This window comes from Rattus norvegicus, chromosome 5 (genome assembly GCF_021556685.1).
Source record: "Rattus norvegicus strain SHRSP/BbbUtx chromosome 5, alternate assembly SHRSP_T2T, whole genome shotgun sequence".
Lineage (NCBI taxonomy): Eukaryota > Metazoa > Chordata > Mammalia > Rodentia > Muridae > Rattus > Rattus norvegicus.
In genome coordinates this window covers 45,440,150-45,512,238 of record NC_141538.1, presented here as the reverse complement: position 1 = coordinate 45,512,238, position 72,089 = coordinate 45,440,150, and the positions used below count along the sequence as shown (strand labels likewise).

The 72,089-nt window shown below is 38.3% G+C and overlaps 2 pseudogenes; both read right to left on the bottom strand.

Moving 5' to 3' along the window:
- Positions 1 to 20,385: 20,385 nt before the first annotated feature.
- Rps6-ps1 (ribosomal protein S6, pseudogene 1) lies at positions 20,386 to 21,108 on the bottom strand (annotated as a pseudogene).
- Positions 21,109 to 38,906: 17,798 nt separating this feature from the next.
- Slc25a36-ps1 (solute carrier family 25 member 36, pseudogene 1) lies at positions 38,907 to 65,295 on the bottom strand (annotated as a pseudogene).
- Positions 65,296 to 72,089: the final 6,794 nt, after the last annotated feature.

Sequence of the window (72,089 nt, the reverse complement as noted above, 5' to 3'; positions counted from 1 at the left end):
GCATTACTTTGACAGATTTCTGTATATTAAAGCCTTCCTGCTTCCCTGGGATGAAACAAACTTGATCATGTTGAATGATTATTTTGATGTGTTCTTGGATTCAGTTTGTGAGAATTTTGTTAAGTATTTTTGCATCAATGTTCCTATGAGAAATTGGGTTTGAAGTTCTCCTTCTTTGTTGGGTATTTTTGTGGTTCAAGTATCAGCATAACTATGTCTTTGTAGAATGAATTAGGTAGGGTTCCTTCTGCTTTAATTTTGTGGAATAGTTTGAAGAGTATTTGTATTAGTTCTTTGAAGTTCTAATAGAATTCTGCACTAAAACAATCTGGCACTGTGCTTTTTTTGTGGGAGACTTTTAATAAATGTTTCTTTTTCTTTAGATGTTGTGGTAAAGATTAGATTGTTTATCGGATCCTGATTTGACTTTATTACATGATATCTACATAGAAAATTATTCATTTAATCAAGATTTTCCAGTTTTGTTTAGCATAAGCTGCTGTAGAAGAATCTGATGATTGTTTAAATTTCTTTGGTTTTTGTTGTTATGTCTACCTTTTCATTTCTGATTTTCTAAATTTGGACAGTCTCTTTGCACCTCCTGGTTAGTTTGGCTAAGGATTTATTTATCTTTTTGACTTTCTGATTAAACCAGTTCATGGTTTTGCACATTCTTTCTATACTTTCCTTTGTTTCTACTTGGTTGATTTCAGTCTGGAGTTTGATTATTTCCTGTACCCTATTCTACTTGTGTGCCTTTGCTTCTTTTTGTTCTAGAGTTTTTAGATGTGCTGTTAAGGTGCTAGTGTATGCTCTCTCCAATTTCTTTTTGGAATCACTCAGTGCTGTGTGGTTTCCTCTTAGTACTGCTTTCATTGTGTTCCATAATTTTGGGTATCTTGTGCCTTCATTTTCATTAAATTCTAAAAAGTCATTAATTTTTCATTTCTTCTCTGAATAAGTTATGATTGAGTAGACAGTTGTTCAGCACCCATGTTTATGTGGGGTTTCTGTTGTTTTTGTTCTTATTGAAGACAAGCCTTTGTCCAAGGTGATCTGATAGGACACATTGGATTATTTCAATCTTTTTGCATCTGTTCAGTCTTGTTTTGTGACTGAATATATGATCAATTTTGGAGAAGGTACCATAGGGTGCAGAAAAGGAAATAAATTATTTTGTTTTTTATTGAAATGTTCTATAAATATATTTTATAGCCATTTGCTTCATTGCTGCTGTTAGTTTGACTGTGTCTCTGTTTTGTTTCTGTTTCCATGATCTGTCTGTTGGTGAGAGTGGGGTGTTGAAGTCTCCCACTATTATTGTGTGAGGTTCAATATGTACTTTGAACTTCAGTAACATTTCTTTTACAAATGTTCGTGCCCTTGCATTTGGAGCATAGATGTTCAGAATTGAAAGTTGATATTGGTACATTTTTTTCTTCAATGTGTATAAAGTGTCCTTCCTCATTTTTGTTGATAACTTTTGGTTGAAAGTCTATTTTATTATATTAGAATGGCTACTTGAAATTGTTGCTTGGGGCTGTATGCTTGGAAAATTTTTTTTCCAGCCTTTTACTCTGAGTTAAGTTCTGCCTTTTTTTCCTGAGGTAAGTTTCCTTTGTTCAGCAAAATGCTGGGTCCTGTTTAAATATTCAGTGTGTTGGTCTAAGTCTTTTTATTGGTGAATTGAGTCCATTGATGCTAAGAGATTTTTAGGACCATTGGTTGTTGCTTCCTGTTAGTCATGTTGTAAGAGGTGGAGTTATGTTTGCTTGGTTCTCTTCTTTTGGGTTTGTTGTAAGGTTAATTTCTTGCTTTTTTGGTGGGGGGTGTTTCTCTCCTTTTGTTGGAGTTTTAAGTCTATTATACTTTATATGGCTGGATTACAGGAAAGATGTTTAAATTTGGTTTGGTTATAGGACATCTTGGTTTCTCAATCTACAGTAATGGAGAGTTTTGCTGGGTATAGTAGCCTGAAGTGACATTTTTGTTCTTTTGGGGTCTGTATGATATCTGTCAAAGTTCTTTGGGTTTTAGAGATTTTGTTGAGAAGTCTGGTGTAATTCTGATAGGGCTGCCTTTAGATGTTAAATTGACATTTCTTTCTTACCACTTTTATTCTTCCTTTTTTCTGTATATTTTGTGTTTTGATTATTATGTGATAGGAGGAATTTTTTTTTCTGGTCCAATCTATTTGTGGTTTTGTAGACTTCTTGTATTTTATGGGTATATCTTTTTTTAGATTGGGGAATTTTCTTTGATAAATTTGTTGAAAATGTTTACTGGTCATATGAGTTGGGAATCTTTACTCTCTTCTATACCTATTATTCTTAGGTATCGTCTTTTCATTATGTTCTGGATTTCCTGGATGTTTTGGGTTAGTTTTTGCATTTTGTATTTTGCATTTGATTGTTGTGTCAATGTTTTCTATGGCATCATCTACATCTGAAATTCTCTATTTTATATCTTGTATTCTGTTGGTGATGCTTGCATCTATCACTCCTGATCCTTTTCCTAGGTTTGTCTATCTCCAATGTTGTCTTCCTTTGTGATTTCTTTATTGTTTCTATTTCCATTTTTAGATCCTGGATGGTTTGTTTAATTCCTCCACCTGTTTAGCTGTGTTTTCCTATATTTCTTTAAGAGATTTATGCGTAAGAGAAGTCCCCTTTAAGGACTTCTATCTGTTTACCTGTGTTCTCCTGTATTTCTTTATTGAGTTATTCATGTCCTCCTTCATGTCCTCTATCATCATGAGATGGGATTTTAAGTTAGCATCTTGCTTTTCAGCTGTGATAGTTTATCTAGGGCCTGTTGAGGTTGGAGTATTGTGCTCTGATGGTGCCTAGTAGCCTTGGTTTCTATTGCTCATATTTGTATGCTTGCCTCTCAACATCTGGCTACCTCTGCTGTTAGCTGGTCTTGCTGTCTCTGACTAGAGTCTGTCCCTTCAGTGAGACTCTGATCCTGGGTGTCTCAGCACTCCTGTCACCTTAAGTGTTTCAGTACTCCTGGGAGAAAAGCTATCTCCAGGTAGGATTGCAGATTGAAACTGGAAGAATCATATCCCAGTGCTCAGTGGTTCCTAGGTCCTGATGGCCCTGGTTGAATCCCACTTGGGCCAGTTATTGAGGCAGTTGTGTTGGTCTTACCTGTGAGCTTAAGTGTGTCATCACTCTGGTGGGAAAGTAATGTCTGGGCAGGATTGGGGTATGGATATCTTTGTCACAGGATCAGTTCCAGGTGCAGATTGAGCTGGAAGGCTCTTTATACTTTCTATTATGAAAATAAGTATGAGATTAAAAATTTTGATGGAGAAATCCTTTCATAAATAATAGGAGAAATCTGAGTAAAAATATGTTATTTAATTTTATAATACATTATAATATAACTGTATTACATGCTATATTATATTTATGGTTATGGTAATATATAATTTATATATGGTTAAAATATACTGTATAACATTATGTGTAATTATACATAATATAATTATGAAGTACAATATTTTAGAGAAAAATTTTGTACTGTGTAGATTAGGACATGCACTATGGTACTAAATGACCAGCAAATCAAGAACACAAATATATTGTTTCTACTTCAAATTGTTGTCTTTCCTGACACTCTGTCCTCACTATGGTCACTCACATCTTAGTACTCTTGGATATTTGCTCCTTCACATCGGTTCCTTCTTCTGTGCTAACCCACAGAGGCTAAACTTTGGAAACCATACTTACACATTCTTATTCATTTGCCCTATTGAACTTTTTATTTAAAATATTTTAAAAATATGTTTATTTTAAAATACAATACATTTTCAGTGTATTTTCCCCATCATGACCACTCTTCCCACATCTTTACCACCGTCTTACTAACCTGACATTTTTTCTTGCTTGCTTTCTCACAAAAATAAAAATCAACAATAAAACAAAATTAAAGTCAAAACAATTAAAACAAAAAAGGCAAAAATAATATCAGAAACAAAATTAACAAAACATGAGGAATAAAATACTACTACTACTACTGATGATGATGATGATGATGATGATGATGATGATAAAGCTCATATGTGATGCTTAATTCCTCCTGAATATGAGGCCTCCCCTGGAATGCTGGCCATATTCTCATTGTCACTCCATCAGAGAAAACTGGTATTCTTTTCTCCAGAATGTATGCATTGTAAATAGCCTTGGTTGGGGGTGGGACTTAGTTCCTGCTTGCATCTTCGAAGCTGTGTAGGCCCTGTGAATGCTATCATGGGCTTTGTAAGTTCATATGTGCATCTGTCTTCTTGTGGTCCTCTACTATCTATCTCTTAAAATCATTCTTCCTGATCCTCCATGGTGATCCATGAGCCTTGAGGGGAGGGTTTGATAATCACTTGAAAGGAAGTCAAGTGAGCTCCAGCCAAGATAGAAGTTACTGAGATAGAGGCAACTCTGAATTTGTCCTACATGGATAGAAACTCTAGGTTTCATGGCTCCCGCTGCATATGTGGCAGAGGATGGCTTTGTTGGGCAACAATGGGAAGAGAAGCCCTTGGTCTTGCCAAGGTTCGATCACCATGAGGAAACTCTGGAGGTCTTGGCTGATACACTCAAACTGACAAAAGGAGACATTAGAATTTAGTTCCTTTATTGAAGTCATGAGATGGAACTCAAGAGTTAGTTTAATATATCTCTGGCACAGGGATTGAGAAATGTACTCCATATCCATAGTTTCTACCAAAAAGAACCCTGGAGTCCTTGCAAAATGACCCTGGACTCCCCACTAAGCTTTGAAAACCTTGTAGAGTCTCATACTCCCTTCTGGGTACCAAAGCACAGATGGCATGGCACAGGATTTCTGACTCCTTAGCATAGATAGGCTCTTATTGCTCATGTTTTTTCAACTTTCCTCTTGTGGCAGGGGGCTGTTTGGTTTTATGTCCATAGATGGTACATTAATAATAAACTTAGCTATTTGCAAGGGGGGAAAAGGCTGACTGCTGAAAATTCTCTCACTTTTGCACATGGTCCATTCTCTTTTTGTGTTTAAGCCGTGGAGAACCCAGTAGAAATTTAAAGAGAAGAAAAACATCAATGTCAGGAAAGATTGTACTTTCTTCATCTCTTTTAAAGTGATACAGTGCCTCTTAATAGCTGAACTAAAAACTACCCCAAAAAAGTCCTTAACAGAGCATGGCAATTATTTTCATGATTCAGGTGCTACCCACTCATGAAAATTGCTGTAAGTCCTTTGTTTCTCTATCCCAAAATGTTTGCCTACATTAAATACATCAAGAATTAATGTGTTGGCAATAACACACATTTTCTGCCCTGACAAAACCAATATACATAGCATGCATATACACAACATACACAGATACGTAAGGGGGCATGATTGTGGAGGTCAGGGGATGACTTTTAAAACATTGACTTTTCTTTCTGGCTATGGTTTGTGGACATCAAATATGGGTCTGAATTCTTGGCAGCAAGCAATGTTACCGGCTAAGCCACTTGACTGCTCCATATCTCAACTGTATTTTTAATGAGTATCATTTTAAAAATAACATGCTTAAACGATTTACTTTATACTACTTTATTTTATTTTCAGAAAATAAATCCAGAGAGAAATTGCATACTCCTTATTGGTAATATTTTAACACAATCAGGCTATGCATGGACTCTGGTGCACTGCATGCAAGTGTCAGCCTTCTCTTCATTACATATACCTTCCTAATGCTCTCATGCCACTGTTATTTTTGTTTACATTTCTCTTAATTTGAAACGTTTGTTTCTTTTTCAGACTATTTAACCTGTATTTTTTCTCTTTAATCAAATAATACAAATCGTGTTCTATGATCCATCTTAAATTGGGATATAGTATAGAAACTTAAATGATCTTGTGAAGACAGATAATTTTAGCCAGGTGCAGCAATGCTTTTGATTTTGCACATATATAAAAGTAGAAGCTGACTTTAGGATAATTAATATGAGGCATGTGTAAAAGAGTTATAAATCCTGAGTAGACGCAAGGTTGAATAGTTTGAGAAGAGAAACTCTGAACTGAGAAAGTGACTCCATAAATTATGCCTTAGGGCAAGTCTATAGTACTTTTCCTTAAGTAGTGATTGATGTGAGAAGGCCTAGTCCATGGGAGATGTACCACCTCATGGTCGGTGGAGCTGAGGTACATAAGAAAATCAGCTTAGCAAGCCACCAGGAGCCAGCCAATAAGCAACATACCTTAATAGCCTGGGTATCAGCTCATGTCTCAAGCTTCCTAAGCTCAGTTTCTTCCCTATCTTCTTTCAGGGATGGAGTGTGACCTAGGAATTGTAAGATGAAAAAAATCCCTTTCATCTCTAATTTGGTTTTGGTGTTGGCATTTTACTATAGCAGTAAAATACATAACTAAGACATTATGAAAAATAAAAGCCACGATTTGTTTAAAAAAAATAAAAATTCATGAAGCTGCTTAAAGTATTATGAATACAACAAAATCCAAAAATTATAATTTTAATTAATAGACGTAACCATATAAGTTGTAGAGTTTACAACCTTTATAATGTATATATCTTTTGAAAAAAATTATGAGTTTTTAGTATTATGTCTTATTATAAAAATAGAAAAATAAACTCTGAAAAAATTGTTCTATGTAATTATCACTGCAAAGGGACAAGTGAATGACTTATAAATATATATTCTGTAATTAGCAAGGTACCTGGATAAGAATTATCTCCCATTTTAGGAAGTTATACATGACAACTGCATCCTGCCCTAACAATCATACTCAGATTGATATGATAGAAATCCCTCCTAAAGATATTGGCATAGTGGTTAAGTATTATTCAGTAAACCTCAATAGAAAAAACTGCAAAATTTTTTTATATTGTGTTAAAGGACATCTTTCAAATTTTTAAAGGACATTTTAAAAGTATTCTTTAGTGGCTTAATAATCTTAGATGTAGCAGACAAGTTGCTGGATTAACATCTGTCAGTCTCCAGACAACACCAGCAATCTCACAGTTCCCTGGTAATTAAGTCCAGGATCCATGTCTGTGGGATGATACAACTCAGGTGTCCTCAGGTGACCATATCTGAAAATATCATAGTAAAAGTACCCAGAAGCATGCTTCTGTCTTTTCTTAGAGTCCAGCCAAGGTAACAATAAAGATGAAACATCACAGTTGTTGAGAGTTTTTGATCTACCAAGTGACACTGGGAGGAAACATTATGCCAGAAACAGACACTGAGAAGAAACTTCAGTCCAATCACAGGAACCATTGCAAACAGCAGCAGTGGCTGAAGCTATGGGCACTGCTTTGGGAAAGATTGTTCAGTCAGCAAAAAAATCCTTACAGTTCAAAGAACACTTCAATTTTGTCACGTCAGTGGTGACTGAAAAAGACAAGTCTGGTCCTCCTGAGGAAAATGAATGTCCAAGCAAAAAGGTTTCAGTGATCAACACCAAGCAGTGCATGTGTGCAACTAGCTGACTACATCAGTAGCCCTCATTTTAGTCTTCTGAAATCACCAGTGCTGTTGTTGAGACCTCAGTAAATGATTATCTCAATACTTCATTGTCTGCTATGGCTTGAAGAAAAATAAAATAGTAGTATCCACCCCCCAGCTTGTCAGCACCAGCATACACAGCATCATCAGCTGTAAAGCAATTCACTCGAGAGTCAGAAAGAAGCTAGGAACAGAGAACTGATAGTAGAATAACTGTAGACGTGCTCACCAGACAAGACATAGTCAAGAGGTGGGAATATGGGAGACAAAGAAAAGCTCCTAAAAAGGAGCTGAGACTGAAAAAAAAGAGGAATGAGAAAGAAGAGGAGGAGGAAGAGGAAGATTGCAGAAGGCAGATTGAAGAATTCCAGGCTCAAGCTGGAGAAGGATTTCAGAGAATATCCACAAGTTACTTATTCTCTGCAGGGAAGCTCTGAGAGTTTTACAAGCGAGGGTTGGACCATGCTTAGTTCAGAGCTTAGGAATATTGAAAGTTTTGTCCTCCTTAAATTGCTGTAACAATTAGATCTGCCCAACACACAAAATGCAGAACTACAACAATAGCATCAGGTTAGCATCTAAAACTCAGAAATGGTCCAAGAAAACTAAGCTCTAAGTTACTAAAACAAAAGGGAAATGTATTTTGCCTTTTTGACTTCTATTCAAATACAGGGGATAAAAACCTGATATTAGCAGAATATTCTGCACATCTAGTTTCATTTCTTTTTCTTTTTTCTTTTTGCATTTCAAGTCTGTTTTTCTGCAGCTATCACTTATACTCTTCTAGTGCTATACATTACACAATATGTTTTGTATAATGATTCAATCTAACCTTGCTGGCCAGAATGCCAAATGGTTAACTAAGAAACAATTGTACTAATGCTGAGACAGTAACTGTGGTTACACCCAAAGACTAACCCTGGGCTCCAACCTCATAGGTAGCAATGAATAGCCTAGTAAGAGCACCAGTGGAAGGGGAAGCCCTTGGTCCTGCCAAGACTGAACCCCCAGTGAACATGATTGTTGGGGGGAGGGAGGTAATGCGTGGATAATGGGGAGCGTTAGCCCATATAGAAGGGGATGGGGAGAGGTTAGGGGGATGTTGGCCTGGAAACCGGGAAGGGGAATAACAATCGAAATGTTAATAAGAAATACTCAAGTTAATAAAGAAAAAAAAGTATTTAACATAGAAATCAATTCCAACTCAAAATCCCTCATCAAGACCCCACAAAAATATCCAAAAGCCCTTGACCATCATCTGAAATGAGGAGAATGAAACAAATATAAATCAAATTGTAAGACCGCTGAAGCCCTATCCAGGTGCCATGAATATAAATTATTATTCAAATTTTATCACAAAATGAAAGAAATTATATAAAAAATGTTAAAAGACTGTTAGAGCCCTTATGTAAAAACTGACCAATCCACAACATAACTTGACCTTATATGGCTCAGAGGGGAAGACAGAATCAAAGGACCAGTGATATTCATTGGAAAACAGGATCTTCTGTATATAATAGAAAAGATACAACCATGAAATCAGAACAACATGGCTTCTTAATGAGACCACAGCAATGACAATACCAACAAATATGCTAAAATGATGGGCAAATTTCATATTGCAGGGTAGAGACCCAAAGACCACACAGCAGGACTAACGTGTGATTCGTGAGACTGTATGAAGCCTGCCAGTAACTGCCTGGAGAGAAACACTTTTACAGAGCATCCTTAAATGCATTTTACTGGGATCTTTTAAAAAGTGATGAACATAGAAAAACTACATCCTTACTGGCAATTTTAGGAAGTAAGGCAAATATTTTGACACCAAGTTTCTGTGACAGGGTGGATATTTTCCCATGGAAATTTTACTGTGGGGACAGAAAAAGGGAGGTCAGTTAAAAGTAAAACCAAAGATGGCAACAACTGACACAAGATGGAGAAACTTTTGTCCTGTCACAATAAGGCCCATAATGAAGCTCATGTAGGTAGTGACTGCAGAGAGAGGAAGAGTTAATAGTAAGCTGAGTAACAGTGGGTATGTCTGCTGATAAGTTAGCCAATCCCAAGTGGTCAGCCCTAAACAAATGTAATGTGTATGACATTAAATGGACTTAGCAGAATACATTCATTTGTGGTGTGTGTGTGTGTGTGTGTGTGTGTGTGTGTGTGTGTGTGTGTGTGTGTGTAAGAGAGAGAGAGAGTAAAAGTCTTGGAAAGGTCAGGAATTCAAGGCCCATACCTAAACATAGTAAAAGCAATATACAGCAAACCAGTAGTCAACATCAAACTAAATGAAGAGAAAGTTGAAGCAATTCCACTAAAATCAGGGACTAGACAAGGCTTCCCACTCTTGCCCTACTTATTCACTACACTACTAGAAGTCCTAGACAGAGCAATAAAACAACAAAAGGTAGTGAACAGGATACAAATTGGAAAGAAAGAAATCAAAACATCACTATTTGCAGATGGTATGATACTATATTTAACTGACCCCAAAAGTTCCACAAGAGAACTACTAAGCCTGATAAACAACTTCAGCAAAATGGCTGGATATAAAATTTAACTCAAACAAATCAGTAGCCTTCCTCTACTCAAAGGTAAACAGGCTGAGAAATAAATTTAAGAAACAACACCCTTCAAAATAGTCACAAATAACATAAAACACCTCGGTATGAATCTGATTAAAGAAGTGAAAGCTATATAAAACAGGGACTTCAAGTCTCTGTAGAAAGATATTGAAGAAGATCTCAGAAGATGGAAAGACCTCCCACACTCATGGATTGGCAGGATTAATATAGTAAAAATGGCCATTTTGTCAAAAGCAATTTTGACAGTTTCAGTTCAATCCCCATCAAAATTCCAAGTCAATTCTTCATATATTTAGTAAGAGCAACTTGCAAATTAATCTGGAGTAACAAAATACCCAGGATAGTGAAAACTATCCTCAACAATAAAAGAGCTGCTGGGGGGGATCACCATCCCTGACATCAAGCAGTATTGCAGAGCAATAGTGATAAAAACTTATGGTATTGGTAAAGAGACAGGCTGGTAGATCAGTAGAATAGAATTGAAGACCCAGAAATGAACCTACACACCTGTGATCACTTGATCCTTGATAAAGAGCTAAAACCATTCAGTGGCAATAAAAAGATAACATTTTCAAGAAATGGTGCTGGTTCATCTGGAGATTAACATGTCAAAGAATGCAAATCAATCTCTTCTTATCACCCTGTGCAAAGCTTAAGTCCAAGTGGATGAAGGACCTCCACATAAATTCATATACACTCAAACTAATTAAAGAAATAATGCGGAAGAGCCTCCAAAACATGGGCACTGGGGAAAATTTCTTGAACAGAACACCAATGACTTATGCTCTAAAATCAAGAATTGACAAATGGTACCTCATAAAACTGCAAATGTCATCCTGAATGAAGTAACACAATCACAAAAAAAAGCACACTTGTTATGCATTCATTGATAAGTGAATATTAGCCCCAAAGCTCGAATTACCCAAGATACAATCTATAGATCACATGATGCTCAAGAAGAACAACCAAAGTGCAATGCTTCAGTCCTTCTTAGAAGGGGTAACAAAAATATTTATAGGAGACTATATGGAGACAAAGTTTGGAGCAGATACTGAAGGAATGGCCATTCAGAGCCTGCTCCACCTGGGGATCCAGCCCATATACATGCATGTCCACCAAACCTAGACAATATGGATGAAGTCAAGAAATGCATGCTGACAGGAGCCTGATATAGCTGTCTCCTGAGAGGCTCAGCCAGAGCATGACAAACAGAGAGGCAAATACTAGCATCCAAACATTGAACTTAGAATGAGTTAGAAAAAGGTTTGAAGGACCTGAAGGGTCTTACAACCTCATAAGAACAACTATACCAACCAACCAGAGCTCCCAGGAACTAAACAACTACCAAAGAGTACACATGGACAGACCCATGGCTCTAGTTGCAAATGTAGCAGAGGATTGCCTTGTTAGACACCAATGGGAGGAGAAGCCCTTGGTTCTTCCAAGGCTGGACTATGCAGTGTACTGAATGTCAAGGCAGGAAGGGGGATGGTTAGGGAGGCAGAACACACTCATAAAAGAACGTGGAAGGGGGGATTGGATAGGGGTCTTATGAATGGGAAACCAGGAAAAGGAATAACATTTGAAATGTAAGTAAAAAAATATCCAAAAAAAGAACACTGAATAGATTGGACCAAAAAAACAAAATCCAACCACCAAACAATAATCAAAACACTAAATACACAAAACAAAGAAAGAATATTAAAAGCAGTGAGAGAAACAGATAAAGGCAGACCTATCAGAATAACACCAAACTTCTCTACAGAGACACTAAAAGCCAGAAGATCTTGGAGAGATGTATGCAGACCATAAACGAGTAAGGATGTCTGTTCAGGCTACTATACCCAGCAAAACTCTTAATCACCAATGATAGAGAAACCATGATATTCCATGACAAAACCAATTTTAAACAATACCTTTCCAGTAATCCAGCCATACAGAGCATACTTAAAGAAAAATTCCAACACAAGGATAAAACTCCATGTACAAAAAAAAAAAAAAAAACCCAAGAAATTAATCATCTCACAACATACCCAAAAAAAGAGAACCACACAAATAAAATACCACCTCTAACAACAAAAATCAGAAACAAACAATTACTGGTCTTTACTTGTACTGAGAACAAAATTAGGGAAAGGACACCCTTCACAATAGTCACGAATAATATAAAATAATATAAAATTCTAAGCAAGTAAGTGAAAGATCTGTATGACAAAAACCTTAAGTCTCTGAAGAAAGTAATCAAAGAAAACCCCAGAAGATGGAAACATCTCATATACTCATGGATCAGTAGGATTAACAGTAAAAATGACCATCTTATCTTAAGTAATCCACAGATTCAAAGCAACCACCATCAAAATTCCAACTCAGTTCTTCACAGATTTAGAAAGAGCAATTCTCAACTTCATATGGAATAACAAAAGATAGAAGACAGCAAAAATAAGTCTCAAAATTAAAGGAACCATCCCTTGTGGAACTGGGGTTAGCAAAAATAAAGTCCTAGAAGCCAGGGAAGCAAGAGCTTTCCAGGACTCAAAGGGGCTGACATTAGCTAAAACACCCAACAAATGGGAGATAGAGCCTGTAGAGACCATCTCCATTAGATAGCCATGGTCCACAATTGAGAGATGAGGACATCCACTCATCTCAAAATTTTTAATTCATAATTGTTCCTACCTAAAGGAAATGCAAGGACAAAAATTGAGTAGAGGCTGAAGGAAAGGCTATCCAGAGGCTGCCTCACCTAGGAATTCATCCCTCCTGCAATTACCAAACCCTGACAATATTGCTGATGCCAAGAAGTTCTTGCTGACAGGAGCCTGGTATAGGTGTCCCCTGAGAGGATCTACTAGACCCTAACCAATACAGATGCAGATGTACACAGACAAACATCAGACTGAGTGGAGGAACCAATGAAGAGTGAGGGGAAGGATTGAAGGTGTTGAAGGGGATTGAAACTGCATAGGAAGAACAACGATATCAACTACCTGGACTACCCAGAGCTCTCAGGGACTGAACTACCAACCAAAGAATAGACTTGGAGGGACCCATAGCTCCAGTTACATATGTAGCAGAAAATTTCCTTACCTGGTATGAATGACAGGGTAGGCCTTTGGTCCTGTGGAGGCTTGATACCCCAGCTTTAAGGGGATGCTAGAGCAGTGAGGCATTAATGGGTGGGCTGGTGGGAGAGCACCCCAATAGAGGCAAAATGGAGGGGGATAGGATGGGGTTGTAGAGGAAAAACTGAGAAGAGAGACAATTGAAATGTAAATATGTAAAATAATTAACAGCAATAAGAAGAAATCATCCCTGACCTCAAGCTCTTCTTAAGACAAATGGTGATAAAACCCGCATAGTATTGGTATATAGACAGGTCAATAAACTCACATACCTATGATCACTTGATCTTTAACAAGAAGACAAAACCATACAGTGGGGAAAAAAATCTATGTCCAAGTGGATCAAGGACCTCCACATCACACCAGATACACTCAAACTAATAGAAGAAAAAGGGGGGGGGATCTCAAACACATGGGCACTGGAGAAAATTTTCTGAACAAAACACCAATGGCTTATGCTCTAAGATCAAGAATCGACAAATGGGATGTCACAAAACTGCAAAGCTTCTGTAAGGCAAAGGACACTGTGGTTAGGACAAAACGGCAACCAAAAGATTGGGAAAAGAACTTTACCAATCCTACAATTGATAGAGGGCTTATATCCAAAATATACAAAGAACTCAAGAAGTTAGACTGCAGGGAGACAAATAACCCTATTAAAAAATGGGGTTCAGAGCTAAACAAAGAATTCACAGCTGAGGAATGCTGAATGGCTGAGAAACACCTAAAGAAATGTTCAACATCTTTAGTCATAAGGGAAATGCAAATCAAAGCAACCCTGAGATTTCACCTCACACCAGTGAGAATGGCTAAGATCAAAAACTCAGGTGACAGCAGATTCTGGCGAGGATGTGGAGAAAGACGAACTCTCCTCCATTGATGGTGGGATTGCAGACTGGTACAAGCATTCTGGAAATCAGTCTGGAACTTCCTCAGAAAACTGGACATTGAACTACTTGAGGGCACAGCTATACCTCTCGGGCATATACCCAAAAGATGCTCTAACATATAAAAAAGACACGTGCTCCACTATGTTCATAGCAGCCTTATTTATAGTAGCCAAAAGCTGGAAAGAACCCAGATGTCCTTCAACATAGGAATCGATACAGAAATGTGGTACTTCTACAAAATGGAATACTACTCAGCTATCAAAAAAATGACTTTATGAAATTCATAGTCAAATGGATGGAACTGAAAAATATCATCCTAAGTGAGATAACCCAATCATAGTAAAACACACATGGTATGCACTCATTGATAAGTGGCTATTAGCCCAAATGCTCGAATTACCTTAAATGTACAGAACACCTGAAACTCAAGAAGGATGACGAAAATGTGGATGATTCACTCCTTCTTTAAAAGGGGAACGAGAATACCCTCGGGAGGGGATAGGGAGGCAAAATTTACAACAGAGACTGAAGGAACGCCCATTCACAGCCTGCCCCACATGTGGCCAAACTAGATAAGATGGATGAAGCAAAGAAGTGCAGGCTGACAGGAACTGGATGTTTATCTCTCCTGAGAGACACAGCCAGAATATGGCAAATACATAGGTGAATGCCAGCTGCAAACCACTGTACTGAGAACGGGATAGCCGTTGAAGAAATCAGAGAAATGACTGAAAGAGCTTGAAGGGGCTTGAGATACCCAAATGAACAACAATGCCAACCAACCAGGGCTTCCAGGGACTAAGCCACTACCCAAAGACTATACATGGATTGACCCTGGCCTCCAACTGCATAGGTAGCAATGAATAGCCTAGTAAGAGCACCAGTGGAAGGGGAAGCCGTTGTTCCTGCCAAGACAGAACCCCCAATGAACGGGAGTGTTGGGGGGAGGGCGGTAATGGAGGGAAGAAGGGGAGGGGGAGGGGTTGGGGATGTTGGCCTGGAAACCGGGAAAGGGAATAACAATTGTAATATAAATATGAAATACCCAATTTAATAAAGTTGGAGGAAAAAAAGTTAAAAAAAAAACAAAAACAAAAACAAAATCAAAAACAAAAACAAATGGTGTTGGTCTCACTGGCAGTTTGTATATAGAAGAAGCATATTGATCCGAATTTATCTGCTATACAAGTCTCAAGTTCAAGTTGATCAAGGACTTCTACATAAAACCAAATATGCTGAATCTAATAGAAGAGAAAGTCGGATATAGCCATAAACACATTGGCATGGAGGAAAATTTCCTGAGCAGAACATCAATGGTCCAGGCTCAGAAATTAACAATTGCCTAATGATAGCTCATGAAACTGAAAAGCTTCTGAAAGGCAAAGGATATTGTCAACAGAAATAAGAGAACCTACAGATTGAGAAAAGATCTTTATCAACCATATATCAGATAGAGAGCTCATACCTAAAATATGTAAAGCACTCAAGTATTTAGATTCCTAAAAACTAAATTACCCATTAAAAATGGGGTACAGAGCTAAGCAGAATTCTCAAAAGATATATCTCAACTGGCTGAGAAGCACTTAAAGAAATGCTCAACATCCTTAATCATCAGAGAAATGCAAGTCATAATGGGTCTGAGATTCCACCTTACACAAATCATAATAGCTAAGATCAAAAGCTCAGTTGATTGCAGATGTTGGAGAGGATGTGAGGAAAAAGAACACTTCTCCATTGCTGGTGGGATTGCAAGCTGGTACAACTTCTTTGGTAATCAATCTAGTGGTTCCTCAGAAAATTGTTCAGTTCTACCTGAATACTCAGCTATACCACCCCTGGGCATATACCCAAAAGATGCTCTACCATATTACAAGGACATGTACTTCATTATGTTCATAGCAGCCTTATTGAAAATATCCAGAAATGGCAAACAAGCCAGATGTCCCTCAATGGAAAAATGGATACAGAAAATGTGGTATATCTATAGAATGAAATACTATTCAGCTATTAAAAATGAGAACTTCGGTCTTCCTGGTTGCTGCCGCCGCAGAGAGCCCGTGGGCAACACCCCGCAAGCAAACTTGAGCCTCGGGACCACAGGTAAGACCAACTTGTCTGCTGCAAGAGAGCTGCCTGGTGAGATCGGGACACACAGAGGCAGAGTTCATCTAGGACCGGGCACGTCCTGTGTTTGCCGGAGGTCCCACGCCCGCGGATCCCAGCCAGCAGCAGCTCTCTGCTCCCAGACCCCTTGGGAAAGAGGCCTCACCGCCTGGTCAGGTGGGCACTCCTGAGGCTGCAGAGCGGAAGACACCACCAACACTGCCCACCCCTGCCCACATCCCTGGCCCAAGAGGAAACTGTATAAGGCCTCTGGGCTCCCGTGGGGGAGGGCCCAGGAGCGGCAGGACCCCTGCCTGAGACACCGCCGGAACCTGAAGGAAACAGACCAGATAAACAGTTCTCTGCACCCAAATCCCGTGGGAGGGAGAGCAAACCTTCAGAGAGGCAGACAAGCCTGGGAAACCAGAAGAGACTGTTCTCTGCGCACACATCTCGGACGCCAGAGGAAAACACCAAAGGCCATCTGGAACCCTGGTGTACTGAAGCCCCCAGAAGGGGCGGCACAGGTCTTCCTGGTTGCTGCCCCTGCAGAGAGCCCGTGGGCAGCACCCCACGAGCGACCTTGAGCCTCGGGACCACAGGTAAGACCAAATTTTCTGCTGCAAGAAAGCTGCCTGGTGAACTCAAGACACAGGCCCACAGGAACAGCTGAAGACCTGTAGAGAGGAAAAACTACACGCCCTAAAACAGAACACTCTGTCCCCATAACTGACTGAAAGAGAGGAAAACAGGTCTACAGCACTCCTGACACACAGGCTTATAGGACAGTCTAGCCACTGTCAGAAATAGCAGAAAAAAGTAACACTAGAGATAATCTGATGGCGAGAGGCAAGCGCAGGAACACAAGCAACAGAAACCAAGACTACATGGCATCATCGGAGCCCAATTCTCCCACCAAAACAAACATGGAATATCCAAACACACCAGAAAAGCAAGATCTAGTTTCAAAATCATATTTGATCATGATGCTGGAGGACTTCAAGAAAGACGTGAAGAACTCCCTTAGGGAAACACAGGAAAACATTAATAAACAAGTAGAAGCCTACAGAGAGGAATCGCAAAAATCCCTGAAAGAATTCCAGGAAAACACAATCAAACAGTTGAAGGAATTAAAAATGGAAATAGAAGCAATCAAGAAAGAACACATGGAAACAACCCTGGATATAGAAAACCAAAAGAAGAGACAAGGAGCTGTAGATACAAGCTTCACCAACAGAATACAAGAGATGGAAGAGAGAATCTCAGGAGCAGAAGATTCCATAGAAATCATTGACTCAACTGTCAAAGATAATGTAAAGCGGAAAAAGCTACTGGTCCAAAACATACAGGAAATCCAGGACTCAATGAGAAGATCAAACCTAAGGATAATAGGTATAGAAGAGAGTGAAGACTCCCAGCTCAAAGGACCAGTAAATATCTTCAACAAAATCATAGAAGAAAACTTCCCTAACCTAAAAAAAGAGATACCCATAGGCATACAAGAAGCCTACAGAACTCCAAATAGATTGGACCAGAAAAAAAACACATCCCGTCACATAATAGTCAAAACACCAAATGCACAAAATAAAGAAAGAATATTAAAAGCAGTACGGGAAAAAGGTCAAGTAACATATAAAGGCAGACCTATCAGAATCACACCAGACTTCTCGCCAGAAACTATGAAGGCCAGAAGATCCTGGACTGATGTCATACAGACCCTAAGAGAACACAAATGCCAGCCCAGGTTACTGTATCCAGCAAAACTCTCAATTAACATTGATGGAGAAACCAAGATATTCCATGAGAAAACCAAATTTACACAATATCATTCCACAAATTCAGCACTACAAAGGATAATAAATGGTAAAGCCCAACATAAGGAGGCAAGCTATACCCTAGAAGAAGCAAGAAACTAATCGTCTTGGCAACAAAACAAAGAGAATGAAAGCACACAAACATAACCTCACATCCAAATATGAATATAAAGGGAAACAATAATCACTATTCCTTAATATCTCTCAACATCAATGGCCTCAACTCCCCAATAAAAAGAAATAGATCAACAAACTGGATATGCAACGAGGACCCTGCATTCTGCTGCCTACAGGAAACACACCTCAGAGACAAAGACAGACACTACCTCAGAGTGAAAGGCTGGAAAACAACTTTCCAAGCAAATGATCAGAAGAAGCAAGCTGGAGTAGCCATTCTAATATCAAATAAAATCAATTTCCAACTAAAAGTCATCAAAAAAGATAAGGAAGGACACTTCATATTCATCAAAGGAAAAATCCACCAAGATGAACTCTCAATCCTAAATATCTATGCCCCAAATACAAGGGCACCTACATACGTAAAAGAAACCTTAATAAAGCTCAAAACACACATTGCACCTCACACAATAATAGTGGGAGATTTCAACACCCCACTCTCATCAATGGACAGATCATGGAAACAGAAATTAAACAGTGATGTCGACAGACTAAGAGAAGTCATGAGCCAAATGGACTTAACGGATATTTATAGAACATTCTATCCTAAAGCAAAAGGATATACCTTCTTCTCAGCTCCTCATGGTACTTTCTCCAAAATTGACCATATAATTGGTCAAAAAACGGGCCTCAACAGGTACAGAAAGATAGAAATTATCCCATGCGTGATATCGGACCACCACGGCCTAAAACTGGTCTTCAATAACAATAAGGGAAGAATGCCCACATATACGTGGAAATTGAACAATGCTCTACTCAAGATAACCTGGTCAAGGAAGAAATAAAGAAAGAAATTAAAAACTTTTTAGAATTTAATGAAAATGAAGGTACAACATACCCAAACTTATGGGACACAATGAAAGCTGTGCTAAGAGGAAAACTCATAGCGCTGAGTGCCTGCAGAAAGAAATAGGAAAGAGCATATGTCAGCAGCTTGATAGCACACCTAAAAGCTCTAGAGCAAAAAGAAGTAAATACACCCAGGAGGAGTAGAAGGCAGGAAATAATCAAACTCAGAGCTGAAATCAACCAAGTAGAAACAAAAAGGACCATAGAAAGAATCAACAGAACCAAAAGTTGGTTCTTTGAAATATTCTAAGTGAGGTAACACAAACCCTAAAAGACATACAAGGTACATACTACTGATAAGTGGATATTAGCCCAAAGGCTCAGAATACCCACGATACAACTCATAGACCATAAGAAGCTTAACAAAAAGGAAGGTCAAAGTGTGGATGCTTCAACCCCACTTAGAACAGGAAGAAAACAAACACTGGAGGCAGATGGAGGAAGGGACCTGGGTGGGTGAGGGAAGGGGGAGGGGGAAAATGTACAGGATCAGGTATGAGAGAAGGCAAAAGAGAAGAGTCACTGGAGAGGCAGAGCTGCTGTTGCTGCTGCTGCTGATGATGATGATTGGGGTTTGTTTTGTGGTGGTTTGTTGTGGTGTGTAAAGTGATCTTTTGTAAAGTAATGAGATGTTCGATACCCTGACTACAAAGAACAAACTTGCCCTATGGAACTTGATGTCCCTAATCAGAAAGAAGTAGTCTGGTGCTATCAATGTCTCCTTTCCCTTCAAGCCTTCTTTCTCTCTAGTGTTGGGGGTTGGAAGTGTGAAATAGGGGTAGAAAGGAGTGGTAGAAAAAGAAACCCAACAAAGTAGCCAAAAGTCCAGTTACATTGGTAAGATCACTGCTGGGTAAAATTGATCATTACTTTTCCTCCAGAAGAGTGCCTAAAAAGCCAGGAGACAGCCCTGAACAGCAATGAACAGTTCCAGAAAGAATGAGGCAAGAGGAATGTTTGAGGCTGAAAAAGGACAGGAATGGATGCTTTGCAACTCTGATTGACTAGCAATCAAAATATATCTTTATAAAGATTTCAAAAACGTTCATGAGTTCAAGAGATCCAGATCATATTATTTTGTCATGGGCGTACTAGGAAAGTATGCCCAGGGTTAGTGGTTAAGTACAGATAGCTTAGATTTTATTATCAGCAACCCATTATCCCTATTCCTAAAATCCTACAAATCATTTCAGCTTAAGTAAGCTTAATGTAATAGCATGCTGTCAGACCTGCAGCATTTTGCAGTTTCAAGGTGTCTAGAGAGAAAATAGATAAATTCCGAGTCAGTCCAGGTGTATGACCCTGATTTTTTTTTTCAGGATTATATATTTGTTACTGTAAATGACTTATTTTTGAATGGACTCGGAGTCAGAGGTAGATGCTCTCAGACTCGGCAAAGACAGTTCAGGTCTCGTGGCAACTGGTCCTAGCACTTTTCTGTGGCTTCCTTCGTTCTCTTGGCCAAAAGTTTATTCTGCTGCCTCCTCGTGGTTTTTCTTACTATATTGTTTCTTCAGTTGGCGTTTGTGTTGTGGAGTAACAAGATGCTGAATCTTGGGTGCTTTGGTTTCGGGCTTCTTATCTTCTTTGTTTAAGGGCTTTCTGACAACATATTGGCTGACATCATTTTCTTTAGAGAGATTAAAAAGCTTTCAGATTCTACTAACTCTAACTCTTTTAGGTCTCAACAGGTAAGGCACACTAATATTTGTCAGTCCAGGAATATCCTTCTCTCCTGTTTTTCACAATTACCACATTTAGAACACTCAGATTGTCATCCCCAATGCATAAGACAGACTTGCACTTTCTCTGGTGCTCCTTGGTCTATAGCAAGAATGCCCCTTACTCACCTGCAGGCACACTCTGCCATGGGTCAAATCACCTTGCTTCTTGGGAAAACCTTGTTTGTCTTTCCCACCACTGATCTGGACCATATAACCCTATCACTCATCACCAGCAGCTACTTCTATGGTAATGCATTTCTCACAGAATGTATGGTGCTTGCATTCATTGTCCACTTCAGTGAGTTTCTGACAGCCCGTGGCAGGAAAGGAAATACTCAGTTTCATATTGACACTGAATCACCCCGATTTAAGCAGTATAGTATTAACTTTTTAATGGTCAATTATATTACTTGCAAAATAGCCTAGGCCTGAGAACTTTCTCAGGCTAAGGAACCATTGTACATGTTATATTTGTATTTATAACCTTATAAGAATTTGTTTAATAGACTTCTTTTGTTGCTAAATTAAATAATAGTGCAGTAATCTAGTATAAACCAATCTTTTCAAGATTGACAAATCCTAATACATTATTCTTTTTACATTCTTTTATATTGTTCTTACACCACTTATACATGCAATTATATTATCATAATCATTCTACCTTTTGTTGCTGAGTTCTTAATATGTATGTCATTTTATCTTGCAGGTTGTAATTTAAGAAATTCTAAATAGACTATGAAAGAAATTCTGGGCTCTGATCTGCTGTCATTTCTCCTATCCTGTTGAACTTTATCAGCCATCTCAGAGTTCATAGGATTCTAATTATTTTGTTATCTTTCTGGTTAAAAGAGGTGGCCATTTCAGTCTTCTATCCCCTCCTGGTAAGAATCTCAATTATAGTTATCCCCATAGACTCCCTGAAATCTTGCCTGTCCCAGGTCTCCAGCTACTCCCAGACATTTCCCCCCATCAACTGCTGTTTTCACCCTGAGTCCTCCCCCATACCCACTGTGCACATGACTGGTACTCATCCCATTTCCCACTCCTCATTCTCACTCCCACATGGTTCTCACTTTCCATCTCCAATGACAATTTTGTTTGCCCTTCTGAATGTTATTCATGCATCTTACCCTGGGCCTTCCTTATTACATAGCTTCATTGGGTCTGTGGACTGTAGTATGGTTATCCTACACTTTATTGCTAATGTCTATTTATAAGTAAGTACATAACATGTGTGCATTTAAGTATGATATTTTATAGTTCAATCCATTTTCCTGCAAATATCATGATGCCTTTGCTTTTAATAGCTGAGTAGTATTCCACTGTACTCATGTACCAGATTTTCTTTATCCATTCTTCAGCTGAGGGACACCAAGGCTATTTCCAGTTTCTGGCTTCTGTTAAAATAGTTGAACATAGTTGAGCATAGTTGAGCAAGTCTCCTTATGGTATGTGGAGTATCTTTTGGCTATATGCCTAGAAGAAGTATAGCTGTGTCTTGTGGAATATAAATAATGGAATATAAATTTTTAAAGTATGGATTATGAATCACTAAATTTACTCTGTATGCATTGCAATGTTTTCCTTGTCATGTTTAATTTTATTAATTTTCGTCTTAACTCTCTTGCTTTGTCAATTTTGGCTAATCTTTCAAAATACCAACTCTTATTTCATTTGTTCTTTGTGCTTTCTCATTTTTGTTTGATTATTTTCAGCTGTGACTCTTAATGGCCCTTCTCATGTACTTTTCTGGATGTTGTTTCCTGATGTTTTCCCAAAACTTCAGGTGCAACATCAAGTTATTAATACATGTCTCCTCTAGCATATAATGCAAGCACTTTTACCTCTAGACTTTTCTTTTGGGAGTGCAGGACTACATTTATGTGTCCCAGAAATGGTGGTATATTGATTTTGCAATTTTATTCTATTTTAAGAATTATTGATTTTTATTTTTGATGTTTACCTGCACTCAATTCTTATTCAGTAAGTTGTTATTTAAATTCTGGGTTCTCATGTGTTTTCTGATATTTTTATTGTTTATATATATATATATACATATATATATATATGTTTCTGAATGATCAAGTAGCATTCAGAATTTTAATTCAATTTTGCTAAAATATTTTTTTAATTATCTTTTTACAGCCCGGTCATTTTCCCCCTCCAGGTCTACCCTCCTACAGTTTCTCATCACATTTCTCCCCTTCCATCTCCCAGAGAATGTCCCCAGTCCTACCCCACTAGACCTCCCCATTCCCTGGGGCCTCAATTCTCTCAAGGTTAGATGCATCTTCTCTAACTGAGCCAGACCAGGAAGTCCTCTGCTGTATATGTATCAGGGCCTCATATCAAATAATACATGCTGTCTGATTGGTGGCTCAATGTCTGAGAAATCTCAGGAGTCCAGGTTAGTTGAGCCCTCTGGTCTTGCTATGGGGTCTCCCTCCTCCTCAATTTCTTCGAGCTTTTCCCTAATTCAATCACAGTGGTCCCCAGCTTCAGTCCATTGGTTGGGTGTAAGGATCTATGTTTGTCTCAATCAGCTGCTTGTTGAGACTAGATTTACTTTGTGTCCTAATATGTACTTGATCTTGGAGAAAGTTTCATATGTTATAGAGAAGAAAGTGCAATCTTTATTGTTTGAGTGGAATTATCAGTAAATTCCTGTTAGATCCACTTGATTTATGTGTTATTTAGCTTCAGAATCTTTCTATTTAGTTTATTTCAGAATGACCTGTCTATTAATGAGAGTGGAATATTTAAGTAACCTGTCCTTTGGGTAATCTATGGTTTTAGAACTGAATGCTTGTTTTGACTTTTATGAAATTGTGCCCTCAGGTGTTTCTTACATAAATGTTTGTAATTGAAACATTCTAAAGCCAGGAGATATTGAGAGGTATTAGTTCAATAAGTGGCAATGTAAATGCCTTAAGGCACTGGAAAATATCAGTTTCTCATTAATTACAAAATTCCATTATACTTTACACATCATGGTTTATGAACAATTCTGTGTTATATTGCAAACTTTAGATAACTAAAATTAATGTGATAGAGCAAAGTACAAATTTAGAAATAAAATTATAATAATATCAACATATAATCATATATGTTCTTAGAGATATAGATAAAATTTTTCAGTTTATTGATGTACTTGCATATTGTATGAGTTACTTATGTTTCCCTGAGAGAATATTTAAAGAGCATTTTTTTTAGGCTAATAGGTTCCAAAATTTTAGCTTGTCATAGTGAGGAGGTCTGGGTAAAGTAGAGCTGCACATCTTACAGTAGTCAAGAGCAGGAAAAGGAATATGGGAAGGGCTAGAGCTGTTGTGCGCCCAACGTCTCGCCAGTAAGAACGACTCGCGGCAACAGTATTCTTCTGTGAACAAGCCTTTACTGTACAGCTCTCTTGAACAGGGACAGGGGACCATGAGCGGCAAAGTTGCTCGCCTTATATACACAACAGTATGCTAATAATCTCTCAGGGATTGGTGGGGCACGGGTCACCCCACTATCACCCCACTACTTGTCCTCCAGGGATTGGCGGAGAATGAATCACCTCACTAGCATGGTACCGCCCCTCATTAGCATATTAACAGCCAACTGACACCAGGTGCAAAACCTGCGCATGCGCAGTACTGTTGTTCACCACTGGAGGGCGCCCTACATAGAGCAAATTATATAGCCCCAAGGACATGGCCTACTACTTCCAACTAAGCTACCTCCAATCTTTTCCAAGCTCCTAATAATGCTGTGGTCATAAATCCAACAAAGGATTGATCCATTGACTAGGTCAGAGCCTTTAAGATCCATTTCTTTCTCTAAAATCTATCGGATAATAAACAAGCCCAATGTGCATGAATCTGTGAGAGGTATTTCAGGTTTAAGTGGTAATAAAAATTTAAAACATTCATGAGTGAAGTGCTATCATCAAGCTGACATATCAGACTACTTCCCAAAGCCCTTAGATTCTCATAAGACTTTTCTTAAGAAATATGATCTAGTATACATTAGGAATATTTTGCCTTCTTTTGTTCTGTGGAGCACAACATCTGCCTTAGTGTTGCTGTGATTTGGACAAGAGATAATGTTTACAGGTGGATTATTTTTGCCATAAAATATTTAAGGAAAGCAGACGCTGTGGTTTCCATGTGTTGATATAACCTACACATCTGTTCAGCGTGATCATAAATAAACAAACAGGTGTGGATGCCAAACAAAGCCTCCTCATTTACACATAGCTATATCATTGGGCAGCTGCTAAGCTAAAGTGACAGTGAAATCAAAATGCTCTGCCTGCTACATTAATTCTCTTATTTCTTCCTTCCATCCTCCAAAAGCATTATCCAGTTCTCTATTTGTCCATGGGAATGTGCTCCAGAGAATTCCTCTTCCACTAATATTCCACAGATGCATGTTGGTGTAGTATTTGCATATAACTGGCACATTTTCTTACAATCCTTAGATCTATAGATTAATTATACACCTAATGCTCAATTATATGTTGATAACCAAGATGCTTTATTGTTATGAGATATTGATAAAAGGCAAAAAAGTCTGTTAATGTTCAGTGCAGAGGCAGTAGTTTAATCCCAATTATTATTCACCACAGTGTATCGTAGAAACCAGAGTTCTGGAGGTTTAAGAATTTTATGCCAAAGCCTGTCTGAATTTGATTTCTAGTGCAATCATACTCTTAATCAAAGCAATGACTAGATAAAGGTTTCAATAGTAGGCTTGGCTTTTAAACCCTGGAGTCAAGTTCTGTGTTAGAGGAAATTGAGCAGGATAAGGTTGGGGAAAGATTCTGATGAGAAATGGATGCCTGGGTGACCGTGGTACACGGATGAAGCCCCTGGGAAATTGACAAAATGCAGAATTTGAATTAGCTCTGAAGGCAGCAACTAAAAATATATTTTTTAAAGAGTGAAATAGGTAGAGTGTTGCTGGGTGAGTGTTAAGGCAAATCCTGGGAAGGAATTTACTGTATTTTCTCAAAAGTTTTACTGGCTCCTTCTCACCAGTTGGGAAGCAGACAATTACTCTGTCTCTTCTGGCTTTGCCCTTAATAAATCTCATGAGATGCACTTTTTTTTTACTAACTTGAGTATTTCTTATATACATTTGGAGTGTTATTCCCTTTCCCGGTTTCCGGGCAAACATCCCCCTCCCCCCTCCCCTTCCTTATGGGTGTTCCCCTCCCAAACCTCCCCCCATTGCCGCCCGCCCCCCAACAGTCTAGTTCACTGGGGGTTCAGTCTTAGCAGGACCCAGGGCTTCCCCTTCCACTGGTGCTCTTACTAGGATATTCATTGCTACCTATGGGGTCAGAGTCCAGGGTCAGTCCATGTATAGTCTTTAGGTAGTGGCTTAGTCCCTGGAAGCTCTGGTTGCTTGGCATTGTTGTACATATGGGGTCTCGAGCCCCTTCAAGCTCTTCCAGTTCTTTCTCTGATTCCTTCAACGGGGGTCCTATTCTCAGTTCAGTGGTTTGCTGCTGGCATTCGCCTCTGTATTTGCTGTATTCTGGCTGTGTCTCTCAGGAGCGATCTACATCCGGCTCCTGTCGGTCTGCACTTCTTTGCTTCATCCATCTTGTCTAATTGGGTGGCTGTATATGTATGGGCCACATGTGGGGCAGGCTCTGAATGGGTTGATCATCCGTCTTGAGTTTCATTTGTTCTAGGTATCTAGGGTAATTCAAGCATTTGGGCTAATAGCCACTAATCAGTGAGTGCATACCATGTATGTCTTTCTATGATTGGGTTAGCTCACTCAGGATGATATTTTCCAGTTCCAACCTTTTGCCTACGAATTTCATAAAGTCGTTGTTTTTGATAGCTGAGTAATATTCCATTGTGTAGATGTACCACATTTTCTGTATCTATTCCTCTGTTGAAGGGCATCTGGGTTCTTTCCAGCTTCTATTATAAATAAGGCTGTGATGAACATAGTGGAGCACGTGTCTTTTTTATATGTTGGGGCATCTTTTGGGTATATGCCCAAGAGAGGTATAGCTGGATCCTCAGGCAGTTCAATGTCCAATTTTCTGAGGAACCTCCAGACTGATTTCCAGAATGGTTGTACCAGTCTGCAATCCCACCAACAATTGAGGAGTGTTCCTCTTTTTCCGGAGATGCACTTCTTTTTACTCAACCGGAATGGGTTTAAAACATGATATTGCTAAGGAATTTTTTCAACTGCTGCTTCAGTATTCCAGATTTATTCATTACATAGGTTGAAGATACAAGTGACTATCGAATTGAAAACTAAGATATTTTGCCTTTTCTTCAAAGAAAGCTCTATAGCCATGTTGTTCATTTAAAGACTATACTAGTGTTATTGAAAGGATGTTTTTATGATGAGTAGATAGTGAAGTATAATGTGTGGACAAAGTCAACAACATTAATAGGCTGGAATTAGAGATAAGGTGGAAAGAGATGACAGGGATCAAAATTTGAATCAAGCTCCAAGTAGTAATATAATGAGAAAAGAGTACAGTGTTCCTCCAGTTTGTTAAACACATGAGTAGAAAGGATAGAAAACAAGTATTTAAGAGCCTGTCTTTACTGAACTGTACCTGAGTGTTAGAGACATCTACCTTTTGGCAAGAAGAGTGTGCTAAACATGAGTCTCTGCATATGCTCTTTTCCGAGGGGCAGTGGAAAATGTTTTGACTAAGGCAGTCACAGAAGGTGTGCTCATTTTCGCCAGTTCTCTATGCTTTTATTCCTCTTTGGCCTATTGTATGACATTTCCTCTGATACCTCTATTGTATCAGACATGGCAAAAGAACCACTAACTTATTCTGCTCTTTTAAGTATGCCTGGACTCTCAGAAGCTAAATTGTTTGTGTCCACACCCAAGCACATAAGAAAGAGACTCCTCGCATCTTTAAAAAAAAATTTGTCACTGCCTTAAATGACAATCTGATATTTTTTACAATGTTTTATTGGTGTGCTTCAAGAAATGTGTCTCAGAAGTTTAAGAAATCAAGTCAGAAAGATACATCCATTAATGTATCAAAAGCCATTTAAATTATAACAGATTCTCAGGCATGTAGCAGATAGCTTTATTCCTTGTGATATATAAACAGTAATTTAAGGGGAGTGACCATGACTTGCGATGCAGTTAGTGGCTACTGGGCAGTAAAAGACATGTGCCCTGCCCAAACGTAAAGACTTTTGGTTTGCATTAATGTATACAAACCAGTGTCAATTAAAACTAATTGTATTATAGCTATGGTACAAGTAACCCCAGAGATGGGCAAGAATCCACAATTTACTGGGAGCTTTAGTACTCTTGTCATTAAAAAATGTATAGCATATGGATAAAGAATGATCTAGTTAAGAAGAATTAAGAAATTGTATTAGAATAAAATCAATATTTTTGCACAGAACCTCCCTTTACCTTAATATATTATGTACTCATAATACTAACAAGGAGTTCATCTTACAAGCATTCCCTTAATATCTCATGTACTAAAAGATGCAACAATGCTAATAGTGAGGATGCTCAAAGTGAAAAGGTTCTTTTTAATACCAAATTGATTTTAACTTCAAGGAGATGGGAAGGCTTATATAAATCAAACAGATCGACATAGCTCTAGTAACTTTTAAAACACATAAGTGATAATTCCTCTTGGCAAAAAAAAAATGCGCTGCTGATAAGAAAACACAAAAGCATTGTGAAGCCTTGTGTGTAAAATTAAATTGCTGGAGGAACAAACTACCCATGTTTCATTGACTAGGGCATTTCTGTGCAATAAAAATAATAGAGTTACCTTCCCTGTTTGTATAATTTATATGCACCTGGGGTTGGGGGAAATTATTGAATATTTTAGACGTATTCCTTTGAAAATACTTACTTTAGATCATGGGGTTGAAATTACAAGAAATATTTTGACATTAACTTTATCTGACATGGGCTTCTTAGAAAAATACCCAGTTATCAAAAATACTCTTCCTTTGGCAGAAAAAAGCTAAATAAAATGAGGTGTTTCTGTAATGTTTAGTCAGCACTGAGTTAGGAAAGCTATATATCGGCAATGAGATCTTATCCCAAGGACATAAGAAGTGTTACATTTACAAAAATGTGTAACCTGTACTGTGTCAAGGTGATGCACACACCTGAAAATCTCACTGATGCAGAGCAAATGTGCATGAGGAAAGCCACATAAAAAGCCTGTGGACTTTACAGTTGTTGAGCAACCAGAGCTGAAGATGTTCATGTATGTACTACCTGTGCATATCTTAGTGCTAAATAGACATTGTAACTTATTAAAACGTACTCTTGTCTCATGAGTCACCTTACCAGCATCCACGTGGAATCATACTCAAACCAAAAAGTATTTTCGACACATTAAGAAGCACTTCCTTTAGTCATTTATTTTTTACCTTAAAAGTTTTCTTTTCTTCCCCCCTTTTTATTGGTTATTTTATTTATTTACATTTTAAATGGTATCCCCATTCCCAGTTTCTCCTCCACAAACCCATCCCCTTCCCTGTCCCTCTACCTGTATGAGAATGCTCCCCAACCCACCCACTCCTGCCTCAGCACCCTAGCATTTCTCTGTGGTGGGTCATCCATCCTCCATGTGACTAAGGGACTCCCCTCACATTGATACCAGATTTGGCAATCCTCTGCCACATGTGAAGCCTGAGAGATGGGTCCCTCCTTATGTACTCTTTGGTTGGTGGTTTAGCCCCTGGGAGTTCTACGGGGTGGGGGTGGGGGCGGGAGTGGGGGAGGGTCTGGTTGGTTGATATTGTTATTCTTCCTATGGGGTTGCAAATCCTTTCACCTGATTCAATCCTTTCTCTAATCCCTCCACTGAGGTTCCAGTGCCCAGTCCAGGTGGCTGTGAGCATCCTCCTCTGTATTGGTCAGGCTCTGGCAAAGCCTCTCAGGAGACAGATATTCCAGGCTCCTGTTGATTTCTTGGCATCAACAATAGTGACTAGGTTTGGTGGCTGCATATAGGATGGATCCCTGGGTGGAGCAGTCTCTTGATGACCTTTCCTTCAGTCTCCGCTCCACTCTTTGTCCCTGCATTTCTTTTTGACAGGAAGAATTCTGGATTAATATATTTGAGGTGGGTGGGTGGCCCCATCCCTTGACCGGAGATCATGTTATACACTGGATATGGTCTCTACAGTTCTATCTCCCCTTTGTTGGGTATTTTGACTAGTGTCCTCCATGTTGGGTCCTGGGAACCTCTTGGGTCCCTCTGCCCCCCTGCTACAACCTCCTTTCAAATTACTGACCCTCTGTACTTATCCCTCATCTCCTCCTATATCTGAACAGACCTCCATTTTTCCTTCCCCTTCCTCCTTCCCAGGTTTCTCTCTCCCTGTACTTCCTAAGATTATTTTATTTTCAATAGGTCTCTTAACATCCACACTTTGCTGTGATATTCCTTCTTGTGTTTCATATGGTCTGTGAGTTGTATTGTGGGTATTCTGGCTTTTTTTGACTAATATCCACTTGTAAGTGTGTTCTTTAGTGACTAGGTTACCTCACTCAGTGTGATATTTTCTAGTTCCATGCATTCTTAATGCTATGGTAAAAATAGTTTTCTAAAAGTAAATATTTTAGAGCTGAAGAGATGGTCTTGTTGATATACATCATTAATCGCTGAATTCTGATGTCAGAGGCAGGCAGAACATTATGAATTTCAGGCCAGTCTACTTAGTGAAACACTATCTCAAACATAAAATAAAATACCCAGAAGGCTATCCCTAGAGTACTAGTCAGCATTGAATTGTCAGGATTTGTGTATTACATGACTTCACTACTACGAAACTGTGTTAAGGACCAAATAAGTAGGTCCTTACTTCTCTAACATCATCTATGTCTACCTAATTTAAAATATATTTGCTTCTTTTTAAATCCCCCATACAAGTTTTAAACTTTGTTGGTTAAATATGCTTTGGATTTTATAAAAGTTTTAGTTTAATTGTATCCTTTCCTTCTCTACACAAAAATACCTGACAAACTGGAGAATTTTATCCATTGTTTTATAAAGTCTGATTCCTCTACTTTAATGGTATTTCCCAGTTTCTTTCATCATAGTATCCACCTGATTATCAAATTTTCTCCAAATACCACCTTCTTGAGTAATGTACTCACTACCCTGTGTTTCTTCTAAGTTATAGTCAGGTGTGCATTTTAATGCTTACAGTTGCCCAGAGTTTCTCCAAAGTATGTTATACCACTTGATGTTATCACTTTTCCAAAAGCTGGGGGAGTCTCTGGCAAGGGAAAAAAATCAGGTCTGAAAAAATATGCTACATACATAAATAAACTTAACTGAGCAGTCCCAACAAAAAAAAACCAGCCAGAAGGAATTAAAGGGAATGGCTAAGAAATTTGATTCCAGGTCCCAATTTCCAATGAAAAATTAAAATTTTTCATATCTTTATCTATAGCTTATAGATTTTTATATTTATAGTATAATAGAGAGATTCCAACATGAGTTTCTAATCAATTTTTTAGATAACAGATTCCTGTTTTCTATGTCTTAAAATTTAAAATTTTTAATGAAAATTTTGTAAACCTTAGACTTTGTTCAATAGTTCATGAACACTTACAGAATTTTCAAAACTTACTAATTTCAAAATTTAAAATAACTTATTAATTTCAAAATTTAAAAGTAAAGTGTATATGTGACACAAATTACTATGTGTTCTGTGTGTGTGTTTGTGTGTGTGTGTGTGTGAGAGAGAGAGAGAGAGAGAGAGAGAGAGAGAGAGAGATCTTGAGGGAGATGTTGAGAGAGAGATCTTGAGAAAGGGAGTCTTGCACTTGTGTGCTTTAGGGATAGAACCTAGGGGCTTCGGGCATGCTAGGTAGTCATTCCAACAGCATTGTGTCCCAAGAATAAGTTTTCTTTTCTTTTCTTCCCATTTCTTTTCTTTCCTTGGATATTTTCTTTATCTACATTTTAAATGTTATCCCCTTTCCTAGTTTCCCCCACAGAAACACCCTATACCATACCCCCTCACTCTGCTTCTATGAGGGTGCTCCCCCACCCACACATCTGAACCTTCCCGCCTCCTCATGCTGGCATCCCCTACACTGGAACATTGAGCCTTCAAGCACCAAGGGACTCTCTTCTCATTGACGCCCAACAAGGCCCTCCTGTCCTACATTTGTGGCTGGAGCCATGGGTCCTTCCATGTGTACTCTTTGGTTGGTGGTTTAGTCCACTGGAGCTCGCGAAGCAGGGGACAGGGGGTGGGGGTTCTGGATAGTTAATGTTGTCGTTCTTATGGGGTTGCAAACCCCTTCAGCTCCTTTAGTTCTTTCTCTAACTCTTCCACTGGGGACCCCATTCTGAGTCTAATGGCTGTCTGCAAGCATCCACCTCTGTATTTGTCATACTCTAGCAGATCCTCTCAGGAGACAGCTATATTAGGCTACTGCCAGCTTCTTGGCATCTATAATAGTATCTGGGTTTAGTGACTGTGTATGGGCTGGATCCCCAGGTGGGAAAGTCTCTGGATGGCCTTTCCTTCAGTCTCTGCTCCACACTTTGTCTCCGTACTTCCTCCTGTAATTTCTAAATGTGGATAAAGATCCTGATTTCAAATCCTATATTAGGCCATCTTCTGTTTTCCATATGTCTTGTGTATATCCCAACGAAGTATTTTCTAGCATTTAATATTAAGAATACATTAAAGTTTTCCTGTTATAGGCCTCCTGATGAGATATAACAGTGTCCTCCACTTTCATAAAAGCATTGACTTTTCTCGATGTCTCTTTTTCTGTTGTTTTTAATATAGGATGTAATTCAATTGCCTTTATAGAGTTTCCCTGGCCAAATCTCTCAAGAGAATCTTTGGTCTCCTCATCTACTGACTCTCACCATATCGCAGAATGAGATTTACCAACAACTCCTCAGATAGTCAATAATAGCATACTTTCATTGCCTGTGCTTTAAATAGATTTTTTTCAGTTATGCTAAAATCACTCTTGGGAAGGTAGATGTTTTTCATTATAATATCTATTTGAGAAATGTGTAGCTCTCTGTCTGAGACAGTCAATTCAGATCACTGGTATGAAAAGGAATGAAATTTCCCAACTGAAAACTAAAAATTGTTGCTCTAAACTTTCTGTCTTATGGAACAAATTTTTTACAGTTGGTAATAGTAAGCTTTTTCTATCAGCAAAGTTATTTATTTTCTAATCTATCCCTTAATACTGAGCTTTGTGATATAAGGAGGGAGCGGGTATTTAACATCAATCTCTATGTGCTGGCCTCTCTGTTAGTTTTACAGCAACAGCAATATCTTGTTCTGTCTAACAAATCCTAGACAGAAGGTGTTATTTTCTTCACTTACAAGAAAAGTCATTTACTGAAGGCCACGGATCTGTTAACTGTCACAACTAGGTCTCCACCAGACAGTTCTGAAGCTCATTCTTCCTCTATAGAAAATTCTTCTTTCTGTATATTACTATGCATAAATACCTACTTCTATACTTTTATACTATTTATAAAAAAGAGAACATATAGAAATACTTGATGTATTATGTTTTTATTACCATGTCAAACTCTAGCTCTACATAGTTAACCAAATTGATTTGATTGGGTGACATTGAAGTTGATGAAAACCCAGAATTGTTGAGGTGACCTTTCTCACACTGTATTAAGGCATGTGTCTATATTGTAAATTGTTAACTCTGCAGAGACCTAAGTGCAGGATTTGTACATTTTTATTTCTATTGCCCATTACAGGATTGTCTATTTTGTAAATATTTGTCTTTCTTCAACTTCCTAAAGGCAATTTAAGAGATGTATCAGATGCTGTGTCACTGCTGGTTGTTTGGAATAAAGATCTGACAGCCAGCAACTAGGGCAGGTAGTTCAAGGACAGAACTTCCAGGAAAAAAAGGAGAGTGAGGCAAAGTAGGCAAGCTGAATAAGAGACTCAAAAGCTGACACTGAAGGGAACGACATGGGTCATAGCATAATAGAGAGATAAAGAGCTAGACACAAGGCAGGTCACAGTCTAAGAAAGTCCAGCTAAATTTAATTGTTAGCTGGGAGACTGCCACAGCAAAAGCCACACGACTTAGACTATACTAGAAGTCTCCATGTCATAATTGAAACTGCTGGCAGTTCTGTGAAAATCCCACAGTACAAAACAGCCTGTTTCAAAGAATCATTTCATATGCTATTTTTTGCACAATGGAGAGACTTCAGGACATGTGGATACCAGGGCAGCTCTCTATCAGTATTCCTAGACCTTAAGCATTCCTTTAAATTATATATATATATATATATATATATATATATATTCAATATATATTAAATTAAAGAAAGATTAAATTACTTTCTTCATTGTGCCTCTCTCAAAGTGATATTCATTTTTTATTACTGCCACATACTAAACATATACATGATTTTGTTTACACAGACATAAATACCAATTTTCTGATTTACTTTTTTATATTTGTGTGTTTATAGCTCTATGGCTGACAACCTTGCATGGATTAAACAATGAGAAGTCTCATCCCTGGGCAAGGCCGACTTTTCTTAACCCAGTAGATTTTAGTTCCTTGTAGTTCTTTCTCCAGGTGTGGGATGACATGACCTTTTCTCCTTTTCGCATAACCATATCTGTTAACATCACTATTAACCCAGACTTTTGTACAGACATTTCTAGAAGAGTTTGTTTAATATCAAATTTCCAAGTATTCTGCCTCTTTGTCCCGCGCTTCGTCTCGCCAGCAGGAATGACGCGGCACACACAGGATCCTACTGCAGAAAAGCTTTAATGCGTCTTGGGAGGGAGAGCATAAGCTTACAATGCGGAGACGGAGAGTGAGGAATAACCGTCCCTTATATAGGAAACTATCCTCGCCTAGGATGTGTCACTCTCTGACTGGTCGCTGCCAATTATGCCAGATGACGTACCAAAACGTACGTGTCCCTTTGAGTAGGGAAGTTACCAGGCGCCTGCGTATTGCCCTTTTTACTAGGTGCGTTCTGCCGGATGCCGGTGCCATCTTGTAATGGAGTTTGTGAGGACAGCTCCTCGGACAGCTCCTCACACCTCTTAACAATCTTTGTATCCCTGAAACACTCTTGATGTTATCCTTGACTAACTTTAAGTAGGTTTTTAATTAACTACACCCCCTTTTTACATACAGCATTGCCTGTAATAAACTTGCAATAGTTAATATTTTCTTTTCCTCTTAAAATCTATATAAATGTTGTTATCACATCCTAAGAATAAGCTTAAGGATCTGGGAGCCATCCTTTTAAAATGTGATCATTAAGACTACCCTTTGCCTCAATCCCTGTGGACATTATGACCCATATTCCACAGGCAACAATTAGCAGGCAGTCAGTCAAGTGTCATTTTCACCATATTAGAATCTAAATGAATCCTGAATTTCTGTGTGTGTGTGTGTGTGTGTGTGTGTGTGTGTGTGTGTGTGTGTGTGTGTACAGGAAACTAGAAATGGTATCTTGAGAGGTAAAGAACAGTTTTTTTTTCAAGTTTCCACTCCTTTATGTTAAATTATTTTATTTACTTACACTTCAAAAGTTGCCCCCTTTCCTGGTTCCCCTCCCTGAGCTTTTTACCCTCTCCCCAACAAGCTTCTGAGAAGGTGTTCCCCCACCTGCTCACCTACTCCTACCTCATACCCACCAACAGCCCTCGTCCCTAGCGTATCAAGTTTCCACAGGGTTAAACACATTTTCTGCCACTGAGATCATGCAAGGCAGACCTCTGCTACACAAGTGCCCAGGGCCATAAACAAGCCCACGTATGCTCCTTGGTTTTGGGCTTAGTCTCTAGGAGCTCTGAAAGGTCCAGGTTAGTTGACACTGTTGTTCTTCCTATGGGGTTGCAATCCCCTTCAGCTCCTTCAATCCTTCCCCCAACCTTTCCATATGAGTCTCTGACCTCAGTTACATGGTTGGCTGTAAGAATCTTCATTTCTTGAAGTTGCTTGTAGAGCCTCTCAGAGGACATTCATGCCATGCTCCTGTCTTGTCTGTATGCACAGTATGGCCTCAGTAATGTGTCAGAATTTGGTGTACGTGCATGGGATGAATCCGACGTTGGACCAGTCACTGGGTGGCCTTTCTTTCAGTCTCTGCTCCAATTTGGTCCCTGAATTTCTTTAGACAGGAAAAATTCTCTGTTAAGTGATTTGAAGTTGGGTGGATGGTCCTCTGCATCATATAGGGGCTATGTCTATCTACTGGAGGTGGTCTCTTTAGGTTCCATTTCCCCACTATTGAACATTTTGGCTAAGCTCATCCCCATTGATTCCTTGTAGCCTCACATCCCAAGACTCTGAGAATTTTGAGAACTTTCCCCTGCCCCCTAATCCACCACTGCTACACATTGTGGATCATTCTTCAGGTCTTCTGGGCATTTCTCCTGTTTCACCCCGTACCTGATACTGCCCCTCCTTTTCCTCTCCCACCCAGTTTCCTCCCTCCCTCTATCTTCTATAATCATTTTATGCTGCTTCTAAATGGGTTTCAGGTGTCCACACTTGGACCTTCCTTCTTAAGCTTCCTACAGTCTGTGAGTTCTTTCATGATTATTCTGAAATTTTTGACTAATACACACTTATCAGTTGATTACATACCATGCATGTATTTTTGGGTCTAAGTCACTATCACTCAAAAAGATATTTTCTAGTTCCATCCATGTATCTATAAAATTCATGGGGTCCTTGTTCTTAGTAACTGAAAATGAACATTTTCTGTATTCATTCTTAGATTGAGAGGCATCTGGATTGTTTCCAGCATCTCGCTGTCACAGATAGGGATTCTAAGAACATAGTAAAGTACATGATTTGAGGAATTTAATAAAAATGAAAACACATCATATCCGAACTTATGAAACACAGTGAAATCAGTGCTAAGAGGAAAATTCATAGCACTAACTGTCCTCATAAAGAAACTGGAGAGATCTTACACAAGAAACTTAACAGCATACTAAAAGATCTAGAACACAAAGAAGCAAATACACCTGAACAAACAGTGTGACATAAAGATTCAACAAAACCAAGAGCTGGTTCGCTGAGAGAATTAAAAATATAGATGAACCCTTAGCAAAATGAACTAAAAAGGACACAGAGATGGTATTCAAATTAACAAAATCAGAAATGAAAAGGGAGACAGAACAAAAGAAACTGAGTAAACTTAAAAAGACCATGAAATCTATTACAAAAGCCTATACCAAAGTGAAAAATCTAGATGAAATAGATCTTGAACCAAAGTTAAAGATCAGGTAAATTATGTAAACAGTAGCATAACTGCCAAGGAAATAGAAATGATTATAAATCTCCCCACCAAGGAAAGCTCAGAACCAGATAGTTTTAGTGCAAAATTTTACCATACCTTCAAGGAAGAGCTAGGAACAATACTCCTCAAACTACTCCACGAAATAGAAACAGAAGGAACACTCCCTAACTCATTCTATGAAGTCACAGTTACTCTGATATCTAAACCCCACAAGACCCAAAAAAAGAAAGAGAACTCCAGACTAATTTTACTCATGAATATCAATGAAAGAATACTCATTAAAATTCTAACAAAACATATCCAAGAACAAATCGAAACCATCATTCACTACAATCATGTAGGCTTCATACAAGGATGCAGTGATGCTTCAATATATGGAAATCCATCAATATAATCCATTATACAAACAAACTCAAAGGAAAAACTCATAATACTCTCATTAGATTAGGAAAAGGCCTGTGACAATCCAACATTCCTTCACGTTAAAAGTCTTGGAGAGATCAGGAATTCAAGGTTCATACTTAAACATAATAAAAGCAATATATAGCAAACCAACAGCTACTATCAAATGGCGAGAAAATTCAAGCAATCCCACTAAAATCAGGGACAAGACAAATCTGCCCACTCTTTCCCTCTCTATTCAATATAGTACTTGAAGTTCTAGCTAGAACAAAGACAACCAAAGGAGATCAAATGGATACAAACTGGAAAGGAAGAAGTCAAAGATATGCAGGTGATATGATGGTATACATAAAGGACCTCAAAAGTCTATCAGAGAACCTCTAGTGCTGTTAACTTCAGCAAAGTAGCTGGATATAGAGTTAATTCAAACAAATGAGGAACAGATCTTATGGAAGGGATAAAAGTGAGACTAATATATTACCTATGACATAAAAATCGTAAGGAGGAAAATAACAGCCAGAGGGAGACAGAGAATAGCAGAGTGCAGACCAGGAGAGGGAGACATCAAAGTACACTGACATATGAATGAGAATAGCACAGTGAAGCCCATGAACTTCTATCCTGACATCATGTTCCTTCTTATAACTGTATAGAAAACACATAAAAAGAAATGCAACTCAAGAGTAACTCAGTTTGCTGAACACATTCCATTGATTAGTACATCCATCCCTACATCACATAATTGGAGAAGGTATGAGGATGTGCTCTACATCACTGAGTCAGTCCGTGTCCAATAGCTTATTTTATAGTCCAAAACCATTAACTCCATGCATCTGATGTGTTAAAGTCCACATTATGATGAATATATTTTAACTGTGACCAAAACATTTTATTGTTGAAAATGTGAAGTATTAAGACACTATTTCACTGGTTGTCAAAACACAGGGATTACTGGTGTCAAATAACTTAAAACACTGTAACAGGCAGGCCCTTCTCAGGAACTGGGGTGTCGAGATCTACTTGTTCTTTTACAGTACTGCAGGAGAAGTCCGGTTAGTTATCTGTAATTGTCACTGTCATTTTTGGAAGATTACAGTACAGTATATACTTAGTAATGACTTTGTCTACTTTGTCTAAATGACCAAAAATGCTCATGGAATTCACACTATATTCTGACTGTCATAAACCAGTAAAACAAAACTTGAGCTGAATAGTAGAGAAAATGGCAATTTTGAGAAAAGAATGCTTTTCAAAGAATTCTCTAAGAGGCAGTCAAGGGTTTCCTCACTGAAAGATTAATGTGGTGTGGTATCTTACTTCCTAAAACCAAACTTCCAGTCAGCCACAGTAGTTACATGTTTCCCCACTACCATAGTCTTCTGACCACCATGCTGGCTTCAAGATTCCATGGTCCACTGTGATCTTTTGGTCTTCCTGCTCTGCAGCAGGGCAGCCCCTGCTGCTATCCGTTGAGTAGGTAGACCACCAGTTCCTAGGTGGCCATCATAATAGCTGTGTTTGGAATCTGTCTCACCAGATGAGTTGTAAGGCCACGGTAAAAAGACCCATAGCTTTCTTCTTGAACAATCAAAGACAGTGTCTGAAAAGAAGATCTGTATGGGTTTTTGATGTGGCAGCAGCTAGTATCATTCTCACAAAAATCTGATTCTTCTTTCACAGACTCCTCATCAGTTTCCATCATAGAAGCAATCTTACATTCCAGTAGCTTTTGCTTTATACTTTCATAAATAATAGAATGGATAACTGTCTCTGATATGCCAGCATATGAGGCAGACATGTCCCTATAAAATCTTCCCAGTCTGTCTGTCCGATATACTTTACGAACACATTCAAAAGCACCCATTCTCTTTTCGCCACAATTCCTTGCATCAAGCTGTAACCGAGTCTTTATAAGCCAAATGGGGTTTGTTGCAGTGATCACAGTAAAACGAGGTTTAAGTTAGTCCATATTTCTACAGGAAGTGACCTGCAGTTAGGGAGCATGAGATAACACGATCTCATTCTTTTCTCGGGAGAAATGTACAGTAAATGCCTGCCATTGCAGCTGAAATCTTGTGTACTTGGGAAGAATCAGGACCAAAAACACCATTCAACTTTTCCTTGCAGTTTGAATAAGCAGCAAAGTATATTGCTCTGGAGGGAGCCACTCCCACCAAATTGGGACCTAATCCTCTAAATAATGAGTGAGGGTCCTCTTTTTCCAGGATAACCATTATACAATGAAGAGGTCCAGGGAACACTACTCTGTTGACACTGCCTCCAGCCATGGTGTTCAACTGAACTTCAGAAATATATAGTGTCACAGAAGATGACTGCAGCCTTTTTTTGACAACTTCCAGTGGACATGTCAGAATAGCTTCCACTGTACCACCACATCTCCCGGCAAACATGCACCAGCGTGTCCCTCTGGTCCCTCTTCTGTAGGTCCTCCTGAGCAGAGGCAGGAAGTGGACCCAGCAAGCTGCCACAGCCAGCGGAGAGGGCCAAGAAGAGGGACCTGGGGGGTAGGGGGAGTGGGCGGAACCGCCGCTATGGAAGGCCACCTGCAAACCCACCCCTCTAGGTTCCTGCTCCAGCAAGCTCCACCGGACTGCCAAAAAAATTAATTTTTTAAATATGAGTACTAAAAGCCTAAACTATGACTTCCCATAAAAATTTAATTGCAATATCTTCAAACTGTTTTAAGAAATTAAACAAATAGTATTCATTACTGTGAACTATGAAATGACAAGTTTGATAATTTCAAAATTTAGATAATTTTTGTAAATGTAGAAATCCTTTCTTATTTAAGAATGCTTTCTTTCCTTTATTCCTCTTTCAAACCTTCTACAAATTGCCAGTCTCTTGTGATCTATTAATGCATTGATTCAAGTAAATTCAGAAACTGATCTTCAAGATAGAGGAAATGCTCCCATTAGACATGGTCCAAAGGCTGTTATGGGAGTATACACTCCCCTCCCATTAAATGTCCTCTGCACCTACTACAATGCCGTAGAAAGGTTTTCCATCATTTCATTTTCCAATTCATTACTTTTTGATAATTTCTCATCTATCTTAAAATAAAGTTAAACTCTTCCCCAAAGAGTTTGGCAAGACTAACTCACACCCAATGGCAGGGCTGCTACAGTATTCTCCATTCACCAGGAATAACGAGTGGCTCTGGAGAAACAGAATTATAAGAATGATGTTTTTCTACTAAGCTTGGTGATATCTGGAGCTAATTCTCCAACTGGATAGAGCCTACCTACTCTCTTCCCCTAAAGACTCTGTCGGTAGCATGGGAGTACAAAAAGTCCACGCAGTGAATATTTAAAGAACTTATCAAGGATTTCACTTGGAATCATTTGCTGCCTCTAGGTCACCTTTTGTGAGGTATACAGAATTTGATGAGTCTTTATAAAACCTTTGAACATTTGTAGAAAAATAAAAATGTTGATTGGTTATTTTTACTATCTTTGAACAAAGTCAAATTCCTGGAGAAATTACAGAAAGCAGTGCCACCATAAGGACTTCAATAATTCAAGATGATGATCCTTACTATCAGTGTCCTTAACTCTCCTATTTGGCCTACATAGAAGACACAAGGATCTTGGCAAAATAGCATTTGACTATTGGAAACTTAATGAAGTAGTGACTCTGATTTTAGTTGATGGATGTACCAGATGTGGTTTCCTTAATTTTTCTGATTAACATATCATTTGCAACATGGATAATATACAACTATTTATCTAATAAATGCTCCTTTCTTCATACTTTTCCATAAGGAAGAACAAAAAAATTTTCTTTTAATTGGAAAGATCAACAGAAACTCACTTTACAGTTTCACCTCAGGGATATATTACTATACAGCCCTGTGTCATAACAGAAATCAAAAGGGATCTTTATTACTTTCTTCTTCCACAAAGTTTACACTGCATATACTCCACCATATTGATAATAATATGTTGTTTGGCCAAGTGAGTAGGAGATAGCAACCAGTATTTTGTTTGTTGTTAAAACATATTCTCACTGGAGGATGGGAAACAAATCTAACCAAAATCAAGGACCTTATTCAGGGAAATTTATATGAGTCTCAAAGTATGGGCCATGCAGAGATATTTGCTCTATAGTGAAAGATAACTTGTTGCACCTGACTAATTCTACTACCATGAAGTAAGCACAATGCTCAGTGACCCTGTTTAGGTTTTGGGAGTATCACATTGGTTACTTGGGTATGTTATCTAGACCTATAAACCTATGAGTCAAAAGCTGTTAGTTTTGAGTGGGTCTTGAGCAGGACAGGACTCTTGAATAGGTCCATTCTGCTTGCTGTACAGGCTACTCTATCACTTAATCTGCGCAGTCCAATATGCCCTATGGTACTTGAGGTGTTAGTGGTAGACAAGTGTGTTGTTTGATGCATTTTTTTTAATGTATGTAAGTACACCGTCACTCTTTTCAGACACACCAGAAGAGGGCATCGGATCCCATTACAGATGGTTGTGAGCCACCATGTGGTTGCTGGGAATTGAACTCAGGACTTCTTTTTTTTTTCTTTTTTCTTTTTTTCAGAGCTGGGGACCGAACCCAGGGCCTTGCACTTGCTAGGCAAGTGCTCTACCACTGAGCCAAATCCCCAACCCAGTTTGATGCATTTTATATGCGCCATAAATGAACTTCAGTGAAAACTCTTGGTGTTACGGGGCAAGGTCTTACTATCTTCTTCAGAGAACTAATCTCCTTTTGAGAGATAGATCTTAGCCATTTATAGGTCTTTGTTGCAAACTGAATATTTGAGAATGTACCACCAATCTTCCATTTGACCAGAGTGGCTCATTATAATCAAAGTCTTTATTTTCTCTTCCACCCAGCCATAAAATTAGATGTACAGAACAACAAACAGTCCATTATCAAGTGAAAGTGGTATATATGCAATATGCCTGAGCAGGTCCTGAGGACGCAATCAAGTTACAGTAAGAAGTTGCCCAGATTCCTTTCATCCCCACAAACATTCAAATCTCATCTGATCTCAAGTATCTGCATCTATTGCCTTATGGCATGCATCCTCTGATAGACTGAGGGAGGCAGTGAAAACAAAGGTTAGGTTTATAGCAGCTTTTTCATGCTGCTGTGCAGACACCACTGAGAAGTGGACAGCTGCAGTATTTTAATTCATTTCTGACACAACTGTGAAGGATACTGGGGAAAGAAAGTCACAACAGGGAGGATTTTAAGCAGTGCTTATAGATGTGCATTTTGCTTAGGTGGAAAAATGGCCACATTTACCATTGTTTACCAGCTCATAATCTATAGCCGGTCGTTTGGATGCATGATCAGGGATTCAGAAGTAGTATAATTAAAAAATTGGTAAGAAATACATCTGGGGAAGGAGTATGTGTGTAGTTCTCTCTTAATGGGTACTCGTCTCTTCTTTTTTTTTTGGTGGGGGCACTCTTCTTTTTTTTTTTTTATTAACTTGAGTATTTCTTTTTTTTTTTCTTTTCTTTTTTTTTTTTTATTAACTTGAGTATTTCTTATATACATTTCGAGTGTTATTCCCTTTCCCGGTTTCCAGGCAAACATCCCCCTTCCCCTCCCCTTCCTAATGGGTGTTCCCCTCCCAACCCTCCCCCCATTGCCGCCCTCCCCCACACAGTCTAGTTCACTGGGGGTTCAGTCTTAGCAGGACCCAGGGCTTCCCCTTCCACTCGAGCTCTTACTAGGATATTCATTGCTACCTATGAGGTCAGAGTCCAGGGTCAGTCCATTTATAGTCTTTAGGTAGTGGCTTAGTCCCTGGAAGCTCTGGTTGCTTGGCATTGTTGTACATATGGAGTCTCGAGCCCCTTCAAGCTCTTCCAGTTCTTTCTCTGATTCCTTCAACGGGGGTCCTATTCTCAGTTCAGTGGTTTGCTACTGGCATACGCCTCTGTATTTGCTGTATTATGGCTGTGTCTCTCAGGAGCGATCTACATCCGGCTCCTGTCAGTCTGCACTTCTTTGCTTCATCCATCTTGTCTAATTGGGTGGCTGTATATGTATGGGCCACACGTAAGGCAGGCTCTGAATGGGTGTTCCTCCAGTCGCTGTTTTCATCTTTGCCTCTCCCTTCCCTGCCAAGGGTATTCTTTTTCCTCATTTAAGGAAGGAGTGAAGCATTCACATTTTGATCATCCGTCTTGAGTTTCGTTTGTTCTAGGGATCTAGGGTAATTCAAGCATTTGGGCTAATAGCCACATATCAATGAGTGCATACCATGTATGTCTTTCTGTGATTGGGTTAGCTCACTCAGGGTGATATTTTCCAGTTCCAACCATTTGCCTACGAATTTCATAAACTCGTTGTTTTTGATAGCTGAGTAATATTCCATTGTGTAGATGTACCACATTTTCTGTATCCATTCCTCTGTTGAAGGGCATCTGGGTTCTTTCCAGTTTCTGGCTATTATAAATAAGGCTGCGATGAACATAGTGGAGCACGTGTTTCTTTTATATGTTGAGGCATCTTTTGGGTATATGCCCAAGAGAGGTATAGCTGGATCCTCAGGCAGTTCAATGTCCAATTTTCTGAGGAACCTCCAGACTGATTTCCAGAATGGTTTTACGAGTCTGCAATCCCACCAACAATGGAGGAGTGTTCCTCTTTCTCCACATCCTCGCCAGCATCTGCTGTCACCTGAGTTTTTGATCTTAGCCATTCTCACTGGTGTGAGGTGAAATCTCAGGGTTGTTTTAATTTGCATTTCCCTTATGACTAAAGATGTTGAACATTTCTTTAGGTGTTTCTCAGCCATTCGGCATTCCACAGCTGTGAATTCTTTGTTTAGCTCTGAACCCCATTTTTTAATTGGGTTATTTGTTTCCCTGCAGTCTAACTTCTTGAGTTCTTTGTATATTTTGGATATAAGGCCTCTATCTGTTGTAGGATTGGTAAAGATCTTTTCCCAATCCTTTGGTTGCCGTTTTGTCCTAACCACAGTGTCCTTTGCCTTACAGAAGCTTTGCAGTTTTATGAGATCCCATTTGTTGATTCTTGATCTTAGAGCGTAAGCCATTGGTGTTTTGTTCAGGAAATTTTTTCCAGCGCCCATGTTTTCCAGATGCTTCCCTAGTTTTTCTTCTATTAGTTTGAGTGGGTCTGGTTTGATGTGGAGGTCCTTGATCCACTTGCACTTAAGCTTTGTACAGGGTGATAAGCATGGATCGATCTGCATTCTTCTACATGTTGACCTCCAGTTGAACCAGCACCATTTGCTGAAAATGCTATCTTTTTTCCATTGGATGGTTTTGGCTCCTTTGTCAAAAATCAAGTGACCATAGGTGTGTGGGTTCATTTCTGGGTCTTCAATTCTATTCCATTGGTCTATCTGTCTGTCTCTGTACCAATACCAGGCAGTTTTTATCACTATTGCTCTGTAATACTGCTTGAGTTCAGGGATAGTGATTCTCCCTGAAGTCCTTTTATTGTTGAGGATAGCTTTAGCTATCCTGGGTTTTTGTTATTCCAGATAAATTTGCAAATTGTTCTAACTCTTTGAAGAATTGGATTGGTATTTTGATGGGGATTGCATTGAATCTGTAGATTGCTTTTGGCAAAATGGCCATTTTTACTATATTAATCCTGCCAATCCATGAGCATGGGAGATCTTTCCATCTTCTGAGGTCTTCTTCAATTTCCTTCTTCAGTGTCTTGAAGTTCTTATTGTACAGATCTTTTACTTGCTTGGTTAAAGTCACACCGAGGTACTTTATATTATTTGGGTCTATTATGAAGGGTGTCGTTTCCCTAATTTCTTTCTCGGCTTGTTTCTCTTTTGTATAGAGGAAGGCAACTGATTTATTTGAGTTAATTTTATACCCAGCCACTTTGATGAAGTTGTTTATCAGCTTTAGTAGTTCTCTGTGGAACTTTTGGGATCACTTAAATATACTATCATATCATCTGCAAATAGTGGTATTTTGACCTCTTCTTTTCCGATCTGTATCCCCTTGATCTCCTTTTGTTGTCTGATTGCTCTGGCTAGAACTTCAAGAACTATATTGAATAAGTAGGGAGAGAGTGGGCAGCCTTGTCTAGTCCCTGATTTTAGTGGGATTGCTTCAAGTTTCTCTCCATTGAGTTTAATGTTAGCAACTGGTTTGCTGTATATGGCTTTTACTATGTTTAGGTATGGGCCTTGAATTTCTATTCTTTCCAGGCTTTTATCATGAAGGGGTGTTGAATTTTGTCAAATGCTTTCTCAGCATCTAATGAAATGATCATGTGGTCCTGTTCTTTAAGTTTGTTTATTGAATGGATCACGTTGATGGTTTTCCGTATATTAAACTATCCCTGAAGCCTGGGATGAAGCCTACTTGATCATGTTGGATGATTGTTTTGATGTGCTCTTGAATTCGGTTTGCCAGAATTTTATTGAGTATTTTTGCGTCGATATTCATAAGGGAAATTGGTCTGAAGTTCTCTTTCTTTGTTGTGTCTTTGTGTGGTTTAGGTGTAAGAGTAATTGTGGCTTCGTAGAAGGAATTCGGTAGTGATCCATATGTTTCAATTTTGTGGAATAGTTTGGATAATATTGGTATGAGGTCTTCTATGAAGGTTTGATAGAATTCTACACTAAACCCATCTGGACCTGGGCTCTTTTTGGTTGGGAGACCTTTAATGACTGCTTCTATTTCCTTAGGAGTTATGGGGTTGTTTAACTGGTTTATCTGTCCCTGATTTAACTTCGGTACCTGGTATCTGTCTAGGAAATTGTCCATTTCGTGAAGATTTTCAAGTTTTGTTGAATATAGGTTTTTATAGTAAGATCTGATGATTTTTTGAATTTCCTCTGAATCTGTAGTTATGTCTCCCTTTTCATTTCTGATTTTGTTAATTTGGATGCACTCTCTGTGTCCTCTTGTTAGTCTGGCTAAGGGTTTATCTATCTTGTTGATTTTCTCAAAGAACCAACTTTCGGTTCTGTTGATTCTTTCTATGGTCCTTTTTGTTTCTACTTGGTTGATTTCAGCTCTGAGTTTGATTATTTCCTGCCTTCTACTCCTCCTGGGCGTATTTGCTTCTTTTTGTTCTAGAGCTTTTAGGTGTGCTGTCAAGCTGCTGACATATGCTCTTTCCTGTTTCTTTCTGCAGGCACTCAGCACTATGAGTTTTCCTCTTGGCACAGCTTTCATTGTGTCCCATAAGTTTGGGTATGTTGTACCTTCGTTTTCATTAAATTCTAAAAAGTTTTTAATTTCTTTCTTTATTTCTTCCTTGACCAGTTTATCATTGAGTAGAGCATTGTTCAATTTCCACGTATATGTGGGCATTCTTCCCTTATTGTTATTGAAGACCAGTTTTAGGCCGTGGTGTTCCGATAGCACGCATGGGATTATTTCTAACTTTCTGTACCTGTTGAGGCCCGTTTTTTGACCAATTATATGATCAATTTTGGAGAAAGTACCATGAGGAGCTGAGAAGAAGGTATATCCTTTTGCTTTAGGATAGAATGTTCTATAAATATCCGTTAAGTCCATTTGGCTCATGACTTCTCTTAGTCTGTCTACATCTCTGTTTAATTTCTGTTTCCATGATCTGTCCATTGATGAGAGTGGGGTGTTGAAATCTCCCACTATTATTGTGTGAGGTGCAATGTGTGTTTTGAGCTTTAGTAAGGTTCCTTTTACGTATGTAGGTGCCCTTGTATTTGGGGCATAGATATTTAGGATTGAGAGTTCATCTTGGTGGATTTTTCCTTTGATGAATATGAAGTGTCCTTCCTTATCTTTTTTGATGACTTTTAGTTGGAAATTGATTTTATTTGATATTAGAATGGCTACTCCAGCTTGCTTCTTCTGACCATTTGCTTGGAAAGTTGTTTTCCAGCCTTTCACTCTGAGGTAGTGTCTGTCTTTGTCTCTGAGGTGTGTTTCCTGTAGGCAGCAGAATGCAGGGTCCTCGTTGCTTATCCAGTTTGTTGATCTATTTCTTTTTATTGGGGAGTTGAGGCCATTGATGTTGAGAGATATTAAGGAATAGTGATTATTGCTTCCCGTTATATTCATATTTGGATGTGAGGTTATGTTTGTGTGCTTTCATTCTCTTTGTTTTGTTGCCAAGACGATTAGTTTCTTGCTTCTTCTAGGGTATAGCTTGCCTCCTTATGTTGGGCTTTACCATTTATTATCCTTTGTTGTGCTGGATTTGTAGAAAGATATTGTGTAAATTTGGTTTTGTCATGGAATATCTGGGTTTCTCCATCAATGTTAATTGAGAGTTTTGCTGGATACAGTAACCTGGGCTGGCATTTGTGTTCTCTTAGGGTGTGTATGACATCTGTCCAGGATCTTCTGGCTTTCATAGTTTCTGGCGAAAAGTCTGGTGTGATTCTGATAGGTCTGCCTTTATATGTTACTTGACCTTTTTCCCTTACTGCTTTTAATATTCTATCTTTATTTTGTGCGTTTGCTGTTTTGACAATTATGTGATGGGAGGTGTTTCTTTTCTGGTCCAATCTATTTGGAGTTCTGTAGGCTTCTTGTATGCCTATGGGTATCTCTTTTTTTAGGTTAGGGAAGTTTTCTTCTATGATTTTGTTGAAGATATTTACTGGTCCTTTGAGCTGGTAGTCTTCACTCTCTTCTATACCTATTATCCTTAGGTTTGATCTTCTCATTGAGTCCTGGATTTCCTGTATGTTTTGGACCAGTAGCTTTTTCTACTTTACATTATCTTTGACAGTTGAGTCAATGATTTCTATGGAATCTTCTGCTCCTGAGATTCTCTCTTCCATCTCTTGTATTCTGTTGGTGAAGCTTGTATCTACAGCTCCTTGTCTCTTCTTTTGGTTTTCTATATCCAGGGTTGTTTCCATGTGTTCTTTCTTGATTGCTTCTATTTCCATTTTTAATTCCTTCAACTGTTTGATTGTGTTTTCCTGGAATTCTTTCAGGGATTTTTGTGTCTCCTCTTATGGGCTTCTACTTGTTTATTTATGTTTTCCTGGAATTCTTTCAGGGATTTTTGTGTCTCCTCTCTATGGGCTTCTACTTGTTTATTTATGTTTTCCTGGAATTCTTTCAGGCGATTCTGAAAAAAATTCTTTTTGCGATTCCTCTCTGTAGGCTTCTACTTGTTCTCTAAGGGACTTCTTCACGTCTTTCTTGAAGTCCTCCAGCATCATGATCAAAAATGATTTTGAAACTAGATCTTGCTTTTCTGGTGTGTTTGGATATTCCATGTTTGTTTTCATGGGAGAATTGGGCTCCGATGGTGCCATGTAGTCTTGGTTTCTGTTGCTTGGGTTCCTGTGCTTGCCTCTCGCCATCAGATTATCTCTAGTGTTACTTTGTTCTGCTATTTCTGACAGTGGCTAGACTGTCCTATAAGCCTGTGTGTCAGGAGTGCTGTAGACCTGTTTTCCTCTCTTACAGTCAGTTATGGGGACAGAGTGTTCTGCTTTCGGGTGTGTAGTTTTTCCTCTCTACAGGTCTTCAGCTGTTCCTGTGGGCCTGTGTCTTGAGTTCACCAGGCAGGTCACTTGCAGCAGAAAAGTTGGTCTTACCTGTGGTCCTGAGGCTCAAGTTCGCTCGCGGGGTGCTGCCCTCGGGCTCTCTGTTGTGGCAGCAACCAGGAAGATATGGGCCGCCCTTTCCTGGACCTTCAGTGCATCAGGGTTCCAGATGGCCTTTGGTGTTTTCCTCTGGCATCTGAGATGTATGTGCAGAGAGCAGTCTCTTCTGTTTTCTCAGGCTTGTCTGCCTCTCTGAAGGTTTAGCTCTCCCTCCCACGGGATTTGGGTGCAGAGAACTGTTTATCAGGTCTGTTTCCTTCAGGTTCCAGCGGTGTCTCAGGCAGGGGTCCTGCCGCTCCTGGGCCCTCCCCCACGGGAGCCCAGAGGCCTTATACAGTTTCCTCTTGGGCCAGGGATGTGGGCAGGAGTGGGCAGTGTTGGTGGTCTCTTCCGCTCTGTAGCCTCAGGAGTGCCCACCTGACCAGGTGGTTGGGTCTCTCTCTCACGGGGTCTGGGAGCAGAGAGCTGCTGCAGGCCGGGATCGGGGGCACTCTTCTTGAAGATAATTCCATTTAATGTAATTTCATGTTAGAAAGCAACTTTACAAGAGGAAGACTTTAATAATGAAGTTGGTAAGATGACCCATTATCTGATCAATTATCTTCTCTCTCCAGCCATTCCTGTCACTGCCTAGTGGCCCCTATAGATGGAGGTGATAAACATTTGTCTAAGGCTTAATTGGGTGCATCTATAAGCTAATATTCCATCAGCAGGGACTGATACTGAACTGCTTGTATTGCTGTCTTCCTCCTAGTAACCAACCATGACCTGGTGACTAGTTGGTTTAATTAAATTCATTCAATTGCGGAGAGGTCAGGACTTTATCCTTATTGGAATAGATACTTATTTTGATTCTATAGTTGAATTTCCTTAATATATTTTTTCTGACAAAAACCACCATTACAGAATGTCTTAACCACCAATGTGGTATTCCACACAGCACTACTTCTGACCAGAAAAAGCAGATGAGAAGATTAGGAGTGGCTCATGCTTATGGGATCCGCTGATTGTATCATGTGCTTTAGGTTCATAGTGTTGATAGAATGGTGGAATGTCCTTTTTAAAGTAATGGCTAAAGTAAGTGATTGGCTTAGACATGTTTTTTTTAGAAAGTTGTATATGATGAGTCAGTGTTCAAAATATATTATGGTTTCTCCAATAGGCAGGATTCCCTAGTCTAGAAATCAAGGAGTCAAAACGGGAAGTACAACTCACTATTGGTTATGATTCTTAATAATTTTTTGACTAGAAAAAAATTCCTTCCTTTTCCTAAAACTTTCTGTGTTCTTTAAACCTTGAAGTTTTGATGCCAGAAGAAATAATGATTTTGCCTGGAGGCACAGCAAACATTCTGTTGAACTGGAAGTCAGAACCTCTTCCTTGATATTTTGTAGTCCTAATACTCTTGAGTCAACTGGCATCAAAGGAGTAAGAATGATGGTGCTATATAAATAATATACTATCCCAGTGAGAAATTGCTTGGCTTACTAATCAATTAATAAAGAAAAAACTCTTTTCTGGAAAAACAAAACAAAGAGAGAAACAAGACAAAAACAAAAACAAAAATGCATGGTCAACTGTGGCTAATGCCCAAAGAAAAGTGGAACTCAAATAGAAGTTTTTACTAACATATACACATTAAGCTCAAACGTTTTTCACATTTTTATCATCTTTAAAGCTCCTTAGGTTCCCAGTCCCAGGTTATACTTTTAACAATTTAAGCAATAAGGCCAAAGGCTATCAGTGTCACTTGAGCAGATGAGAGGATTATATAGCAAAGACTACCAGAAGTATTTCTTAAGTACACCAGGACTTTAAAGTTTTACTGAGTTTCATGTGGCCCACCTACAAGATATGCTTTTCTTAATAAAAGCACAGGGTACTTAATAACAGACAATACTTAATGGGTATTGCAACTGTATAAGGGTATAGTATTTAAAGTGATATTTTGGTGTGTCAAATTGAAAAGAGGTGGATTATTATGGTAAGTTTTAATGCCAACGTCATAGAAATTAGAATCAACTGAGTAGCGAACTCTTCTGAAGATCTGTCCTTATTGCCTTGATTGATGGTGACATAGGAAGTCTCACCTTGGTTGCTGGCAACACCTTTTTGTAGCAGAACAGATACAGAGCACAGGCAGAAGGAAGAGCATCTCCCTTGCTTATCGTTTAATAATTCTAGAATTCCTATGCATTTACTAACAAGGGGTGGAAAAAAGAGGAGTCCCTAGAATTTAATCTTTCCTCTCTAATCCAGTTACTCTTCTCCAAATTGAAACAAAGTAGGTTGGTAACTAAAATAATGATATAAAACAAGACTAAAGCATCTAAGTGTTACTGATACATAAAGCACTTGGGTTCATAAGCAATTTGAAAATCAAACTATTCACACACTTTCTGGACATATGATTCTCAACATGGACTTAAATGTGAACGGTGTCTTATATATTTAAGTGGAAGGAATTAAATTTTTGAATTTCATTCCTCTCAGCATTAAGGATACACTAAGCCAATGAACTTGTGAGATTTAATTACTTTCAACCTTCAGATGGAGTCAAAAGAGTTACTGTGTGAAATTCTATCATGATAAGGCCAGCACATATATGTAACACAGAGTGTTTGCTCAATCTAGGGAGCACTCATAGGTAACAATCACTAAAAATGCTGTCCTCAGTAGCTTTTGTTTCTCCCAGTTTTGGCAGCAGTGAGCAGCAAAAAAGTGAGTGGCACTTGGGTAGAAGAACAAATACCACACACTATTGCTACACCCCTACACCAGCCAGCCTCATGTATTGCCTTCCCTGTGTAGACTTTGAATAGCTGGAAATAGCAGGTGTAATGGCATTCAGGCTAGTGTCCAGAACTTGAATGTGAATCTGAAGTCTTGACAACTTTCTGAAATTGCTGATGACCTAATCTTTCTCATTATCTCACTATTCTTTCTATCCAACTGACTCTCACACTGCTCTTTCAGTTGTCAGTGGATGCTGCCAGGATGACTCCTTTTATTAGGACAGAACATGAACATAACAAAGGGCCATTTAAGAAATGATCTCTGCTCATGACTGGTTTCACAGAGGACAACTTGATAGGATCTGAAATATTACATGGTAGTGATATGACAGAGAGGCTGGGAAAAGGAACATCAGTAGATCCATGCTAATGGTCACACCTGATACATTCATAACAGTTGTGTCTTCAGTTGTCAAGCAGTGCTTGCCAGAGATTTGCACTGGAAAGTGGCGTGACAAACCATGCCGATCCTAAAACTCCAGGTAATAAGTAAAGCTGTCAAGGTGCCCATTGACAATTACCCTGAGATTTCAAAGACCACAGGGAACTCTTCAGATTTCAAGGAGAAAACACATAAATTCTCAGACCAGTAATCTCCAGTGCTGGGAGTTCAGAAGAATTATGAAGTATAAAGCTTTCCCCAAAGGATAAACAATTTACTTTGAACGTGTGGTTCTTATGTTGTAAAGCTGTTAGGCAATGTTCACAGTATTCTGAAGATCAGATCCGCATAGGAACCAATGTATCTTCAAACCTCTGGGGGACCACCCTACTTCCTGCTAGATCAAGCATCTGCTGAGATTGGCACTTGATAAGCTCTGCAGCCTCTGATCTGTTGCGCCTTGTGCTGCCTCATGTTTCTAACTCAGTAAACAGTACTGAAGGCAGATAAGAAAAAGATCATTCCTGAGATATCTCTATCGGTGTAGACATTACAAGACCAGGGAAGGTAATAGAAAGGAATGTCTCCTAACCTGTTCATTTGCAGTAGCTGAGCACCCTCAGATGACAAATCTTCCAAGTTTAGACTCCATTTTAGAGAACCTGGGCTATGTTTAAACTCAGGTAAACTAACAGGCTGATACCTTGCATTAATTTCCAAGTGGCCCTCCAAAAAAATCTGAGCCAACTCCAGTCTCTATGCTAATTAACAACAAGATCAGTGTCTCCAGGTTATTCCTCCAGCAATCCTGTACCCACAGGTGACAAACCCACCCCTTGCCTAACAACCACTAATACAGAGGGGAACAGAAATTAAGTTTATGATATGACTCCCAGCAGCAGCCTATTATGGTAAAAGCCCCAGTACTTTTCCACTTAGATGCTTATACACATATTCCCTGCTTGCTGCTTACTATAAAGCCTTACTCTGATAGACATTTTGTGCTTCACCAAAACTGTCCTGCATGATGATAGTCCACTGGGGAGGCCCAAGCTAGCTCAAATAAAGACCCGTTTGTGAGTTGCCTCAGATTGGCTCCTGTCCGTATTATGGGGGAACACTAACATTTCCCTGGCACTATAGCCTACTTTAGTAATCCAAAAAGAGGTATTTGAAACTTCCCTGGTACTTGCTTGGTCAAATATTTTGTACCACTCTTAGTCCTTAAGCCTTGAATTTTGGACCATCAAAGCTAAGGCTCCATCAGTTGTAGTGGTTCCTCCATCAGAAAAGTGCTTCTCTTGTGTAGGTAGAAATGGTTCATGAATGCATGTGATTGAAAAAGGTCTATCACAAAATGGTTATAATCAGCTCTAAATGAGACTGCGACTTTAGAAGAAATGTCAGTCAACTCCAATCTTCCCCTTCTTGTTTCATTTTCTCAGTAGAGTGCTCAGAGTGGCTGGGTATACCTGAGGAATAGTCTGATCACTATTCAGGTGGTAGTTCTAATGCTCAAGGAAGTTTGAGCACCAAGAGAGGATATAAGAAATTCTAATTAAACAGATAAAATAGCCCAACACCAAAATCTTTGCTTATTTTCATGAAAATAAATATGGGAATTGCTTGCAATATAAACTTTCAGAACATAATATAACCCTGACAGTGGTTTTTGACATTTTAACAACACTTTAGTAACAATTAAAATTTGCCCACTGACCAAGAAGAGGTCACACAGACCTTCTTTTCCCAGATAGTGAGTCCAGGACAGACAAAACATAGATACCACCAAAGTCTTGTTTGGTGAATCAATGAATTTTAGTGGACTTACTTACAGGAATATTGCAGGGGCAAAAAAGTCTCAAGGACATCTGCATTACCTAAGCCCATCAGACATTGGTGACAACTCACAAAGCTTGGAACATGAAGCACACTGCATAGCATACAAGCAGCTCACCAGATTGGGGCCTGTCCTTATCAAGTTGGTCAGTTGGTCTAAGCCTTTTCCAGGCAGTTCAGCTAGTTTTGTTTCCTTGGGGCACTTTGGCTGACATATGCTTCCTCTAGGTAGCTGGAATTATCTGAAAGCCTTCTTTGTACTTTGGCTTTTCTGCTTACCTGAGAATGACTTTCCCTACTGTTTATTATTTACATACTCTTAAGGAGGTAAGGGTCTAGTGAATCTGGTCAGTTTCAGGAACTTTCCAAAACAATTTTGAGTTATTTTATTTCCTGTCTTAATAATCTTCACAACAGGATGCTACACAAAACTCTGTCTCATCTAACTATTCATTTCTCAAGCTTCCTCTCTCTCTCTCTCTCTCTCTCTCTCTCTCTCTCTCTCTCTCTCTCTCATATTAAAATTTCTGGATGGAACCAGAAAATGTCCTGAGTGAGTTAACACAATCACAAAAGAACTTACATGGAATGTGTTTACTGATAAGTGGATATTAGCTCAAAAGCTGGGAATACCCAAGATACAATTCACAGACCACATAAAATTCAAGAAGAAGGAAGACCAAAGTGTGGATGATTCAGTCCTTTTAAGAGGGGGGAAGAAAATACTCGTAGGAGGAAATATGGAGACAAAATGTGGAGCAGGGCTGGAGGAAGGTCAATCCAGAGACTGTCATACTTGGGGATCCATCCCATATATAGTCAGCAAACCAAGAAGTACATACTGAGAGGAACCTGTCAGTCACAGCTGTCACTTGAGAGGTTCTGCCAGAGTGTGACAAATACAGAGGCAGATGCTAGCAGCCAATCGGTGAACTGAGAACAGGGTCCTCAATGGAGGAGTTAGAGAATGGACTGAAGGACCTGACAGGATTTGCATTCCAATAGGAGGAACAACAATATCAACCAATCAGACCTCCCAGAGCTCCGAGGGACTAGACCACCAACTAAAGTATACATATGGAGTGACTCATGGCTCCAACCTCATATGTAGTAGAGGATGGCCTTGTTGGGCATCAGTGAGAGGAGAGGCTCTTGATCGTTTGAAGATTAGATGCTACAGTATAGGGAAATGCCAGGGCAGGGAGGAGGGAAGGATTGGGTAGATGGGTGGCAGAGCACCCTCATAGAAACAGAAGGAGGAAGAAGGAATGGGACAGGGGTTTGCCAGCTGGGAACTGGGAAAAGGGATAACATTTGAAATCTAAATAAAGAAAATAACCAATAAAAGAAAAAGTAGTAATATAAAATTATGACAGTACTGGCTAGTTTTGTCTACTTGATAGAAGGTAATAATAACAACTGGTGAAAAAGAAAGGTATAAATGGAGATCGGTGGGGGGTGGAGGAAGTTTGGAAAAAAGAATAGTAAAGGGAGAAATGCTGTAATTAAAACATTATCTTCAAAATAAATAAGTATATGTCAATGAAAAATAAAACCAAATTTTATATTTTTAAAAAAACATTTCTTCCTTTTTTCCCTTTGACTTTCTATCGTCTATTTCCCAAAATAAAGTTAGATGCAAGTATTACTCCCTTATTTACCTAACCGTGTATTAAAAGTATTGTGGGTCAAACTCAAAGCAGGATAGGCAAATGTTATATCACTAAACCAAAAGTCTCCTGTCTTGTTTGGATTTTGATAGTGATAACATTATATGTCAATATAATTGTAATATTCACATTTAGAAAAGACAGCAAATGTTGGGAAAACACAGAGATTTACCTAGAAACCTGGAATTTCTGCTTCTCATAAAAAATAAATACACACATCTAAAGTAGAAAAATGGCACATCAGATAAGAGTGTTTACTGCTCTTCCAAAGGACTCAAGCTTAAATTCCCCCACATACATTAGGTGGCTCAAGATCACCTGTAATTCCAGCTGGTCCTCTTCTGACCTCTGCAGGTACTCACACAGACACCTACAATTAAACATAAATAAATATAAGGTATATATATCTTTTAAAACACACAGTTGAACTTTCTGCCCAAAGATTGTAGTTCTTGTATTTATAACACATACCTTAGGGGCCAGACATATGCTGTCTGTTTTGTCCTAGGTCACCCTATATGGCCCACTTATTTATATTACTTGTATATCTCATATAATACAAAATCTTTGCTATAAAGTTATCCCAGGTAAACCTTGAGCTCTTTGGAAGCCATGGAAGGTTGAGGATAAGAATGACAACCTACGGGATTGGGGATTTAGCTCAGTGGTAGAGCATTTTTCTGGCAAGTGCAGGCCTTGGGTTCAGTCCTCAATTCCGGGAAAAAAAAATGACAACCCATGGCAAGAAGCTAAGCAGTAGAAGCTGAACAGTGGGAGTAAAATTATTATAACCCACTTGTTAAGGCCATTTTGTATTTTTAAAAGGAAGGTTTAGGGCAGGAGTTTTTTCAAAATGTGTCCTAAATTCAGATTATCTCCTGGAGTGCTGCTATTCTGGATGCTTTTAAAATCTAATTTAATTAAAGAAACATTTGGGAATTGCCTAAAGTACTTGCACAAGCAGTTTTTGTAAAAACAAGCAAACGTAAATAGCTATTTTAATGGGGAAAACATCCAGGCATGAAGTCAATTTTTCTTGTTTTGGACTGTAGTAAAGAAGGCTTGTCTGACAGCAAAGCCATAGGTCTGTTTGAATTCATTGAAATATTTCCATTTTAATAGGGGGAAAGAGGTAAGAATGATGCCTGAGATGTGTTGTATTCCGTTTCTTTACTGATGTGCTTTCCACACTAGTGCAGAGGACCTAAAACAGAAATGTGTAGAGCCCCTTGGGGCCAAAGCAGAACTGCATTAGAAACAAAGAAATGGTGTGTAAAATTAAGGAGTTTGATGTTGCTCATTCTGTTGCTGTTGTTTGTTTTAGCTTTGAGATGGAACGTAGAAATTTAGTTGGAGTTTTAAAAACGTTGGCAATGTAAAAAGATTGGAATTAATTATTCATTTCACAATGTGTTAACAATGTTGAGGTTAGGGAGTATAGTGAGAAGAAAGATAGAACGGGCAGATAAAAGCATAGAAAAAAGAAAATGCTACCCATTGATTATGAATGACATATAAATCCATCATATCTGAAACCTCAACGTGGCTAGAATTATCTGAGAGTCCTCTTTACAGTTTGGCTTATCTGAGATTTCTCAGTAGCCTTTACTGTTTACATGCTCTTAAGGAGGTAAGGGTCTACTGAATCTGGTCAGTTTCAGGGACTTCCTGAAGCTAGATGGATATGGCTGGTGGGGAAAAGCTGAATGGTTCTTTGAAGAATAGGTTTCATTGATCTTTATCCATCAAGATTTTGAAAGGAAAAACACCTCAAATTTTTGCAGAGTTTCTTTGGCATGTCTTACAATATCCACTTTCAACTTGACAGAAAATAATCCATAACTTAAAATGATTTAAAAGGTGAGCAAGGTAGTCAACTGTGCAGCAGTTGGCCAGAGGAAGTGAAGTTCTCACTTCGGAAGTCTTCTGGGTCCTCCACTTTCCCTCAAAGTGGTCGGGTGAAGGCTGAGGGAATTCAGAGCCATTTGAGAGAGAAGACCGGGAGGATGTTTCCAGAGATCTTTGCAGACCTCCACCTGCATGGACCTGGTAGGATTAAGTAAAATGCTTGATCATAACATCACAACTTTGGAGGAACAGAGATTTTCTTCAGACTCTTCACAGACTGCCATTCTCAAGTTTTCTTTCATTTACATTTCGTAGGATTTAATCTCAATCCTGGAGAGGCCTGACTCTGTGCAGCCCAGGCTGCCCTCCAACGCTCCCAATTCTCCAGCCTCAGCCCTCCAGTGCTGCAGCTACTTAGGACTAGGTTTGTACATTTATTCATCAGAGTAATTCTCTGGGTTGAGAAATAAACAGCACCTCTTCCTTTGTCACATGAAATGGGGATTACGTTTGAGCAGGAAATGGAACTAAAATATAGAAGAAGATTCATAAGGCAAGTAGGTAATTAGCTTTGGGGGCACCCAACCAATGACGTTACAAAGGGTGTGAACCAAGATCCCTGAAATACAGGGAGCAGAAAACAATATATGTGGTGGTTTGTTGTACCTAGAGCCGACTCCAACTCTTAGGGATCTCACTGGGGGAGAATCATGCCTGAAGCACTGTTACGTTCATCTAGAAAACATTCCAATTCAATGGGTTCTCAGATCTTTATACATTCTTGTGCCTTTTACATTTGTACAGAACACACTGAACTCTGGGGAAAACCTGGTTCTAAAGAGAGCATGACCATTTTGCAGAAGTATAAACCCTAGGAGAGGGCAAAACGTAGGGAATATACTGAAAGGATGGAGGCTCCTGTGTCTAGCAGGATTCAGACTCCTTGTAGGGCCAATAGACTATGCTACCAGGCAGAACTGTTAAGTGAGATAAAACCCCATAAATCTCAGATTGAGAATGGTAGGTAGGAGTGGGGCCACCCCCTGTCTATCTCTACCAACTGTGGACCATGCAACCAGGACACCCTACTGAGAGAGTCACAGCAATCAGTCATGTAGCAGAAAATCCGGAGTCCTCTATGTTAATGAGGTATCTAGGTAGGCCTTGAGTGTTTAGCCAATAAGCTTCCCTTCCTGGCACTCTTCCTCTCAAAAGGTATTTAATCCTTGGTTCAACCTGAGTAAGGTGTGTGCATTCTCTTCCTCCATTTCATCCTCCATCAAATAAAGCAGTTCGGACGAGCAAGGACCATGTCTTCATTAAAGATTGTCAAGGCAGGAGGCCTTCATCACAAAGGACTGTGCCTAAATCTCCCTGAGAAGGCCTTCTCTCTCCCAGGACCTCTGTACTTCAGCACTTACTTGGAACCAAGCAGGGTTTCGTGCCTGTGCTGGGCTCTGACTTCCCCTTCCTCCTTGTATGCCCTTGGTGCTTGGATGCTCTTAGGGGAAGCATGGATCTGAGATCTCATGTACACAGGAGACTGGGAGCCACAGCATTCGTCCCAGAGTCCGCTGTTTCCCACCTGTGAAACATGGACTAAGGAACCCCATTATTGACTGCTTTCTGCATTTTCTCACGGGCACTCAGGACAAGCCAGCACCAAGGCAGACATGCAGCCTAGCAGCTCCTTTTACTTTTCCTGCCTGCTCTAAGTCACTAGCTGCCTGCCTAGTGACTGCATTTAGTCTAAAATATGTTCTCAGTGCCAGAAGAACATAGATTGTTATTTCTGTTGAGGATGGAGAGTACTTGTAACTGCCTTAAAACTGAATGGAATAAAAGGTAGGTTGACAGTGACGTACATCTTGGCAATGTGTCAATTTCTTTAACATGTTTTTGCTTTTCTTGTTAGGCAAAAACCCCTGCTCATCCAGGACACAAACTGGGAAACCCCATTGTCCCCCGCCCCCTGCCTGCACCCATCCCCACCTGCAGAGAAAAAACTCTGGGCTAGCATGTCATCACTCCTTATCTCCGTGTTTCTGGCAGCCCACCCAAGAGTACCTGCTCAGAGGCTCAGTTATTTACTAAGTTACTAAGTTATTTACTAAGTCCTAGCTGGTGCGTCATCATTCCTTCACAAAGCTTTATACAATTCCCTTAGTTTGCCTGATTGACTTCACTGACCTCCACCTGTGAGAGCACTGAACTCACCCAAAAGTTGCCACCTAATAAACCCACTGTCATCTATTTTATCTTGTCTAATCTGGCCTATATCTGTGTGAGAGAAAATACCTATCACTACTTTTGTCTTTACTAAAATGTAGTATTTATTTGGGGCAGTTGGTATTATTTTCCAGCTTTATTTACTGACTTTTTTTGCTATTAAAAATTATCATGGGAAATACACCTATCAAAATAAAAAGGTAGTAATATATAGAGAGAATAGGAGCAGAGACAGGAAAAGAAAGTTGATGATTTTTAAGAAATGGAGTAATAATTTATACTATATGGTTGTAGAATTTATTCCTGTATTGGATTAAACTGAGAAATAATTATTATTTCTACTCCTTATTTTTTAAATCAAATGTTTTCACGTGAATAGCAGTAATAACAGATTATGATTCCTCTTTGTATAATGACAGACATTTAATTTAAAATAAATTTATATTAATGGATAGTCCCATTTAGCAATGGCATTGATTTCCTGAGATTTATCTTTAATATTGACATCTACACTAGTATTTATATTAAATTTATATGCTTCATTAGCTAAAGAATGTCTAAACTCACAACAAATGTTGCAAAAGAATCATAAAATATAAGTGTACCCTGGTGTGAAATACTTGGTTTTTGCATTTGGGCAGAAAAGAATTAAAAACAATAGGTAAGCTGAGGATTTCTTTTTTTCATACTATAGGACACCTTGTTCTGTCATGCAAATGGGATAAGCACAAAGAGATGTAGCTTGAATAGCAAATGCTTGCAAAAAAAGTACCCTGTGACAGAATCCGTCAGACCATCTGCTAAAGGCAAGACGAAAAGATGCTGTATAAATACCAAGGCAAGAAAACTTGATCTTGCTGTTAGGAGGAAAGCAAGGAAACACATCAGCAGCATCAAGTGAAGTCAGTTCTTAAGAGATTCGTGGAACTTCATGGATGTAAAGTGAAGCTTCAGAAGCTTACTAACCAATCAGATCTCACTCATAGCTCACTTCCTAGGAGCAGTTGTTTGGGAGAAATGTCCAGTATATCTCTTTTGGAAACCTCCAACCTGCTCTGTGGATGCCTCAGAAAGTAACAAACATCTGTGCTAACTGCTGGTGTCTGAGTAGAAGAGACACGGTCCTAACCGACCTACCAGACAATCCGTGGTTTTGGAGATGACTTCTTAATTTCAAGGAGATTACATTTTATATCCTTGTAGTACATAAAAAGAAGTATTGTATAGATGGTTTAAATTATACAATTTGGCTTTTCAGTTAATTATGCCTAATTGTTTTCTCTTTCTTTTGAAATCAAAGATGAACATCTTTATCTATATAATTTCCTAGTAATTCAGTATCATTTATAGACAACATGACAAACTCCTTAAGCTACTGATCAAGTAAATCCTCACTAATGCTTGCAGCCTGCAGTTTTTCTGACAACTGCATTTTAAAAGACCATGAAATTATACAACTGCTATTTTCTCAAAAGATAGAAAATGTCCATTTTTGATTCTTTCGATGTTATCTTTTGTCATTCTTAATTCTTCTTTAAATGTGTTAAAAGGAAACTTATAATTTCCCCCTTTATAATGTATGCCTATGTTTGAAATTTCTGAATTTAAAATTCAAACCCAAGGTCTTGAGAGATGACTCAGCAATTAAGAGCTCACAGCATAATTGCAAAGGGCCTGAGTTTAGTTCCCAGCACCCCTGTGAAGCAGCACACAGTCTCTGATAAGGTTGGTTTTTCTGCTCTCTGTCTGTAGCTACACACATTCAGCATATACTAACATAGCCCTCCATATGCATACAAAAAAATCTTAAATAATAAATAAAGTTTGAATCCCAAATTGAAAAGACCGTATGAGATATAGCTATAGAACTTGTATCTCACTTAAAAGGTTTTAACACCATGCTTAAACATATATACACTCAAAATAAGGAATTTCACACTGGACGTAGTTCATAAACAGCTTCATATATTCTGTACTAATGTGAAGGGAAATGTACTATAGACATCTATATCAAGTTGGAGTTCTCTGCTTGTAATATGAGTAGTACATTTAATGCACATAAGGCTCTTTGATCATTAGATTAAAACATCCCCATGGCTTTTTTCCAAATTTCCCAACTCAAGTGCACTAGGAGTCCTAGAATTTTCACATAATAACACTATTATTGTGTTTAGAAGCATGTGAAATATTTAAAAATATGTTTATGCTTAAAACTTTACTGATAATTCAATATTTTAATAGTAAAACTATATCATTTACTATAAGTGATAGACTAGTCTGCCTGAGAAAAAAGGTAAATAAGACATAATGTCTGTAATGAAATGTGTATAAAACAACAAATGCTCCTTATTTTTGGTTAATGTTCTCAATAATTTAAACCTGTCACATGTCTCTCTTGTTAGAAAAGCTATTTTTGGAAACATTTTGCTGTTGCACAACCTTATTGGTAAACTTCAGCGACCACAGTACTTTTCATCGTGTTTTAATAGTGGTGTTGAATATTCCCCACTCACAGAATCCTTGCTGTCCTTGGGAACTTGAAGTAACTGAGAGTAGTGGGGAATACATCAATAGATGAGCCTAGGCTTTAAGAGCCTTGTAATTTCAGAGTTTGTACTTTTAGAACATTCTTCTTAAAAGTTCACACAAGAAAGCTAGTTTGGTTTATTGAAGCATAAGAAGATATTTACGAGAAATTAATAAACCTAAGCAGAGAGCCATCAGACCATTTGACATGTGAGTGTTGGTCATTGTGTTCGATTCCACCCAAAGTGGATAGACCTGCTATCATAGCATAAGTGAATTTGGTTAAGCTCACTTTTGTGACTTTAGATAGAGTAGCTATTTTGTAGAACACACAGCAAATAAATGACTAATAAAATCCCTCATGTCTTGAGAATAAAAATAGGTTATAGAACTAAACCTATGCACACACACACACCTGAAGTTCAGTGCATTAATCATTTCCATTGCCTCTACAATCAGTAATTGTTCAGAACCTCTCTGTTCTAGTTCTAGTATCTGTGCATTTACAAATCACCAATGATCATCTTTTCATATGTTTCTACATGCATGTGATTTTATTGTATTCATTCAGATTTCGTTATGAAGAAAAATGTCACTGTTATGTATCACACCAATTTGAAGAAGAACAGTATTAAAATCTTTATAAACCAGGCCACAGACAGAAGGAATGTTGCTCTCTAGCACTCAGAAGTGACCTTAATAATTTATTACAGAATTTGTTTTTGGTGAAACATTATCAAGCTAAGAACATTGAAATATATGGCTCCCTAGGAATTTGTTAATAATTGATCTCTACTGACATACATGATTCCAGCCTTTTCTGTTTTCTAATTCTTTTAGTAGGGTCATGCTACTTAATGGAATCATTCAAAACCCTTTCATAGGCACCACACTTGTAGGCTGGAATATACCTAGTTTGAGTAAGACAACAAGCACCATAAAAACAACAAAATGTTATTGTTGACCTAAAAACAACACTATTCAAATTTTTATTTCAAATTTTCTCCTTTACAAATTAACTGCAGTTCATGAATATCTAGTATTCTGACATGCTTCTAGTATCCAATTTATCTGCAAACTACTTGAAGAATATTTTTTCTCATTGCTTAAGAATTCTTGAGTTTGTTCCAAGATTTCTCAGTCAAAGACGTATGTGACAAATGATATACTGAAGTCAAATGAGCAATAGTAGAGAATTCAGAACCCATGTAAGTGTAGAAATAAAAAAAAATGTAACTGAAAATAGTGACTAGAAGTGAAAGGTTTATTCTGCTTAGAGACTCTTAAGAACACAGAAATTTCTGCAATATTTATCTTGAATAATAGAACTGGTTATTTAAGATTGTAACAACTCAGGGGTGTAGAGATTTCTTACGTGTAGGAGTACTAGATGTTATTCTAGAGGATCTGAGTTGGCTCTACAGCACCCACAAGTAACACAACCACCTGTAACTCAATTCCAGCAGATTCAACACACTTTTTTTGACCTCCATATTGTATAAACCTATAAGCAAGCACACACACACACACACACACACACACACACACACACACACACACATTATATAATGAAAAACAGAGTTATTTTAATGTGAAGATTATTTTAGAATGAAAATTAGGTAGAGTTTTAGTTACATAATGTTGCTAGAAAGAAAGGGCTCTGAGATACTCGGTTCACATTAATATTAAACACATTTGTTAAATAGTTCATCTTAATAACATATTTACAGGTCCAAGATTTAAACCTTTGAATAAAAGAGTAATCAATGCAAAGATAGCTAAAAGTTATCAAAAATAAAACTTCATGGTAATAGAAAGCAAAATGAGAGATTTGGAGAAATTAAATAAAAATTAAGTGAAGAATTTTTTCCTTCTTAGAAATGCAGTAGAACCAGCACCATCCTCCAAGCTATGGCATTCATGGATTTTGGAACAAAAGGTGGAGCCTAAATGTAAATAAAAAAACAATATACTAAAAAATCATGTATGTAGTAATATGACTCTTCTTAAGATATATTTATTTAGGAAACATTTATTTAGTAAGAAATAAACAGGGGCATAGGAGAATTTAATGGCATTGTTCTTGAGTAGCAAAAGCAATCATTCTCTCAAAATGGATTCTTATATTTCTTTACAAAGATCAAGAGATATTTTGACGGTGGTTTTGATGTTTTCCAAATCAGAAAAAAAAAGCATTGAGCTATTTTATGACTTAGAAGAGTATGAAATGAGATTTCAATACAGAAGAATTGAATTTATAAACTATCTCATTTTACAACCACATTTAATCAGTAAAGGATTGACATTGGGAAAATAATAAAGTATAGTTTAAAAAGAAAAAAGATCCTTGGCTCTAGTAAGGAATATATTCTAAGCTAAGCGTATATGCTAGGGAGTATAACTTCAAGAGATAGTTGTTAGAATTTTGAAAAACCCAAACACTGCAATGTAAATTTTCACTGTTAAATTCTATATTTTCACAAAAAGTATACATCATCCAAACATGAGAAGCTGAGGCAAGTTTGTTTTCTGATGCCGATCTTGACAGTGAGTGTGGTGGGCACTCCCTTTTTTAATCTCACGCTGATCAGACTAATTGCTCTGTTGTTGGTGAAATTGTGCTATCATCTTTTCCATCCCAGTGATAAATAATTAATGATCTATGATACGTGGGCCCCTTTCCTGTATCTGTTATAGAAATTTTTGTTTACACTATTTTTTTTCTTTTATTCTAAGCATATTTGCTCTTCTCCTGCTTTGTGGGATATTTTCTATGTCCTCCATAAGCATTATTTTGTTCCATATGAGAGATGAGTTTGGTCAATGACTCATTTTTTTCATAGATGTTTTGCCTCAGTTTGTGACCAATGGTCAGTCTCTGTGTGTGTGTGTGCATGTGTGCGTGTGCACACATACATGTCCACATGATTGTACACGTGTCTTCTTGTTTCCTCTCTGTTGTTGTGGGAAACACCATGATCAAAAGAAGTTCTAGAAGTGTCCGTCATCCTGGCCAGAAACACCTGCTCAAGGATGGCACTACCGCCAGTGGGTTTGCTGTCCTACATATCAAGCATTAACTGAGAAAATCTCTACACATACATCCCCAGAGGAGACCCTAATATAGGCAGTTCTTCAGTTGAGATTGTCTTTTCCCAGGACACTACAGTTTTTTATCAAGTTGGCAAAATATAGTCAGCATAATGGATCCTTTGTCAATTGGACATACACATACACACATCAGTATTAAAGCATAACCTATCCCTTTTGGCTTATTTCCAATAGATCATGTTATTATCATAATATATATCATAGTACAACTTTTTAAAGGCTACAATCTTTAAGTTTTCCAATTGTTTAAAATTTAATGTTTTTTCCAAATAATCCAAGTCTCTTAGCTATGAAATCCTGTGATGTTCAAATCAGGTTATATACCTTTTTTATTCTAGCAAGGAATAACCAAGGTATATAAATAATGTGGAAGGTTTAGGGAGGGGTTGGGAAGGTATGAAAAATATTTTCTTTTAATAAAAAAAGCCATACTTAATTCAAATTCCAGCAATGTAGTTTCAAATCTTGTAATTCAACATCTGATAACTAAGACTCACTGACAGAATCCTGGTTTCTAAAAGGTTGGAGCAGCTCCACTCCTCTAGCTTGTCCATTTAAAGAATATCACAGCTTGTTTGTAGGCTCAGGTTAGGTACCACACTCAGCTGGGTTTGCTGCTAACAAAACAGTCCTAACATTTCCAGTGTTCAGGGTTCTTCATGGAAAACTGAGGTTACACATTACCAATGACTTCCACAATCCAATCATGCCACATTGTGACAAGCCTCAGCTTCTCACTAATAGCTCTTCAGTCCCTTAACTTTCAAGCTGTTAAATCACATGGGAGACTCACTTACACATTATAGATTACCAGGTCCAGCAGCCAGCTCAAGATGTAATTGTGGCTCCTTCTGAACCACAGCATCCTTATGCTGATCGGCTGAAAATACTTCCCAGAAAATCTCATCACAACGGTGTGCTCTTATTAATCACACTTAGTTTCTTCAGCACCTGATAACCATCTCCAGGTACTTATTCTAAAATAGCACATGAATAATCCTGATAGAGTCTTTTCTTCCTTCTGAAATGTCAGAAGCCAGGCCTCCATTGTCTGCAGTTCTCTCAATATTCTTATGTCTGAAGCTCTCATAGCAGCTCAATATAGACTGAACATTCACTGTCCTTTTATAGCTGAAAGCTCCAAAATTCTTCCACAAAACTCAAAAACAGTATGGTAGAATTCATCACAGAAATTTCACAGTCAATTTTCAACTTTTCTCTAGTTATGTTACAGTTATAGTGATAAACATCATGATGAAATGAAACTTGGAAAAGAAAGGGTTTATTTTGGCTTACAGATTACAGTCTAACATAATTGGAAGTCAAGACAAGAACCTAAGGCAAGAAACTCCAGGCAGACACAGGTGCAGAGAGGTCACAATGGTGTTCTACTGTTTTTTGTTTTGTTTTTGTATGACTTATTCTGCCTGCTTTCCTATACTATTCTGGAGTTTCCTAAAAAGAGTGCAGATAGCCACTGGTGAAAATATAGCCTCGATTGCAGTAGGTACCCAGAATTTTACAGATTCCAGGACTGAATCAGTCACATATCAGTGCACACAGTAGGCTGTGTGCCCTCTTACATCAGTCACTAATCATTAACAAACAAGGGTCCTACAGACATGTTCAAAATACAGATTAATGAAGGCAGGTCCTCAACTAATATTCTCTTTTCCCAAATGATTCTAGTTTGTATCAAATTGATGAAAATTAATCTGTGTAGGCAGTATGTAGGTCAATGTTGCAAAGTTCGTTGATAAATCTTGTTTTTTTCAAATCAACTGTTTTAATAGTCCATAGTCTAAAGTACAAACAAATGAGGTTTTTTGATAAAAGGTTATATCCATGATCCTTAGGCAAGAAACTAGGACTAGATTCATTTATTTGAAGTATGCTTGCATCCATGAAAATAAATTTATACAAGTGCATGTGTGACAGTGCTCCTCAGCTAAACATTTCTACATTTACCCAGGGACCCACGGATGTTGTTAACATCCTGAAATGTCTGGGGGGGAATGCAGGCATATTGCCAGGACCGAAGGTGGTTTTAAGCGGTTTCGTTTTGGGGGGTGGTGTGTTGCCAGGACTGAGTTTTAACAGCATGTTGGAGCTGAGGCAAAGAATGCTGTGAAGTATCTTGCAGCAACAAATTTTCCTGTCCAAAGGGTTGGTAACACAAAGGCTACAGCGCATTGCTGTGTGGAGATCAAGCATTAACTGGAGGCTCCCATATGAAGGGAAAAGAACTCAGAAGAGGATCCTCTTCAACTATGTCATCTGACAGCACTTGCAGCAGCTAGGTTAGCATGTTCTTTTTCTTACCTAGGAATACAACAGTGTGTGAGAGCATCTGCCATGCTTTCTGAAGGGACTTGTGAAGAACAGCAAGTGTTCCTGACACTGGAGGAACCCTAATTATAGCCACCTACTAGGATTGCCTCTGCATTAACCACTAGTCTTCCTCTTCTGTAGATAAAATGCTTTACACTCTAGGGCCTTTGCTGACTGGAGGGACAATTCCTTCTAAGGCCTGCCATTTGCCAAACATAGAAAATAACTATCCAGGAGGATGCTTTTCATATGTACAAAAACATTCCAGAGCTCTCATAGTGCCCCATCATCAACAAGGGTCATAGTCTGGAGTCAAGACATCTGGGGATGGTTCTGGTACCCCAGAGTTGCCTACTTGCTGAAGTTATTAAAAGTGGCAAACCCTAAACCTGCTTACCCTAACTAAACAAAGCACAATAAAGGCTTGTTTTTCCTAAGCTGCTCTGTCTGCCTTCTGACTCACCCAAGCTCTTTTCTTATGTGCCTCTGCGTGAATGACCTGCATGCTTTAAATGAAATTCTTTATTTTATTTTTTTAAAGATTTATTCATTTATTATATATCAGTACACTGTAGCTGTCTTCAGACACGCCAGAAGAGGGCATCGATCTCTTTACAGGTGGTTGTGAGCCACCATGTGGTTGCTGGGAATTGAACTCAGGACCTCTGGAAGAGCAGTCGGTGCTCTTAACCGCTGAGCCATCTCTCCAGCCCCAAATGAAATTCTTTAAAGAAAGATCTGTCTTTTCAGAAGTGATTTTTCTTCTGTCTTCAAAATATCTTCAAAATTATTATACCTGCAGCTGACAAGCGGTTAAGGAAGTGACTTCTCTGCTCACACTTGGGCTATGGAGTGTTACATAGTCTTACTCTTTAAATACACATTTGGATGTTCTTTATGTCCATTTATTCTTTATGATGAAGTCTATTCTTGATAGTTTTTTTTCACATAAGCGTTTCAGGTGAATTGCCTTAGTGTTTGTTACTCTCCACTGATTAAAAATGCATCCTGAGTCCTGATATGAGGTCAGAAGGTTTAGGAACACAAAGATTCTATCAAATATTTACTAAAGCATTGTCATTTATATTCCTTTGTAAATATTCAGTAATCTCATGATCCATGTTAATGAGCCACACATTGTTTACTTCCAAATGACTAATTTTCTACTTGTGTTATAACAACATATCATTTTCAGGTTCAACTTCTATTAATTTATTTGACTTTTGCAGCATTTGGATGGCTACAATTTTAAAATGATTCATTTTTATAAAAGGAAATCACTATGATATCTGTTTAGAATACACGAATCTTCTTAATGAAGCATATTATAAATTAAGGTAGTATATAGCCTTTATTTTTACTTGTTCACATGCAATTTTATAAAATCTGGGAAATATATAAGTTTAGTGTTCCAGTTTTTAAAAAGGTTTTAAAATTTTTGAGTGTGTGTACATGCCACGTGAATGCAGTGTTCGAGAAGACCAGATGTATCAGATTCCTAGAAACTAGACTTTAGGGGCTGTTGTGAACCACCTAACTTGGGTAGGAGGAAGTAAGCCTGGGTCCTTCAGAGGAGCAAACAAGTGCTCCTAACCTCTGACCTCTGAGCTATCATCGATGTTCTACTGTCCCCCTTCTTGTTTAGTTTTCACAATGAAATTTTAGAACATAATTTTTACTTAGATATTTTGTGTTCTTTTTATATAAAGGTTTATGTCTCTAGCATCTTTATGTGGACATATTTTTCAGCATAAAATATCAGTATGAATTTTTCTGATTTTCTGATAGAATTTGCTATATTTTCTCAGTAAGTTCACAAATAACTGATTTCAATGTACAAATCTTTAGGACAAATTTACATGTTATATTTCTGCCAGACTTCCTTATTTCTTTTATTTCCTTTTTTCCCCAAATGGTTTTCAAGGTCATATGCTCTTAGGTATTTCTCTTTAAAAAAAGCAACATATTAGGCAGTTTCTGTTCACTGAGAGAGATTAAGAAATAAGTCTAATTTACTCTAATAGTTTATTAATTTGTTCTTTTTGTTTCGAATTGTTCTTGAATCTTCTTGGTATTCTTTCTTTTTCATGGCTGGTTCTTTTAATGAACTATAGTTTTATCAGCAACTTTTGCTTGTGAATCTTATTTTCACATGTTAAGAATTGGTGAAAGATGAGTTGGTGGTTAAGAGCAGTAGAGGATCTTCAAGAGGATGCAGACTCAATTCCCAGGAACTACATGGCAGCTTGCAACTATCTGTACCTCTAGTCCTGTATGATCTGACAACCTTATCTAGTCTCCAAGGGCACCAGACATTCATGTTGTACACAGGCATATATAGAGGCAAAAGACCTATACACATTAAATACATAAATAAATACATAAATAAATTAATAAAAACTTGAAAAACCTTAAAGAACCATACAAATTAAAAGTGAATTACAATGATCAGTGTTACAAGTTTAAAAAACATTGTGACAACATCTTGTTATATAATTTAATACCTTTCATCTTTGATCACTTCTCTGTTGAACATTAAGAAGTCATAAATTTGAATCAGAGACCCAGAATGTTATTTCTCTCTTTTGCTTTATTCCTAATTTAAATACTGTGTGTTTATTCTTGTACACACATCTGTGCACAAGTGGAGATTAGAGGATTGCTTGAGGGAGACAGTTGTCATCATCTACAATGTAAGATCTGTGACAAACTCAGGTCTTCAGGCTCCTTTTGCTGAGCTTTTTGGCTGTGTCTTCACATCAGCCCTATAATTATGCATTCCATACATTGTGTTCTATCTTATTAACTAATTTTGGATTTAGTTTCAAAGCCTATCTGTGATATTTAACTCCATTTCTATTGCACAACTTCTAATAGCTATCAATATACGTTCATTAGGCTGTAGCTTAATTCCTCACTTAGCTTAACTTACTAAATCTTTTGAGTAACATTATTTTGCAACATTGTTGCTGCAGTTTTTAATTTCTAACTTCTATTTAGCAAGCATCTTTGATTTGACAATTCAATGACGTTCTACCTCATAATTTTTTTCTTTTGCAATAGAGTGCTTATTTTCTTAAATTCAAAACGGATGCTGTCAAGGACTTGTTTCACATTTCTAATAGTAAACTTTATCCAAAAATATGTCTTTGCAGCTTAAATGCTGTTTTATTTAACCTCTATGATATATATATATATATATGTATATATATATATATATTCACCACTTACCTACCCTAATAAAGAAAAGGTATGCATGAACTATCTGAACCTGTTTGAACTTCACCACAGATGAATTTTGAGCTTCAAGTGTAATGGTTGTGCGGTGGCTCAATCAACCTCTCTTATGTACAGACGGCATTCAACATTTTGTCTATTCAGCCTTTTAGTAAACTTACTTGTTACCTTTATTATTAGGAATAATCATTTGCTCTTCTCTCATAGACAGAATGAAGGAAAAATAAAAGCACCTTGAACATTGACCTGTGTCCCTTATAATCAAAGTTGTCTCTTAGTGTGACCTCTCCATCTTTAAGAGCTCACCCAATAGAAATCTTATATCCTAGGTGAGTATAACATTGCAAATGGAGGAAATTGGGAGATGAGAAAATACTGGCTGTAGAAGGAGTAGGTCCCACCTTCTAGAATAGAGAAGCCAAAGTTCATGGAGATAACCAGATGACTGTGGCAAAAAAAAGAAAAAAGAAAGGATTAAGGACCTTCAGGTTTAATGGTTTAATGATCCTTTACTTAATCCTTCAGCAAACAAAACATAGTCAGTAGCACTCACTTCTTATGGTTGTGTGTTAGTCCAAAGAAACATCTGTTTAGCACAGCTACCTTTGATCATGTTGATTTGTAGTTACATGACTCGGAGTTATATACATTTACTTTTGAACATTAACTGAAGTATCATAGGTAAAACTTAGAAAAGACTTGGCCATGCACTGGTAATACAGGAGACTTGGGAGACTGTTTTCTGCAACTTATATATGTACACCTTTTTGAATCTTTTGGAGTTTTGTAGTTAAATTATACCATTATGTAGTATCATCTTTCAAAGACTTTACATATCATGAATTTTTCAACTTCCCCTTTTCTCCTATGAGTGGCATTTCTTATATATCACAAACAGGCAGCTTAACCTCTTTTAGCCAGAACTCTGTCACTAAGCATTTTGCCTACTCTCCTATTCTTGTTATGAATTTGAAATAAAAAGTGTCTTAGTTTTCTTTTCCCTTGTGATTTTTGAAGACCAAGTCACTATGTGTTGCTCTGTGGATTGAAATCCCTCCCTTGGTTATCTGCCTAGCATCATAGATTCTCTGGGGTAAGCTACCTCCTGTAACAAAGACTGTAT